General features: G+C 32.3%; 3 protein-coding genes across 3 annotated transcripts in view; 2 read left to right on the top strand and 1 right to left on the bottom strand.

Annotated features, from left to right (window-relative positions):
* Nucleotides 1–3,179: 3,179 nt before the first annotated feature.
* On the top strand, nt 3,180–29,318 carry LOC127730603 (uncharacterized). Its single transcript, XM_052239065.1, has 9 exons — nt 3,180–3,261; nt 7,063–7,206; nt 9,466–9,582; nt 10,312–10,504; nt 12,743–13,068; nt 19,564–19,899; nt 20,385–20,507; nt 23,340–23,577; nt 28,683–29,318. Exons 4-9 carry the CDS (start codon nt 10,356–10,358, stop codon nt 29,113–29,115), a joined length of 1,605 nt encoding a protein of 534 aa, XP_052095025.1. The 5' UTR covers nt 3,180–3,261; nt 7,063–7,206; nt 9,466–9,582; nt 10,312–10,355; the 3' UTR covers nt 29,116–29,318.
* Nucleotides 29,319–37,749: 8,431 nt separating this feature from the next.
* On the bottom strand, nt 37,750–51,990 carry LOC127727740 (calcitonin gene-related peptide type 1 receptor-like). The gene is made up of 9 exons (XM_052234855.1): nt 51,982–51,990; nt 50,783–50,843; nt 49,506–49,621; nt 47,155–47,246; nt 44,680–44,827; nt 44,313–44,463; nt 40,661–40,728; nt 39,063–39,142; nt 37,750–37,900 (listed from the first exon to the last, which is right to left on the bottom strand). Exons 1-9 carry the CDS (start codon nt 51,988–51,990, stop codon nt 37,750–37,752), a joined length of 876 nt encoding a protein of 291 aa, XP_052090815.1.
* Nucleotides 51,991–59,903: 7,913 nt separating this feature from the next.
* Nucleotides 59,904–63,799, top strand: part of LOC127727739 (carbonic anhydrase 7-like) — a 9,394-nt gene continuing 5,498 nt past the window's right edge. The window contains exons 1-4 of the mRNA XM_052234854.1: nt 59,904–60,135; nt 61,868–62,017; nt 62,557–62,720; nt 63,538–63,630. Of these exons, the coding sequence (XP_052090814.1) occupies nt 59,997–60,135; nt 61,868–62,017; nt 62,557–62,720; nt 63,538–63,630 (546 nt within the window). The 5' untranslated portion in view covers nt 59,904–59,996. The remainder of the gene's footprint in view (nt 60,136–61,867; nt 62,018–62,556; nt 62,721–63,537; nt 63,631–63,799) is intronic.

The following is a 63,799-nucleotide window of genomic DNA, read 5'->3' as shown; positions in this document are numbered from 1 at the left end:
ATCATACTTTTAGCATTACTGTTAAAATATTTGGAATTTCCTTTTATATAAATTCAAAGTACATTTCTCTATTTAATTTTCAATTTTATTCTCTGCATTGCATCCACTTTTATTTCCTTTATAATCATATGTCTTCATGAATAGGTAAAAATGGCGTATTTTTTTTTATACTTGTAACCTCTACACCAAATGAAACTAAATGGCTAAAACAACAAATTAACTTAACAGAAGGAATATGTATTTTTAAAATGTAGGAATAACAGGAAGACACCATATGGTTTATGAGAATAAAGATTATTCATTCGCTTTACATCTACGTATTTAATTCATTATAAGACTGTATATTCAGGTTCATTTTGGTCAAGTGATTCCAGAAACATTAAAGTTACTCAATCCAATAAGGGAGCAACCATTTAACTTCAAGGAGGTTGGGGGAGGGGGGGGGAGGGTATGGTTTTTGATGTTAAATGGTCGTTCCCTAAGTCTGTTTGTTTTGAATGAATATTGATTAATCTAAACCAACATATTTTATAAATACTCCTATCCATCTGATAGAGATATTCGTATGATTAAGATATTTTCAAATTTGTCAATGCGGACCTACATATTTTTTTATGTAATAACTTAATAAGATTAATTTCAATTTGCTAAAGCAGGTCCTGGAGATTTATTTATTAAGAAAAAAACGCCATACATTTATAACCGGAAGAAAAGTGACATTGGGAACTTTTACCATAATTCGAAAAGTGCTTTATGTGAACTCTCGTTTTGAATTGAATATTCATATTTTTTCTGAGATATTTGTCACTGGCAGTAAGAAACCACCAAGAAATCGAGCTAAAGTCTGATTATCCTTGTTGTATCATAGAACCTAGTGTATTACACAAGTGAAGGTTGTAACTTTGAACAAAGATCACTGACTATAGTATACCAAATAACCACAATTATTATTTTTATTGTATCATTTCACGCAACATGCTATAAGTAGATGAATTTACAAGTGTAAGCTTGCATATACAGAGATTATCAGTGGTGTAACAAAATCATTTAATAATACAATTTTGGTCCGAAACAAGAATGCAAGATGGACTCGTCACCTGTCTTGTGGTCTTGTTTCCATTGGGTGTACAGGAGTGACGACCTGTATACTGCATGTCAGAAAAATTCATTATTATGTTTGGTCAAAACCTGTTTATATGGTATAAATATAGCCACTGATAATCTGATAATCAGTTCAAATTCTTGATAGTGTTTTCAAAAACCTTTCAGTTTAGTGTGTAATTTTTGTTAAGATCATAAACGGGCCAATGATTATTATTGCACCCTTCCCCTTTTCCTCCAATCTATAGTACTTAGTCTAAACTGAAGCCTTTATGATTATGACAAAACATCCCTTTTTGTAGTTATATATATTTATACATATAACAGTCATGTTCCTTTGAATTGTGAAGTGGAAATTGATATTTTTGTACATTTACGTTTGTTCCCCCCTGAGAACATTTTAGTATATTTATGTTTGTCACCCTCCTCAGAACATTTTAGTATATTTAAGTTATAACCCACAGATGGAATAACCGATTACCACCCAAATACGAAATGTAGCAATTTGTGCTCGGGACGAGCACTTCGGGGGAGAAGTGGAGAATATAACCGGAAGAAAAGTGACATTGGGAACTTTTACCATAATTCGAAAAGTACTTTATATGAACTCTCGTTTTGAATTGAATATTTATATGAACTCTCGTTTTGATTTGAATATTTATATGAACTCTCGTTTTAAATTGAATATTTCTCATTTTAGTTTTAAGTTGAATATTTCTTGTTTTAAATGTTTCTTTATTCTTAAATATAATGTTTCTTGATTTCAAATACCCAAAAGAGATTATAGATTTACTATTTTACAACTTAATCCGATGGCTGTCAAAAGTGCGAAACTTACACTCAACTTCAAAAGAAGCAATTATCGCTATTTTGCTAAGTTTAGCCGGAGGACAATAATCCGTTTATGATTACATAAGATTAGACAATGACAGATATATTTCATGAGAACCTTTTATAAGTATATGTAAGAGAATGATAATCCTTTTCTTCATGAATAAGTATGAGCGTTAGCGAGTACTTATCATGAAGTAAGGGATTATCATTCTCTTACAAACTTAGAATATTGTAAAGTGCTCAAGGCTCAAATGATCTATTCAAGAACTAGTTTCATTGTCAGTGCAATGTTTATAATTGATGCATGACTTCCTTTTTCGGCATGTCATTTATGGATTAGTTTTAGTGATGTGAGGACTTTCTTATCATTTGGGAAATATTTTTTTTTAAATGCGTTATAGATATTAGGTGACACAACAGTAGAAAGAAAAGATAGGAATTGTATGTTTCCTGATTGTGAGTATGAATGTAAATCATGTAATATTTTAGTGAGGAATTATCCTTTTTTTTATTTACAGTTTAAATCAATTAATACATTTGAGTTACAACTAAATTTTATTTCACAGCCAATAATTTGGTCCGGCTTTTTACATCAAATACTGTTTCATTATGTCAGGGAAATGTTCAAAAATAACGCCCTTAAAAGTTTTTAATATGTTCAAAATTAAATTCCTGTTTTTTTTATCGGAATACAAGTTTTACTGCACCAGTAAACTTCAACTTATTTTGAGATTTTTGTTTGTTTCACAACTCAACTTTTAGTCAGTTTCAATCACTGTGTGATAAATCCTTTCAATCTGATAAATGTGCTTCGGGGCAGTTGTAACTCATTTATAGAAACTCTTTGTTTTGAACGGTAAATAGACCCAAATAATGGTATAATTCCTTACTAAGAACATGATTTACATTCATTCTTCACAATTAAGAGGCATCCAATCCTACAATTTCATTGGTCGAGAGTACTTTGCTATATTCTAATGTTTTTAAGATCCTTAACTTGAGATTAATGAATTATTGTATGTTTTGTAAACTGTTGCTTGGGTAGTCTTCCCCTAGCTTTGAAACTGTAAACTTGTGAATAAATTTGTATATTTTGTATACGGTCTTGCGTTTAAAGCAGCCACAGTGTCGATTATAGACCAACAGACTTTAATGTAACCCGTACCGAAGTTCACGGGGTTATACATTTAACAGCCAATACATAAACGTACAAATCATAACATCAAGTGGATCCGGAAAAAATGGAGACTTCTGATCATAAACATTTCTATTGTTTTTTTCTCGTATCCTTAGTTGTAAATCATTCTATAGCACAAGCGCCACCAGGTAAGATATTTCGAGAATCATTATAAAATATAATCAAAGTACTGAAGTACTGAACATCGGATGACTGCAAGTTCTTGTGGATGGTCACAAGCACTTGTCTCAGAAAAAAAAATCACATCTCTATACCTGAAAGTGAGGTTAATGTACAGATATAATTTTTTTTTCTTAGACAAGTTCGTGCGTGGATGATAAATAAATGACAGGGAATTCAACCTCACCGCAATAAATATGATATTGAAGTGATACAAATCAGTATACTCTGGTTTGTTGTTGTATATTATATTAATATTTGTATATTACAGTTACATGTATATATAATTTGCATTCATTTGTATATCATTCTATTCTACTATATTAATAATAGTGCAGTGCAAGTGCATGGTGGACACTATTCTGTAATAATTCGATTTTTCTAATAGATTGGATTTGAGTAGGCATTCATATTTTCCCGCCAAACTTTCAATCTCCCATGCAGAGTTATCTGTCCTTGAGAGAGAGCGAGAACCGATAACTCTGCACGGGAGATTGCACTCGATAATGTCCGCGTATTTATCATGTTTATAGATCGGTTACAATCCCAACACGAAAGTTACGTAATGGAAATCTAGGCGACAGCAATACACCGGAATGCCCTCACGGTCATCCGATGTAAAAATAAGGAGATGTGATACGATTGCCAATGAGATAACTATCCACCAAAGTTCAAATGAAGTGTGTTGGCAATTATAGGCAACCGTACGGCCTTCAACAATGAGAAAAAACCCATACCATATAGTCGGCTATAAAAGGCCCCGACATGAAAAATATGAAACAATTCAAGTGAGAAGACTAACGGCCTAATTTATAACAAAACAATTTAAGAACAAAAAATTTAACCGACATGAACCAACGACATCCACTGAACTACAGGCTCCTGACTTGGGACAGGCACATAAAGAATGTGGCGGGGTTAAACATGTTCGTGAGCGTTCAACCCTCCCCTAACATGGGACAGTGGTGTTACAGCACAACATAAGAACAAAATATAAAAATCAGTTGAAAAAGGGCTTAACTCGTCAGATCGATACAAAGCAGAAAAACATCTAACAAAAACACAGACCGTACGTGGCAGGGTATTTATACATCCCTAACAACAACAAAAACACACAAAGTACAGATCTGAGAGTACTCTCAGTTACAGACAGCTAGATCAAAGCTAATAACAACTAATAAAAAAAATTAAGTATCTTAGACTAAAAATCAATCAGGCCACATCCAACATCCAATGGATTTAGTATAAAAACATCATTAACAGTCAGAGAAAAACATGACCTTGTACAATGCCAAAATATTATTGACATATTGTAGTACCGTGGAAGTGCATATGTGTATAACAATAATATTTAGTATGGTTTTAATTAACTGATAACAAAATCAATATTTATACTAATAAAAAAACAATATCCAAAGATCTAGTTAAAGTGTTGAATTGGTAACCTTTTGATTAAGTTTATTTTAAAGGATTTATAAGTTTACCCGGATCGTATCTGAATTTCCGGGCTAGGTAAACAACATCACCGTAAAATTAAGGATGTGCTATTTTGTTTGCAATAAGTTTTCTAAAGGTACAGCAAAACTTGCAAACCAAATCTTGCATCTACGGACAAATTTAGTAAAGGTTTTAAGTAATATGAAGTAACGAAATCCCTGACTTAATAATTATTTGTATATTGTTTTTACATGTCATTCTCTGTACCTATGATTGCATTGGTTTTTAGAGAATAAAGTATTGTGTGTGTGTGTGTGTATTCCAGACAGGACCACAGCAATAAAGTTACAATAATCATAGCGAACGAGTTGGGATATATAAACACCGTAAGATGGTTGCAAAGGAACATCACCGTCCAAAAAAGGAAAATTAATAATTAGGGAAAGTAAAATCATCCCTTTAGTCATAGTTACAATATGTTTTATAATGAAAATTACTAAGAGGCTAAAGAGCATGTGTCATATTTGTTGAAGATGCCAAAAGACCTAGGTGTGTGACTTATGACTAAAATCTTCTATCTTTTATTGCACTTGTATTGCTGATAAAAACATTCTGTTGACAGTTTCTATCTTTCTTCAATTGTTTTAGTCCTTAACATAGAAAAGGGTAAAAATCGTCATTAAAGGACAATTACTCATATGAGACGACAACTGACAATGTCATCTAGATAACATATTTTTAAGTTTTTTGTTATAACACATTTGTTATCATTGTAAAATACCATCTTCATGATTATAAGCTTTTATAACTTTGAAGTGCTTGAGATATTTCACTTGGTACTTGGTTGCTTATTTACTGATCTTGTCTTGCTGATCAGTTTTGCTTTCAAAGTTTCTATCTATCTCTTATAGTTTTTAAGATAATTAACAAATTAAAGCGCAATGAATTGGTAAAAAATGGTTACACAAGAGCACTAACCCCTATATATAGTTGACCAACGATTTCAGCAATATCGACGATTAAGCCTTGTGGATCATTTTTGCTGTTTTAAATTTCTTTCTGTTTATTTGTGTTTTAAAATAATAAGCAAAAACCAAGAAATTGGTAAATATCGCCATTTAAAGGCAATAATTCAAATAAGGAGAGTTCTGATGATTTCTGCCATGTTTGACTTATTTGTAGATCTTGTCTTGCTGCTAATTTTTCTATTTAAAATTTTTATCTATGATCTTTTATAGTTTGCAAGATAATAGGCAAAATGTAAAAATAAAATGGTAAAGTTCGTCATTACTGCGCAATAACTCATACAAAAAGTCATCTGACAGTTTTGGTGTAAATGAACAGTATGTAGATCTCATCATTTTTAACATTTTAACACAGTCACGTTTTTTCTTGCTTTTCTTAATTGTCAGTCCATTGAGATCTGCCTTGGTGTGACCAGGATATCTCAAATGTCGACTGAGATATAGGTCCAACTTTCATTAGTGTTGTTTCCATTTTTTTACCCTTGTATTTATATTTGACTTCATGTGTACTTTATCGAGAGAGTGTATATGGTATGTACTATCGAGAGAGTGTATATGGTATGTACTATCGAGAGAGTGTATATGGTATGTACTATCGAGAGAGTGTATATGGTATGTACTATCAAATACATAAACTTTTATCGGCGTCTTTGTCAATTAACTATTTACTACAAAAACCTTTTTGGTGGCGTCAAATTTATCAACATAAACATTTTTTGTTGGCGTCTTTGCACGGAAGTATAAACAATTGACATACGAGTGGGAGGTTTAGATAGCTATAAAGCCAGGCTTACCCCTGTCCCGGTATGGGTTTTACTCATTGTTGAAGGCTGTACGGTGACCTATAGTTGTTAAATTCTGTGTCTTTTGGTCTCTTGTGGACAGTTGTCTCATTGGCAATCATACCACATCTTCTTACTTTATATTAACTCACTATTTTCTTCGGAAAATGTCTTACCAAGTCAGGACTATGACATTTGTTTTCCACTCGTCCCGTTGGTTGATTACGTTTGATTTTGTCAGTTTTTGTGAACTTTGTTTAATTTACCTTTGAGTTCGGTATGTTTGTTATACAAAAATATGTGGTTTGATGGCCAATGAGACAACTCTCTACCAGAGACCGAATGACATAGGCGTTATATATAGTTGTTGTTTGAACTTACTTGAAGGTGTATGGATGAACGACTTGCGATTTTTAAGACCATATTGTCTTTATGCTTATTGTTTTAATATCTTCATTTATAAGTTTCTGTTCTAATTACTTATTAAATGTTCCTAATTTTCATAGTTACTCATATTTAATTGCAGTTCCTTCAAACTGGTGGCAATATCCTTATCCTTATGATGTTGTTGCTCTAGCTGGTGCACAGGCTCAATTACAGGAGGAAAATTTAGTAGATAGTTATACAGAGAGTCCACCAAAAAAACGCAAATGTTTTGACCCCAAAATTGGTAAGTTGGTAAGAGCTGCAAACTGCAAACTTGAATATCTTGGTTCACCTCAGACTAGATCGCTGTTCTTGTTGACGAAAAAAATGAGTCAATGGATATAAATTCGGAAATAATCTTTAAAAATGTGTATCAGCTTTAGCTGTTATGTTTATCTTTTTTAATCTCTGAACAGGTCTCCCATTTGTCGATGCAAGCGACCATTTTGATCTTACAGATTTGAACTATAAGCTTATTGCATTCAAGAAGAACACCTTCAATAACATCATTGTTTATTTTGTTAATGATAACGCTTCTGAACTTCGGTATCTAAAATCAGTGTAAGTTATACACATCCTAGTCAAATAAAGGCAATAGTAGTATACCGCTGTCCAATAGTTATAAATCGATTTAACTGAAACAAATCCAGGTCACAAACCAAAACTGAGGGAAACACATCAACTATTAGAAGAAATAAAACGGAACAACAGAAACACTGAACTGCTACAAAAACAAACGCCAACATACATATAAATTGACTATGTGATAACAACTGCCATATTCCTGACTTGGTACAGGACATTTTAAGAAAAATGGTGGGTTGGACCTGGTTTTATGGCTAGTCAAACTTCCCGCTTATATGGAAATGTTCAAAATACCGCTAAAATGACAACATTACGTGACAGGAATACAGTACAAATAAATGCAAGAACATTCAGGACAGAAAAAACATAAATAAATAATATAATAGTACATTTCAACATGTACATTTCAATCGTGTCGTTCATTCATTCATTATATGTTTCATGATAACTTATATTTTTTCTCAGATGTCCTAGATGTGCAACAGTTACAAAACAATCAGAAATTTGATAATAAAATCGTAATATTTTTTCTTCTCGTATTTCTTCTTAAAAGCACGGTAAAAAAATATATGTGTGAAGGAAGTTTCAATATCTAGCCCTGTAATGCGCGGTTTTTCTAAAATGAAAATATATAGATGACAAAACTAATTTCCTCTAATTTTCAAAGAATCTTTTTGGCATATCATATCCTTTAGGTAAGTATACCATTTCAGTTGTCCAATTCATTACTTCAAAGTTTCTGAATATATGCCGGTCAAAACTGGTTATAATTGAGCAAAGAAATTGATATCGAATGAACATTAGAGATATTCTTATCATTTTGCGTTCGTCGATCAAATTTTTAAAAAATTCTCCAGTTCTGAGCATTTGTTTTTTGTTTTGTTTTTGTTTTTTGATAAATAAATGGAACTATTGTAGAAAATATTAATCTTTCATAATTTGTAGAGCACTTTCACTGAATAGTTGTAAAACATTAATCTTTCATATTCTGTACAACACTTTCACTGAATATGTAAAACATTAATCTTTCATATTCTGTACTACACTTTCACTGAAAAGTTGTGAAACATTAATCTTTCATATTCTGTACAACACTTTTACTGAATAGTTGTAAAACACTAATCTTTCATATTCTGTATAACACTTTCACTGAAAAGTTGTAAAACATTAATTTTTCATAATTCTGTACAACACTTTCACTGAAAAGTTGTAAAACATTAATTTTTCATAATTCTGTACAACACTTTCACTGAAAAGTTGTAAAACATTAATCTTTCATATTCTGTACAACACTTTCACTGAAAAGTTGTAAAACATTAATCTTTCATATGCTATACAACACTTTCACTGAAAAGTTGTAAAACATTAATCTTTCATATTCTGTAGAACACTTTCACTGAAAAGTTGTAAAATATTAATCTTTCATATTCTGTAGAACACTTTCACTGAATAGTTGTAAAACATTAATCTTTCATATTCTGTATAACACTTTCACTGAAAAGTTGTAAAATTAACGTGTAAGTCATTTTCTGGTTTTGCTTAAATAAATGCAAATAATTTTTTTCAAGGAACTTATTCATAAAGAAAAAATAACTTTGAAAGAGAACCGAAATATTTCAAAGGGATATTCAAACTCATCGAAAACAAACAGACAATGCCATGACAAAAAACAAAAAACATCAAAAGACAAACAACATTATACAAAACACAACGAAGAAAACTTAAGACTGAGCAACACGAACCCCACCAAATGATCCAATTATCTATCTGTCAATTTAAATGAACGAATATAGGATGTACATATCGATTTGATGCAATATTATGAAAATTAATCCAGGTGTATCAGCGAGACAGTAACAATCCCTTCTTGAGAATTGTCATCCTATCGCTGTAATACAGAATTAAACTTATGTTATAGGTAAATTGAAAAAGGGAAATACAAAATGTTCAAAGAGTTTGAACAAAGTAAGACGAGTAGACGGATATTGTAATGACTTAGACAATCCAGCAGCAGGAGGCGTTAATTACCGTTTTGGTTAGTATTGAATCGATAGCCATGCAATATTTGTTCCATAGTAACTGTTTCAACGAATATATTACGCGGGAAAGAGCTTGGACTCTCATGTATTTTGCAAAGTTTGTAGAGAGACGAATCATACATGGTTAGTCACCATCCCGTTATGCAGAATTTTTTCTTTATTTTCATTTTTATACAGAATTCATTTATATGCTATTTAACTTAGCAATTCGACTGTGTTCACAGCCCACCATGCCATCTCGCAACTCCATTTTGTTTCGTTTTTATTATATTTCATTTAGTGATTTTTTTGTAGATTGAATTGTTTAATGTTTTATTTTTTCTATTTTTATTTTTGAACACTTTGTAGAGGGAAGGAAATTAATACCGTTTGATAGTGATAACAATAGTGTCAAAGACATACAAACCTAATATAATCAATGTCGAATGCCATACAGTGCCATATAGTTATTTACGTCCTCGTCCTTTTTGGTCTCTGGTGGCTAGTTGTCTCATTTCCAATCATACCACATCGCTTTATTTTATTATCCGTTCAATTGTATACGTTTGTCATTTCAGGGACAAGAATCTCGTTGTTCCATTTTAACAAAATGAGATCAAAACAAACGATTAAATACAGTGTTAAAAACTACGCCTTTACAAACAACATTGAAGCATTGAAAAAAAAAATAATGTTAAAATTTTCTTTTCGAAAGATCGAGTAAAATTACATTATATTATTTTTAGGCAGGAATGTTCCCCTTAAAGTCACATCTCAGGATTACTGCAATATGTACAAACCGAACCCACGTGAAATCAGCAGAAAACTGATGCAGAGAACTGAATTTATACCAGCTACCACTATAAACATTCTAGTTGCCGGTTGGATACAATTTATGATACATGACTGGTTTGATAGTGGTACAAATGACAGAAGCAGGTACAAATTTTAAATATTTTTGTTTGTTTGCTGATGTACAGTTTCACTATAAATAGAAAGAGATGTAGAGGCATAACTCAAGTTGTATTCACCGAAATACAATATTAGCGTGTATGACTCATCTTTTATTTAAAATGAGACAACAACCAATTAACTAAACAAGTTGCTTTCTTCGGGTTGTTGTCTCTTTGACATATTCCCCATTTCCATTCTCAATCTTATACAGACTGTAAAACAGAAAATAGCTTATAAAACATGCAAAAAACAAACTTGATGTTCCTATAAACCCCCTTTGAAGACTATATTATTATTCAGCTATCTAAGAATTAATTTTATTGCACAATAACTTTCATATTTGAAAAAAATCACATGGACCTAAATGCAAAACTTAACTCATAACTGTGTACATGTATTGCTATCTTATACCAACAGCGCTCGACTTTATATCTACAGCGCTAGACTTTATATCTTGAGCACTAGACTTCACGTTTTCTGCGCTTACTTAGCATCTTCATCTCTATAATTTAAATCTTCAGGCTTTACATCTCGTTCGCTATACTTTAAAACCCTCTACTCTTTAGTATCTGTATTAGACTAACAAGGCTCGGTCATACAAAATTAATTTCAAAACTAGAAACAAGTCAAAATGACAACCACTATTCAGATAGTTCATGACTTTTGCGTTCGTATCCGATTGAAAATTAGCTAGTTGAAAGTATTATTCGACAATAAATCTCAACATTTGTTCAAGAATCTCACAACCGATACAGGACAATCTCAATCTGGCATACTTTATAAGATATTCAGCTTAATAAAATAGTATTCGTCATGAAATAGAAAAAAGCTGTTATTGTACATTTATATTGATGAAGAAGAATACTAATTTACTGATATATACATTAGTTTTAATGAACTTACTGTCGTTTTGTCAAAAACTCACTAAGCTGGTCGCACTTACCTGCGAGTAAAAAAGTAATTCCGAAGTCATTTTACATTACATAGTTCTAGTAATAAACGAAACAAGCTCTTATTTAGCACTAGAACATTTAGTTATCTATGGCATGACATTATCATATTTAATATTTACAATTTGACAATAAATTGATGAATAGTCGACCTACTCTATCTATATTTTTATATTCTATACCAAAAAATCTCAACAGGAAGTGCCAGTAAAGATTTTCTCGCTTATCCTTTGGTTGAGATTTGATGGTTTACCAGGTGTGTTAACAATAAACTCATCATAGATACCAAGAATTGTGTACGCCAGACGCGCGTTTCGTCTGCAAAATACTCATCAGTGAAGGTCGAATTAAAAAAGTTAAAAAGGCCAAATAAAGTAGGAAGTTGAAGAGCATCGAAGACTCAAATTCCGAAAGGTGATGCCAAATACAGCTAAGGTTTTCTATTCCTCGGGTAGAAAATCCTTAGTATTTCGAAAAAATCTCAAAATTTTGTTAACAGTTAATCTACAATTTTGACCATATCAATGATTATTCATGTCAGCATTTTTACTGGGTTGATGAAGTCGCATGGCAAACATAAAAAACAAATATATTTCGCTCTATCATCACATTTTTTTTATGTGTTCCATGATTCTGTGTTGATTGTTTATCATTATGTAACGATCGGTTAACTTCCGACACCAAAAACACGAACGTTAGTTTGCAGGTAAAGTTTTCGATCAACAATCACAGAATGAAATATTTGTTTGTCGATTGTTTGGAGTCGTAATTATACATGTAAACAAAACGTGCGCAGAGTGCTTAGTTTTATATATGGATGGGTTGGTGCAATAATGTCCTCAGCATTATAATTACAAGAAACTCGTTTTATATGACTTTAAGACGAGCAAAACTCAGATACCGGAATAAATAAAGACGAAGTAAAGGATAATTTATATCAGTGAAATTAAACAGTATATATGGATCTGCTATTAATGCCAAGTTTCAAAATGACAAATACTAAGGCAGTATAAAAAACTATTCACTATTTCATCTTCATTTATTAGTACTATCATGTTTTCTTCTTGTTTTCGTTGTGAACACAAACACGCAATAGTTCACAAATAAGATAAAAACTTTATTTGGGTAGTCCATTTTCCAAAGCAATAATAAATAAACAAAACGAAAACAGCCTATAGATTTCACAGACGCGAGATCGCGGCGCACCACACATATACTGTGAATATCTTACCTGCAATCACTCGTATGACATCTAATGCTTTGATTTTCCCAGAAAAATGGAAGTTTCCTTGCAAGATGATGACCCTGAATTTAATGAAACAATTAATATACCATCAACTCGGTCCGAGGGTTGTACTCCTCTGCCGGGAATAAACAAAGACATCTGCAAAAGATTATCAGAGGATTTCTCCTACTGTAAGGATGTTAAGGACTACGACTCATATCAAAATATAGTCACACACTGGTGGGATGCATCTCAATTGTATGGAGTTAATAAGAAAATAATCAAACGTATCCGCACAAAGAAAGACGGCAAGCTTATACTGACGGATGAAAATCGCCTGCCAATAGAACCGTCAACTGGATTACCCATAACTGGTGAGTACTGTAAATATTCATTAAATATGGGGACAATGTGTCAGTCCAATACATGAACCTAGTGTTATCTTGTCCTTGTTTCGCAAAATGATGTTTGACTTGACTATAATCATATGTTCCTACCTCCAGATTTAAGAAAAATATAAACAGAATGTCAAGGAGAGGGGAGCCAATAAAAAAAAAACGTTTTCTGACAAAAACATTAAGAAATTTTCTGATAATAAGTGTGTATGATATCTGAAATATATCTAAAAAGAGTGAATAATTACTAATCTTTAGTATCAAATATAGCTCAGTTTTTAATCCATTAATGTGTAAGTCAGTTGTGTGTAAGATTTATCAATTTTCTATATATCAATTTAATAATGACATTTGAATGGTGAATGCCGGCCTCCATGCTGCAGGGGAAGTGTTATAATAGATAGAACGAATTCGCCTGGAACTGTGCAAAAACAGTCTTTTTGCCAATAAAATGCGATATTAATCTGACTGTTTTTCGTCATAGTACATTAATACAACTTCGTTTTTGTTATATAAGGAAATTGTTTGGTGTTAATAACACATCGTTGATAATGTTTTATTTTTTTAAAGACTTTCCAAGACTTAAGGCGATTGAGAAATTGGCAAACTTTAGGATTGATAGCGTTTGATTTCGTCAGTTTTTATGGACTTCCCCTATTTGAATTTGACTTGGCGTTCGGTATTTTTGTTATACTTTTATACTGTTTTTTTTAATGACTGATACATTTTGAGTTTTTGTGTCTTTTCGTATACTCATAACTCTTTTAATATAATTTTGGTCCAAATACTTGACTTTTTTCAGCAAATCATTTAAAATGGTAAACATTTTATTAAGATATATATCGTAATGATAAACGTGTACGAACTTTCCTTAACCTCTCTACATAAGGAAAAAGACTCTGTACATAATTCTATTTCTATGTTTTCTATGTTTCCTATGTGCCGTTTTATTCCAAATCCAGTTCATATAGAAAAAAACTATTAAATATAATACCAATATGTAGTTTTTTTTTTAATTTTCCGTTAGCAAATGTTATAAACATAAACTTATCACCGTCTTATACTTGCAGCGAGGTGAGCGTTTTTGGCTACGCTTTGAGATGAAGAACAGCAAGAAAAGCGCTGTTCCTTTGCTTTTTGTCTTTTTTGCTGTGCATATATTGATTTTGTGTCATGGATGGATACCCCACATCATTTCTTTTCTATTATGTAACATCAACATATTACATATCATAATTCTATGTATAAAAAAAAAACCATTCAAATAAAAGAATACATTACCATGTAGCTTAAACTTTACTCAAGATGTACCTATTATCACGAATCTAAACTTATATACCCTGTATATATGACGTCTTTACACTAAATAAGATGTGTACTGATTGATATTTTGTCCTGAATCTTTGATCTTTTTTTATTTGTCATTGGCTTTGTACTAGCTTTTTAGTAACCACGAGAACTCTCAAATCCGTACTTTGTGTCCTTAGTCTGTTTATTATTTTTTTGTGCTTTGATCTGATGAGTCAAGTTTTTTTCAAAAGATTTTTATAGTTTGTTTCTTTATTAGTGTTATTTACACCATTGCCTCAGGCTATGGGAGCTTTTTCAACTGATTTTTGTAGTTTTGTTTCTTAAGTTGTGCTATTTGCATCATCTTCCCATACTAGGGGAGGGTTTGTCACCCGCAAACATGTTATTTAACTTAGCCACATTCTGTTTAACCTCTCCCAAATCAGGAGTCTGTAATTCAGTGGATGTCATTTTTTGTTGTATATCATAATTGGTTTTTGTTTACTGTTTTGTACATGTGTCGGGTAGTTATTGTTTTGTACATAAATCTCGAAGTTAGTTTTCTCGTTTGAATTGTTTTACATTTGTCATTTTAGGGTCTTTTATAGCTAACTATGCGGTTTGGCTTTTGCTAATCGTTGAAGGCCGCACGGTGACCCATAGTTGTTATTTTCTACGTCAATCTGGGGGATAGTTGTCTCACTGGCAGTCATACCAGCTTTTTAGTAACCACGAGAACTCTCAAATCCGTACTTTGTGTCCTTAGTCTGTTTATTATTTTTTTGTGCTTTGATCTGATGAGTCAAGTTTTTTTCAAAAGATTTTTATAGTTTGTTTCTTTATTAGTGTTATTTACACCATTGCCTCAGGCTATGGGAGCTTTTTCAACTGATTTTTGTAGTTTTGTTTCTTAAGTTGTGCTATTTGCATCATCTTCCCATACTAGGGGAGGGTTTGTCACCCGCAAACATGTTATTTAACTTAGCCACATTCTGTTTAACCTCTCCCAAATCAGGAGTCTGTAATTCAGTGGATGTCATTTTTTGTTGTATATCATAATTGGTTTTTGTTTACTGTTTTGTACATGTGTCGGGTAGTTATTGTTTTGTACATAAATCTCGAAGTTAGTTTTCTCGTTTGAATTGTTTTACATTTGTCATTTTAGGGTCTTTTATAGCTAACTATGCGGTTTGGCTTTTGCTAATCGTTGAAGGCCGCACGGTGACCCATAGTTGTTATTTTCTACGTCAATCTGGGGGATAGTTGTCTCACTGGCAGTCATACCACATCTTATTTGTTTACTACATACCCTGCATGATGAACAGTCAGTTGAAGAAACAAACAAAATATGAATAGTCAGTTGAAGAAACAAACACATGGATACAAAAACTGAAATTTAAGGCAATTTTATTTTTAATTGTCCATTCTTTGGTTATTAGATTTGGGGACCTGTGCTTAAAGTCAAGATCTTAAACCGAATAATTTGTTTAAGTTATTCTAACAACAACCAATAATCAGAGAAAACTCGATGTTTAGGCCACGACTCATATAGGTGTTACTTTCATTAATTTATTATTGTAAATATCTTAAAACAAAAGGGCATGTTTTGTTTATTATCCAGTAACTGAAAATGAACCCGCTCATAACATTTTCTTAATGAATTGAATACAATTAAACACTACTTACACATAAGTATCAATGATCATATGTTAAACGTGTTATACCTAAGCCGGAGTAGGAATGCACGTCTTGCATTTTGGGGTCAATATCTCTATTCCTTTACTTTATTAACTCTTTTTGTATACCCATTTGTTTAAGGGTTTGGACAAGATAATGATTTTCTGTACTTTTCTTGAAGGTACTGTAAACAAAGATTCACAATCTGTTTCATACAAATATTTGTTTATCACTAATTATTAACGAACATCTAATACACGCTGCATTAACGTCCGTTTTAAAAGCATTGACTTTTATCATCTATCCTCTGCTTTTGATAAAGTCTGGAGAGATGGTCTTTTTTATCTTCTTTGGCAAAATGGTATTCAAGGAAAATGCTGGAAACTACTACGTTCCCTTTATAAAAATGTAAGTAACAAGGTCATTTTTGGGAATTACGAATCAGACTGGTTTGATCAAGAATTTGGCCTAAAACAAGGATGTATATTATCTCCTACACTATTTTCTATTCTAATGTCTGATCTTGTCTCAATGATAAAAGAAAAGAATCTCGGTATCAATGTAGCGACTGAAGTTATAGGTAGTCTACTCTTCGCAGATGATATTGTTTTACTAGGGAAAACCGAAGAAGAATTACAAACCCTATTGAATATTGCCAGTGAATTTGTTTCTAAATGGAACCTAAAGTTTAATGCCAAAAAATCAAAAGTTCTAGTGGTAGGCAAAAGACTTAACGCATACAAAAACGGGTTTCTAGGGGATGTTTTAACTGATGAAGTAAACGAATATAAATACTTGGGAGTTTATTTCTCAAGAACGTTAAAATTTAATCATCATATCGAGAAATACCTTAAGGAAAACTTTGAAAAGAAACTTAACTACATGTATATTATTCGCGTTTTAGGAGAACATGGCGATTTTAATCGGTTTAATTTTGGCTGTGCTTTGTGGATTTCGGTTATACGTCCATCCATTGCTCATGCTTGTGGTGTATGGTACCCAACGTCAAAATCCGGAACCGAAATGCTAGACAGCTGGCAGTACAAAGTCGCAAAAGTTATAATAAACTCTAAAATGAACTTTCCAAAATGCTCTGTGTTATCAGAGTTAGGATGGGAGTCTCTAACAAATTATATGGACCGTCAAAGGATCACATATTTTGCTAGATTAGACTCTGTACCTGGTACAAGATATTGCAAAATGATTTTTACCGAACTTAAGTTATTAAAAAATGAATATTTTAATCATATAAATGGCATATTCCAGTCCACTGGACTGGACCATTATATACATGGAAACGTTAATATAAAAACATTTAATAAGTTTTTTGGTATTGACGCTTGTAATAAGCTGAAGTCCGAAATTCTAGAAAAGCGAAGCCTAGGTGATTACCGTTCATTTTATGTCACACAAGCACGACAATCGTATTTATCAAATGTAGACGATTTTTTGGGCCTCTCGTCTTAAATTTCTGGCTAGAACAAATTGTCTTCCATTGAATGCTGTTTTATTCCGCATGAAATTGAAAGATAGTAATGCATGTGAAACGTGTTGTACTGAAGAATCCGTTTTACATATACTGTTAGAATGCCAAGCATATACTGATATTCGAGAACGTTTCCTTTCTGATTTGCACGATTTCCTTCTTAATGCAGGAACCGGCGTGTTTTTCTCAGAGTTGCCTCGTTTTAATAAACTTCAATTTATTATCGGAGACATAGCTTTTTTGTTCGGTGATGATATCGGAAAAAAGGTTGATGAAATGGGAAAACAATATCTAACCTCACTCATTAAAGCTCGCAATGAGTTGTTGCATGTTAATGTCTAAATTATTTAAATGTATGAAAGTTTGAAATTGTGTCAAGTTTATGTGAATATGCATGTATTTTTAGACAAAGTCTATGTATAGATGTGTAATCTTTTAAAAATGTCGCAACGTACTTTTACGGTTTCTTTTATTCACTTTTATATAATTTTTATTACCAAATGTTGGGTTTCAAAAGAAATTGTTTTACGAATATATTGACATTTTTAATGATAGTGATGTTTTTATTTATGTGCACTGTATTTATAATATTTATAGTTTGTATGACGCAAACACTAATACCCTGTTGGTGTTTGCCCCCAATGTAAAGGGGTAGTTTCTCAATAAATATATATATATAGATTGCCTAACAATGTAATTTTAACACACTATTTAGTATGTAAATATAAGAATGTTTAAAATATTTACAAAATGATGAAAATAAACGCAATATTTCGCTAGACTAACTAGCTTTATCAAGCGTGCATCTATCCAGGTGAAATCGGATGTAGATGATAAGAAACTTTTGCAGCTCAATGTATATGTTGCACTTGAATTTAGCTGCCTTGAAAATAATACATAATTTGGATGAAGTTCAAGATTTTTACAAAATTGGTAGTTGAAGTTAGCAACGTTCATTGGCCAATATTACAGGATAAAAAGGACGATGCTGTGTACTAAATTATTCTTTATCTTTCCTGTATCTTTTCTCATCTTTTTCGTTAAGACCATCAGGTTCTCAAGTGTGGAGTTGGTGGATCCAAAAATTTTCTCTTCTCCTTCTCGCCGTGGTGTCCCACTCGGTGTTGACTTCTATGATTTGGAAGGTAACATTATTCATGTGCTGCTATTTATAGGCACTTATATATATATATATATATATATATATATATATATATATCCCTCACTCAAGTATTGACAGTAAAGATCGTGTTCATTTTGATTCAAACCGGAAAACGTCATGTTAAAATGTTAATGTTCTCAGCATATATCCTCCCTCAGTATGCTAAGCGTGTATAAAATCATCTTTTGTATTATTTTTCAAATTCTCTTATGAAACTCTGAAGTAAAGCAAGTCATGTTCTGTTTCTTCGGGTCAAAAGTTAGTGACACACTTTACTATCTAACCCCATTTGATCTCATATCTAACTACACGTGTTTTAAAAAAATATGTGTTTTGGAAAAAGGACATTTCAATCTTTAGAAGTTTTTACCATAACATGATTAGGTGTAGAGAAATACCAGCCTATCATAAAAAAAATGTTGTGGTTTTTAATTCTTTTTTCGTATTCTCATTTAACACTAACTTTTTTAATATCAAATAAAATGTATCTTTTTTTGTTTTATGTGAAAACTGTTTTGCTCGTTCTATATTCAATCTATTTCATTAATCAGACTTATTTAACATGTTCTCTCTTTTTTTAAAGATCATCACTGCGGTCATACAGAAAACACATAGTTATTACAAATGTATATGTATATCAATCTGTTGATCTGTCGCTATCCTAGATGTCCAGAGAAATAAACATTATGTAATGATGCTGTAGTAAATAAAATCACAATGGTTACCTCACCTATTTCTGCTAGGAATAAGTGTGTTAAAGTGCATTGGCCAGTGATGGCTGGTCTCTCTCGTGAAACCTATGGCCGCGTTTTATACATTATACTAATAATGGGGAAATTTATATATTCTTTAATTTTAGGACAAAATATAAACTGGTGGGTAGGACTTGGTATGTTTCACATTGTATGGACTCGAGAGCATAATTATATATGTGATATGCTGAAGGAGAGAAATCCAAAATGGAATGACAATAAATTATTCGATACAGCAAGACTAATTGTTTCAGCTGTCATTGCCAAAATTCATACATTAGAATGGACACCAGCTATTTTGCAGAACAATTTAGTAATACTTGGTTTAGTCAGCAATTGGTATGGCGTGACTCTGTTGGAGTTTGCCAAAAACAATGAAACTTTAGCTGCCCAATTGGCACAACAGTTTCCACAATTAGCCAATGGAATTCAAGGATCTGTAGGTACGAACAATATCCTTCTAAAGGCAATCACAATTTGACATATCTTTTATCATTAGTGGTAATCCGGTTTAGCGGGAACATTTTATGAATTTAGTATTTCACATCAAAAAAAGAAAAAATGACCAGCTTCATTACACAGTATTTCAACAAACTTTTTGCATGTTGGTCCTCCTTTTTTTTTTGTTAAATCGTTAAAATTCCTTCTAAACTCAATCGACTGTAAAATTAGAAGATTATAAACACTTTTATGTATTATCTAATGCGAGTGATAACATTTGTTACATTTTTCTAATAATGGTTAATTTTGCATTGAAAAGGTATATCATTATATACATCTTTCCACACCAGTAACAATGTATATTACAATTAGAGGGAGCATCATCAAATTCACGATTGAATGGTTAGATCATCTAATAGAAATTATGTTTTGTAATTTCTTGTAAATGAAAATTCAGTATATTTTATTCCATTCTTTTTGTACACAGGGAATCCCAAGAATATTCGAGGAGTTCCATATTCTATAACACAAGACTTTATAGCTGCTTATCGTTTGCATCCACTGATTCCTGATAGTCTACAGATCAGAAACTACCAGACAGATGATGTTGGTAAGAATTCTTTTTCCCGAAGATAGACGCTTGATCGATCAGAGGCCAAAGCTTGATCGATCAGAGGCCAAAGCTTGATCGATCAGAGGCCAAAGTTAATTTATTTGATAGGGATTCATGTTACTTAATCCTTTTCTATGAAGTGTTTTGTGGACTTGTTTGTCTTTCGTTTTCTTGTCCTAGGTTTTTAGGTTTCTCTTCGACTTATGAGTTTTGAATGTCCCCTTAGGATCTTCCATCTCTTTTTATCGAATGTTATTCAAAAAAAAAACTTATGAAAGGTTTTCAACAATATAAATACCAAATAGGAATAAGGTGATTCTATGAGTATATACACAAAGATCGTTGGTGGTTTTTAATTTAAACTTTCAAACTCACAGCTCATACTCATTCTAGATCTCTATCAAAATCTAACCCAGGAAAATGAAATTAGCTTTATTCAAACCTAATAGAAATATTTTGAACATATTGGTATTAAATTCAATAAATCTTTATCAGGAAATTTCTAGATAGATTGACTCTAATACTATGATAAACATAATTTATGTTAAAAAAAAGAAATTGGTATAAATAGCAAATTAAAAGTTTAGGTGTTTTTTTTTTTTTTTTTGTTTTTTTTTATTATTTTCTTCACTTTTTTAATTCTTTTATTTTTTTTAGAGAATGGGGAAAGAGATAAATATATTTCAGTACGAGTACAGAAGTGAAAACTTATTGTCATACTAAATACTAATTTAAGGTTGTACATATTAAAAATAGTGAGACGAGATATAACACCAAATTAGTAAACATTGAATAATAAAAATGCATTACAAATTGTGTCAACATGTCAAATTAACACAAAAGTACGATTTGAGATTACTCACAGTTACTGAATAAAATTGAGAATGGAAATGGGGAATGTGTCAAAGAGACAACAACCCGACCAAAGAGCAGGAAACAGCCGAAGGCCACCAATGGGTCTTCAACACAGCAAGAAAATCCCGTACCAGGAGGCGGGCTTCAGCTGGCCCCTAAACAAAAATGTGTACTAGTTCAATAGAAATAGACGTCACACTAAACTCCAAAAACATATAAATGAACTAAAATTAAAAAAAACATACAAGACTAACAAAGGCCAGATGCTCCTAGAAAGCTAGTTAAAAGCCAAAAACAGTTAATAATAAAAAAAGTATGCATCAGAGACTAAAATCAATTAAATCACATCCCAGGGATTAAGTGTTTTAACGCCATGAACAGTCAAAGAAGACATGACTTGTGCAATACCAAAATAAAAGTATTGACAGGCAGTAGGATATTTAGGATTTAACCTTATTATAGATATGTATCATGTTACATTTGTATATATAGATAAAGAAATATCTAAATAGAAAATAAACGTGGATGTGTATTTATACATCCCTATAAAAAAAAATAGTTTTAAATTGTGAATGACAAAATCGAAGTTAGTGCCAATGTAAACCATATTAAAAGAACACTAATAAGATAACCTTTACTAATAAGTTTGTTTAAAGGTTCGATGAGTTTACACGGATCACTTAGTGATTTCCCCGCTTTTAGTACAATATTACCGTAAAATTTAGGATGTGAAAAACCGTTTTTATTAAGTTTTCTACAGGTACAGCCAAATTTACTAATCAAATCTTTGTATCTATGAAAGAATTTAGTAAATGTTTTAAGTAATTTATGGTAACAAAACCCCTGACTTAATGATTTACCAGTGATGCATCGATTATGTTCGTTAAAATCTATGACATCACTACACACACACGGGCATAACGAACGAGTTAGGATATATAAACACCGTATGATGGAGCCAAAGGAACATCGCCGTCTGAAAAAGGAAAATTAACAATAGGGAATGAAAAATCGTCTCTTTTGTCGTAAATTTTAGTATGGAGTTTCCCTTTAGAAACTGAAATGTCTAAATCTAGAAAAGGACAACTACTGCTGTTTATGTTTTATTTATTTAAAAGTTCCTTTGAGTTAATTTCGGTAGTATATTTAGAGAACTCTGGATTATTTAACGAAAAAATATCATCAAGATAACGATAGGTATTGTTGAATGTGTCAACCAAATGTAACAATGACGTGTCTTTACTGAGTTTGGCCATAAACTGTGATTTATGGCAATACAGGATTAATCTGCTATTAAAGGGGCGCAATTAGTGCCCATAGGAATACCTACTACCTGCCGATACACTTTATCGCCGAAACGTACATATATGTTTTTTTCCGGGAGAAAATTTAAAGCTTCAATCATATCTTCACATTTCAGTTTATTTTTCGACTTATCAGTTTGAATGTCCCTTTGGTATATTTCGTCTCTCATTTATAAGTATCAAGAACAAACAAATTTTGGCTTGTTTTGTAGACATTTGTCAACTATGAAAATCGTACATTGGATGTTGTGTTTCAAGTTTGCTGTTTCATTTTTCTCTTTTAAATTGTATAATATTTTGATATATCTTCGTTTCTTTTATAGATTAATAAACAGTATGGGATTATCTCATTATATATATCCATACGGTAACCAACGAGAAAAATGAAAATATAATTATTTACATTTTTGTATTAATCTCGTTGGAAACCATGCTACATCTCCCTATTTTATTTTATAAAGTGAATTGTTTATATTCTAAGAAACCCTTGGTTCATAAAAAGAAATAGATTATTTTTATTTCATTTGATATTAAATTTCCTTCCCGTGGTCTGTAACTTGGTATGGCGTACTCAATGAGCCACACCAAGAGGTAATCATGTAAAATAGCCTTAATTTTAAAGCTGAATTATGGCATGAACTATGATTTGATTATTAACCTTTTTTTACAGAAAATGAGTATGATATGATGAATGCTGTTTTTGAAAAATCAGAGACAGTCTTCGAGGAAAATTCAATGGAAAATCTATTCTATTCAATGGGTAATGATCATCCAGGAGCCATGACGCTACATAATTATCCAAATTTTCTTCGAAATCTAAATCTTCCACCTTCAAGTCCACATGGATCAGGATATGTAGATCTAGCTACGATAGATATTCTTCGTGACCGAGAAAGAGGCGTACCAAGGTTAGCATTTAAAAGTAACATTTATGAGAATCTTATATCATACAATAAACTCATCATAGATACCTGGACGAAAATTTTGCACGCCAGACGCGCGTTTCGTCTACATACTCACCAGTGACGCTCGAATCAAACTAATTAAAAGCTAAAAAGGCCAAATAAAGTACGAAGTTGAAGAGCATTTAGGACCCAAAATTCCGAAAGGTTTTGCCAAATGCAATGTGGACAATACTATTTTGATCATTAACCAGTGAAGTCAAATTCAATCTGCGATGCAGTTTGATTCAAGTAATAAAGATATAGGAATGCAATTTAAGCTTGATGTTATCGTCAATTAAAATGTAAAGGGATTTAACAGTGAATGAAAATTACTTTGGGAAAAATCTGTCATTTTGATTTTATAATAAATATACTTTATGTGATTTAGGCTAAATATGTATGTGGGACTCTGAACCGCGATCATACTCCGAACCGCGATGGTCACGCTGATGTGCGATGGTTTGATGCTGAAATGCGTTTTTGATCACGCTGCAGTGCGATAGTGGCATTGTGATGCTATCTTTTTTATAGCTACGCCGAAGTGCCATTTTGGTAACGGTGAAGTGAGATGGACAACACAAATTATATTTTTAATGCTTTTCGTGTCGATGAAGAAATCCATTTTTATGTTGAAAGCAGTTTTTCGGGATTTTTAAAGTTAATTAATGGCTTCTTCATCTTAATACTATGGGAAGCGGAGATGGATTGGTGGAGATGGAACATTTTGTAGCGAATTGTTATTCCAAAATCTACACAAATGTTCTGTTTAACATACGATGGAGCGTGGCCTTCTCTCAATCAATACACACGGGTCCGAAGACATTCTTCGTATCATGATATTACTGTAAACGCGGAACTCATGAGGGGAATCAAGTAGATTATTAAATATTAACGCAGAATTATGTTCAAATGCAGAAAATCAAAGAGGATGATCTCACATTAAATTTGCGACTGTTACTAAGGACATCCATAAACAATAACGTATGATAATGTATCTACTAACTATTAAAACAATCTACTTCTCATAGGCCTAATAATTGAACATCTGAAGATTCTAAACTAGCCATCATGCGTAATATACTGTGGATTCATTTATTTCCGTGGGTACCAATTTTCATGGATTAAAGAAAACTGGCATGTTTGTTGATGTTTAATTTCGTGGTTTTGCCAAGATGTGCATACAATCCAATAGAAAATTTGTTATTCGTTGAACATTTAATTTCGTGGTTCACCTGTACCCAAGAAATCCACGAATGATAATGAATCCACAGTAGATCATCGTACATCAGCAAACGGACCATTGCACTACAGCGTGGCTATCGAAATTCAGCGTGACCATTGCACTTCAGCGTCCCCATCGCACTTAAACGCCTAAAATATGTACAGAACAACACCAATATTAAACTAGAGGCCCTAAAGAGCCTATGTCGCTCACATGCATCTTCAACAATGGCCACTCTTTTAATTAGTTAAGAGTTAACTAACAATTTCAGTCATTTGACATATTTGTAGATCGTATCCTGCTGATAATGTTTCCTTTTTAAAGATTCTATTTACCTATTATAGTTTCAAAGATAATAGCGAAGAAATACATTTTTTTTAAAATCACCTTTAAAGGGTAATAACTCCAATAAGGAGTCAACTGAAGATTTCGGCCATTATGGTGTATTTGTAGATCTTGTCTTGCTGACCATTTGTGCTATTTAAAGTTTTATTTATCTATTACAGTTTTCAAGATAATAGGCAAAAATGAGAAAACTCGTCATTATATTAGGGCAATAACTTCAATAAGAGTTGACTTACCATTTGGGTCATGTTGACTTATTTGTAGATCTTGTCTTGTTGCTAATTTTTGCGTTTTAAAGATTAATTATAAAAAAGAAGATGTGGTATGATTGCCAATGAGACAACTCTCCACGAGAGACCAAATGACACAGAAATTAACAACTAAAGGTCACCATGTGGCCTTCAACAATGAGCAATTGTTATAAGTCTATCTTATATAGTTTTTAAGATATTAGGCAATAACGATTTTTTTTTTATAAAAATCGTCATTAAAGAGCAAAAACTCTATTAAGGAGTCGTCTGACGATTTTGATTATGTTGCCATATTTGTCGATCTTGTCTTGCTGATCATTTTTACCATTTAAAGTTTCTGTCTGTCTATTAGAATTTACCAGATAATAGCAAAATAAAAAAAAATAAAAAAAATTGTCATTTAAGGGCAATAACTCCTATAAGAAGTCGTTTGATAGTTTGTACGTAAATAGACAATAGGTAGAGCTTAACATTTTGAACATTTTTGTCCCAGTCAAATATTCTATTTACAGCAGTTTTCAAAATAATAGGCAAAACTTGCATTTTACCCCTTTGTTCTATTTTTAGCCATGTCGTCCATCTTGGTTAACAGGCGGGGTCATCGGACACATTTGTTAAACTAGATACCCCAATGTTGATTGTGGCCAAGTTTGGTTAAATTTGAACCTCTAGTTTCAGGGGGAGAAGATTTTTGTGAAAAACGACGGACGACGGACGCTAGGTGATGAGAAAAACTCACTTGGCCCTCTGAGCTAAAAAGGAAACAGTAAATACAAGTATCAATAAATATTTCGGATAACAGATATCCTTCATCAGTATGACGTAAAACGAATCATATCAATTTATTCTGATAGTATTAAAACAATCTTGAAATTAATACAGATTAAAAACCAAGTCACGCTTGTATAATTTGTTTTCTCTCGTAAGAAATTCGTTGTCTATTATCTAGACGTTTTAGGACTCGATGGTGCGATGTTCACCTTGAAGTAAGATGGTTCGTTCGCTGATGTGCGATGGTCTATAAATAAAGGCAACAGTAGTATACCGCTGTTCAATGGTCATAATATGATTAAGCAAAAAAAAAATCCGGGTAACAAACTAAAACCGAGGGAAAACATCATCTATAAGAGGAAAACAACGGAACCATAAAAACACTGAACAACAAAAGCAAACGCCAACATACATAGAAACGGACTGTGTGATATCAACTGCAATATTCCTGACTTGGTACAGGACATTTTAAGAAAAAAATGGTTGGTTGAACATGGTTTTATGGCTAGCCAAACCTCCTGCTTGTCTGGAAATGTTAAAAATACAGCTAAAATGACAACACTACGTGACAGGAATACAGTACATATTACGCGTGATGGTTAGTTTAAAATCTACAAATGTTCAATTATATTATGAGTAGATTCATTTTAATGGTTAGTGTATAAACTTGCATTCGTTATTGTCTATAAAATTGAGAATGGAAATGGGGAATGTGTCAAAGAGACAACAACCCGACCATAGAACAGTATGTATGTTCTTAGTTATAGGTTCATACTAAATGAGAGATCGTCCTCTTTGATTTTATGCATGTGAACATAATTCTGCGTTTACTTAACATTTTATGTTGACTTGGTTCCTCTCATGAGTTCCTCGTTTACCTTAATATTATAATAGGGAGAGTCTGCCTGTGGACCCGTATGTATTTCAAGAATGCCACGCTCCATCGTACGTAAAAAAGAACCTTTTGTAGATTTCGAAAACAAATTCGCTACAAAAGGTAGACTTTTCCCTCTCGACAAATCACTCCGCGTTTCCCGTAGTATTAAAAGTTTATAAGCCCCTTTTTAACTTAACTAGAGGCTTTCAAGAGCCTGTGTCGCTCACCTGCATCTTCAACAATGGCCACTTTTTAGTAAATATCATCATGAAAGGGGAATACCTCTGTTAAGAGTTAACTGACAATTTCAGTCATGTTGGCATATTTGTAGATCTTATCCTGCTGATATTTTTTCCTGTTTAAAGTTTCTATTTATCTATATTTATAGTTTTCAAGATAATAGGCAAAAAACGTAAAAAAATAATCATTAAAGGGCAATAACTCCAATAATTAGTCGACTGAAGATTTCAACCATTATGGCTTATTTGTGGATCTTGTCTTGCTGATCATTTGTGCTATTTATCTAGTTTCTGTCTATTTATTACAGTATTCAAGATAAAAGGCAAAAATGGGGAAAATTGTCATTAAAGGGCAATAACTTCAATAAGGATTCGACTAAAAATTTTGGTCATGTTGACTTTTTTGTAGATCTTGTGTTGCTGATTTTCTTTTTGCTTTTAGAAGTTCCTATCTATCTAATATAATTTTGAATATATTTATAAAACGCAAAAAAGATGTAAAAATCGTCTTTATAAGGCAATCACCCTAATAAGGAGTCGACTGAAGATTTCGGCCATGTTTGACTTATTTGTAGCTCTTGTCTTGCTGATCATTTTTGCTTTTCAAAGTTTCTACCTATCTTTTATAATTATAGGCAAAATTTTTTAAAAATGGTAAAATTCATCATCTCAGGACAATAACTCCTACAAGAAGTCGTCTGACAGTTTTGATATAAACGAACAATAGGTAGAGCTTAACATTCTGAATATTTTTGCCCTCGTTAAATGTTCTCTTTTCCTAACGGTTTTCAAAATAACCCCCAAAATTTGCATTTTACCCCTATGTTCTATTTTTAGCCATGTCGGCCATCTTGGTTGGTAGGCGGGGTCATCGGACACATTTTTCAATTTAGATACCCGAATGATCATTGTGGCCAAGTTTGGTTAAATGTTGCCTAGTAGTTTCAGAGGAGAAGGATTTTGTAAAAGTTAACGACGACGGAGGACGGACACGCCAAGTGATGAGAAAAGCTCACTTGGACTTTCGGCCAGATGTGCTAAAAACCAGAAACAATGCTTTTAACAAACAAATTGACTTCTACATCGATATGAAAAGCATTGAAAATATAGTTTATGTAGCCCATCGCACAGTAGCGTTACCACCATCGCATTTCGGCATAGCTATCAACAAGATAGCGTTACAATGCTACCATCGCACTTCAGCGTTATCAAAAACGCACTTCAGCGTCAAAACATTGCACATCGGCGTGACCATCGCGGTTCAGAGTCTTACATATATCTGTATGAATGTCTCACCATGAAAATAGCATTATTTTCAAATTTATATTTGTTTAAACGATATAATATGCATTTGGTTTTAATAGATACAATGAGTTCAGAAGGATGTTGCACCTGACGCCTATAACGTCATTTGAAGATCTTTCCACGAACGCTACCCATGTAGAAGAACTCCGAATGATGTATGACGATGATGTTGAACAAATTGACCTTCTCGTTGGATCTTTGGCTGAAACACCACTTCCAGAGGGTTTCGGATTTAGCGACACTTTCTTTAGAATATTTTTGGTGATGGCCCGAAGAAGACTAGAAGCTGATCGATTTTTCACGGATGATTACACTGCTGAGTTTTACACTGAATGGGGTCTTGATTACATAGAAAAGACCTACATGACAGAAATCCTTATCAGGCATTATCCTTCCCTAAGTTCTCAATTACAACCGAACGTCACAAATGTCTTCATTCCATGGAAAAGTCAAACAATATTGGATGTTAACTTCCCTTATCCAGACTATTAGCCACGCGAATCAAATGAAGATTACCATTTATTTAAAGCAAAAAATTGCCTTCCTTATTTTCTCTGTTGAAGATATTTAATTAATAATGGCAAATACCTCTTCTTTAATTTTTATGTATTAATGTGTTTATACTACCTTATCTTAAAGACTTGAGCATGTAAGAATCATTTTAACAATTTTAATTACAACTATTTCACATTCTTCTTGAATTCTGTATTTCATACTAAAATGGCATTTTACTCGAATGTCATGACAAGAAGTTTCTCTGGAAGATAACAAAAAATGCTTTTCAGTTGGCTTTTTGTGCTTAATATTTGACAGTCTGAGGCACGTATTTTATAAGGAAGTAGATAAATTGAGGAAACAGTAGTTAAACGATTTTCAAACCTCATAAATCAATTATCAATGTAATCTTGAACTTTATAGAGTCTTAAAAGCTTTAAAAATTATATTATAATAGACTCCATTGACATGAAGAGTTAGAGTTTATGACAAAAAGGATAAAATAGAAATAAGGACCATAAGGCAATTCGTTGGTTAAAATTTCACCAGCCACGAGTTCAGTTTTGATATAATTATAAACCATTGAAATCGTTTTTTTCTAACAAAAATAGTAGCAGATCATGTCAAAAGAATATGATTGACCAAAGTCAAATGAATATTAGAATCAATAAAATACAAAAGTGTGTGATTCATAAAAGGCTCAATACATGTACTAAAGGAAACAAGTTTATTGTCATTTTAAGAAATGTTGCTACAAATGAGTTGTTTCAATGTCAATGAATCCATTATTAAAAACACCATTTGATACTCGCATAGGTTGAAAAATATTGTTTCCATTATTGTATAATGAATTACATATCAAATCAGATGAAATTCCTTCGTGGCTCTGGATCCTGTTCGGTCCTGAAGAGACTGCCGATGATCGTCTAGAGTTAAGTGTAGACGTAAGACTTTTTCTTTCAAGTGCAGCTGACTGTCGTCGTCGATACAAACTGGTCCTAAGATTCGATAAAACCTAATGTGAAGAAAAGTTCAAATATTTTGTTTTTTTATTTCTCATGAAGAAAGCTGTTTTAACAAGACTATTTATCTTTAATAACTTTCTAATAGACAAAAATTTTAAAACAATATTATGGTCAATTGTTTCACTCATCTGGTTTATTTTTATTGTTCATGAGCAGCACGACGGGTGCTACTAGTAGACGAGAAGCTGCAAACCCTTGAAGAGAACCGGGGTATGGTAGGGGTTAAAATAACTGAATCATCACTTTTTGTGTAATGTTTTGTGGACTATTGTTATTCGTCTTTAGTTGCAATGGTGCTGTCCATCTTTCTAAAACTTTTTTTTATTGCGTCTTGATATCTTCTCGGCATTTTCATTTATTCAATATGGTGATGTATTAAACCGCAATAAATTTGTTTTTTCCCCCCACTGAATTATATTTTCATTGTCTGTGTTGTGTCTTCCGGTCTTGTTTATCCTTTCACAGAGAAACCCTTGTTTTCACTTGACACTTTCATCTTTGGTAAAGTTTTAGGCTTGGATAATTTAAAGATACAAATGATTTATGAATTTGGTGATGTCATAGTACTACAAAAGAGACATTCATCGACCCCCTATTAAGGCCAAGGAACAGTAAATAGGCTGTGTCACAGATTTTGATAAAATTATGCATACAACTTTGGCTCGTTGATCTATAACTGAAAATCGAAAAAATAATGCATTTACCTCTTTTATTTGCTGAAATATTACCGATTGAATTCTCTCAAAATAGGTGAACATTTGTATAGAAAGCCTTTAAAATCGGCGAAATCGTTCTTTATATTGTCTTACAATCATCAAATCTCCAGTTTCTAGTACATAGATTTTTCTTAAAAAATTACATGTTGTTGATACATAAATTTCCGTTTTAATGATATGAAATAATGATAGGTTCATTGTATATTGCTACCTTATGACATACTTGCAATGCTGAGAATTGCATAATTTAAGACTTTTCTTACCACAAATCTACTGATATTTAGATTTGAAATCAATTTCTCAGGGTTCAAAGTGTTTTAGAATGACAATACATGTCAATTTTATTGTTCACAGTCCTTACCAACCAAATCTAGACATTTTGACACAAAGCTTATATTTGTACTCATTTGGCTTAACTGTTGCTAATGAAGGATTGCGCTGTATGTAGTAGCCTAGGTATTGAACGCTTTGTATTTTTTCTTACGAATATATCAAATTATTATTTTTAACAAGGTTTCATGTTACATTTTGGCATAAATTAAATGTATAGTTGTTTCTGCTGTTAGAAATTGATTCTCTATTACCAAGTTTCTTAATCCAGGCTTTTATATGCAATACACATGATTTTTAAACATTTTTATGCTTTGAATTTTTTAATTTAATACAATTTTGCATCTTCAGAGATCTTGATAAGATTTTCAACATTAAAAAACAGAACAAGAGGTATAGTTTTTGAAATTTAACAAAAAATTGAGGTAGAAATGAGATTTTACAGTTTGACTTGGCTCTTTTCTTTAAATAAGTTTTTGTCGCGTTTCAGCGTCAACTGTTAACCTTAAAAAAATATTAATTACTCATCAAATTTTCAAAAATAAAAGGCCGTTTTACTCGTTTTAGCTAGCAGAACACAGAAAATTAGTTAAAAGGGAGAATTTGAAAATGAAAATATTGACTATTAAGGTAGCAATACACAGTTAGGAGTATAGTTTCGCATTTTGGCCACGGTGGATTTTTCAAATATGAAAGTTATTGTGCAATAAAATTCATGTTTAGAAAGCTGATGACTAATTTAGCCTTCAAATTTGGTTTATAAGAACATCAAGATTATTTTTTAAATGTTTTGTGGGCTATTTTCTGTTTAACTGTCTGTATTTTTATAGCCAGACAGGCCATAGGTCCAGAAATTATTGTGATGTTTACAAAATCTTTTTTTTCACACGCACTTTTTGACGCAATTTTACAAAAAAATGAGACGAAAGACAAATGATTTTTATTTAATCTCTTGATAGATACATTGTATAAGTAAACAGTTTCAGAAAAGGTATCACTCCAAGGGATTGAAATTCTACTTTTTGCCAAATTTTGAGGAAATATGTGACATACATATGCACATATATGGCACAAAGAGTAGGCTTAATTTTTAAGAAAGCAAGGAAAAGGGGATGGTAAAATTTATGAGGGTAAGTTCTAAACTATTTTCCTAACTGTATATTGCTACCCTAGAACACCACTTTGAATGTGTATAGCGTAAAAACGAAGTCGGGAAACCTTTTATTATTTTACATCAATAAAACGGAAATTTATGTATCAACAACATGTGATTTTTTGATAAAAATCTATGTACTAGAAATTGGAGATTTGGTGGTTTTAAAACAAATTAAAGAACGACTTTCGCCGATTTTAAAGGCTTTCTATTCACCTATTTTGTTCTATTGATAGATATATGTAAACAGTTTTAGAAAAGATATCCCTACAAGGGATTGAACTTTTGGCCATTTTTTTATTTTATTTGTGTTTCATTATTAAATCGGTAATATTTCAGAAAATAAAAGAGATAAATGCACTATTTTTTTGATTTTCAGTTATAGTTCGACGAGCCAAAGTTGTATGCAAATTTTACCAAAATCTGTGACATAGCCCATTTACTGTAACTTGACCTAAAATGATGATTTATCACTGGTTATATTGCACAGTGGTAGCGTCGTCTCTGCCTCGCGACGCTGAATTAGTATAGCATTGCGACATCTCCACTGTTTCAGGGCTTGCCTTGTTATTACCAATCAACGTACTGAAAGAGTGAAACGTCATGTGTAATTAGTTAAGTAGGAATTTCTGACCTTTCCGGTGTAGTTGTCTTTTTGTCGTTATTTCCTGATGACATGGTGTTGTTTTTCGTATTTTTTCTAAGTTCATACTCTCTCTTTTTGTATCTGATATGAAAGTGCTAAATAGTTTTGTTGTTAATTGTTAAACAATGTTTCCTTTAAAAAGATAAAAGGAACCTTTCCAGAGGTTGAGAATTACTCCTTTTATCTTCATCTTATGTTTACCAAAAAATGAATGAGAATAATTTTGTCGCAAATATTTATTTTTTCGCACCAAACAATAATTTATGTATTATTGCATCAGTTTACCTGAACTTAAATTATGCTAAATCTAACTTCAGTGTAAATACTACTTTGGTTCTAGAGTTTTTCCCTTTGAAGAAGCCTTGATTTAAAGAGTGTCTGATTTCCGTTAAGTATGAGCAAATTGAATTTCAGCCATCTCAAAAAAAGTATACTTCATTGTATCAAGCATTTAACATTAGTTTGTTTTTGCTTACTGAATTTACAGCCTTTAATTTAATTTTATCACTTTAAACGACGATCGCCTACATATGTTTCGAACATTTATTATATATAATGAGAGCTTATATATTAAGGTAGTTACAGTCCCAAACATTAATATTGACCCAGCAATAGTATACAAAAATCAAATATTCCACTTTTACTGAAAGAAAACAGACACAATTTATCAAGCAATTAAATTTAACAAGTCTAAAAAAAAACCTGGAAGGAAATAATTTCTACTATCAAATTTTAGATTTTAATAGATTTACGGTGCCTTTTGCGAATTATGGTTGACTAGTACAGTCAAAAGTAATCATGGAGCTATTCTGAAAATAGAATTTCAAAGCTTAACAAGAAAATTCAATACAAAATCAGAAAAATCCTTGGTTGTAAATCTTTTGTGATATCATGTCAAATATCGGATAGACGTCGAAATTAAATATGGCTCCTTTCATTGTTAGAAACATTGACTAAAACGTGAAATCAAATTCTGTACCAATATTATAGAACTTTTAATATGTATAATCTCCTTTAAGAAATGTTGTTAATGCCCCATCAAACACGGCTTTCAACATTTCAAAAAATAAGAAATTTGACTAAAAATCAATCATATAGTAATAATTGCAGGTCTTGTTCGTTTTTCTTTTATTTACTCGCATCCTTTAAGACTCTGGGCGAATAAGAGCTTGACAAATGGTATAGAAATCCGTCTATTGTTAATGACTGTATGATAACCTTTTGATGTATTTTGGTTCATTATGTCGTCGGTTTTTGTGTCATTGACTTTTACTCTTCTCTACTTTTTATCGTATAAACATGAGTTTAGCATGGTTCACGGGGCTCATGCCTGTTACATAGAACCTTTTTCGATAGCATATTGGGACAGGAGATGGCCAATAAAACAATAGTTCCTACTAAACGACTAAACAAAAAGAAGTTTACAAGCTGTCTTTAACATGGACAACTGTCCATACAAATTGTTAAGCTGTAAAACTCCTGGAGTCCAAAAAAGCTGCTAGTGAATCTGACAGGGATCATCAAAGATTTGACTAAGTATTCAAATCCTCAAATGACAAAGTACATAAATAAAAAAGTAACCAAATGTTGATGTAATTCCTTATCTAAAAATGCATACCTAACTTTTGTGCCCTGCCTGTTGAGGACATAGTTTAATTAAAAGTCCTATGATGTAAGGATATCATGAATAGAATGCTAGTTAGTGCTACAGCCTAATCGGGTCCTCGAGCTTCTTGTCCATTTACATCATGCATGTAGATCATATAAAATTGGGATATAAAAATAAGAAGATGTGGTATGATTGCCAATGAGACAACTCTCCACAAGAGACCAAATGACACAGAAATAAACAACCATAGGTCACCGTACGGCCTTCAACAATGAGTAAAATCCATACCGCATAGTCAGCTAACATGTATTTTGACTCGGCATTAAATTTTACTTTTTCATGTTACTTACCTCCGAGTTGAAATAGAAGAAAATGAAGGATATTAAAATTGCCTGTAATACAATAAAAAAAATATAAGATTCAATATCGCAAATATATCAGTTTGTGGGAATACCTAAACAGCAGTGGTGTTCTATTGATTTAATAAAACAGTGTAGTGTCGATATGAGGTTGTCGATACGTTTGTGTACATGAGAAACAAATAATGAAACTCCTCAATATGAAAATAATTCCCCTTGGTTGCAGAATGAAATCTACACCTAAGAACTGCGGTCGGTATTAGAGATGGAAAGGTAGCATTCTTTGATAAGGTCCAAGTTACTATATAATGTTTGTCATTGTCATCTGTGCTGTCGATATAATAGAGTGAGTCTGGGAGAACATGACTTATTTATAAGTTTTTGAACTAATCTTCAGTTACTACAAGTACCTTTAGATCCTCACTTTAGGTCATTTGTCCTTCTGTTAGTTGCTTTATTTTTTGCCTCGTGTCAATCTAATGAGACTAGTCATTTTTAACTGATTTTAACAGTTGGTTCCTATTTTGTGGTGTTACACCACTGTACCAGGTTAGGAGAGGGTTAAGCGCTCACAAACATGTTTAATCCCGTCACATTTATATGTTCCTGTCCCAAGTCAGGAACCTGTAATTCGGTGGTTATATTGTTGTCTGTCATATTTGATTTTTGTTTATTGTTTTGTCATTTATAATCTTACACTTATTGATAAAACGAGGGAATAGTGAACACTGAAAAAATAATTTTACCATTTAAGGTAATTTGTTCGTAATTATCCCTAGTATTATCGAAACCTTTTGTGTTTCGTCTAAAAAAATAGCTGTTAATTTCAGATCTTTGGTATCTTCCATTTGACACATGAAAACTTTGTCTAGACTCTGGGCGGTTCAGAGCTTGCCATGCGATATACCTTTGACTGTTGTTGACGTCTAGGTGTATTTTTTTGTTAGGTTGCTGTCTTATTGATATAATAGCCCCATAGTCTCATTTAATCACTATTCTCGATTTTAAATAATTGATGTATTATCTGTTAGTTTTTTAGTTCATTTGACTTGTTTGAGTATTATCCTCTAGAATATCATTCCTGGTGTTCACTTTCATGCGACTGATTAAATTTCATTTTGTAGATCTGTAAAATTGATATAATTTCCTTGAATATTGTGCAATAACATAACCCACATCATTTTTTCAGCAATCATCTCAAGGGTTGACTGGGATATAGAAATATAGCCATCCCTGGAGTTTCCCATCGGCAATAAAACCCTTCCTTAAGTGGGGCAAATATTATACCACTAAATACTCAGCATACCCTAATTTTCCATTGGGAGTATGTCCCGCCCTAAATCGCGGTTGACCTACATTGCAGTGCCTACCTACAGTATTTTAAAAGTTAAAATTGTTCTCGTCCTAAATATGCATGAACTCTTTGCTACTGGACGTAAAGCAAGCAATCATTCATTCGTTCAGTCATCTATTTTGTTCTCGTTAACTTCAACCAAATTAATAGTATTCTCTTGGTATAGTCAATGATCTCCAACTGTAACAATAAAATTGGATTTTCAATATATCTTCAGCATTTGATGTTAAATTAAGTTAAGCCTGTTGTTTTTTTTTTAATTGCGAAAAAAACTTATTTTTCCAGACTTACTTATTAGGAAAATTATGTACTAAGATTGAAACGAACGCATAATTAGATCTTTTAATTATTTTTTTAGCGCTATCGCAAATGAGAGGTGATCTTAAAACGACAAGAAGATACCATAGGGATTGGGATAAATAAAAATACAGAAGAAACGCAGACAACACTATTGCAAAAGCATGCAAATGACATCTTGCAATGATTGCATATACCGGAAGTGCGCTTATTTCGTTAATCCGAAATCTGTATTGATTTAATATTGGACCAGGAAAACACGGACCTGCTGCCATTGTAAACAAACCGATTGTCAATCGACAATGCACCGATAGCATTACAACACTATTATATAGTATCCAGATACTCCCAAGATTTTTTTCTTCCGGTAAATGCGCTCTTCTTTTAAAAATCAAGTTAATATAGAAAAAACCAACTAGAAAAATATCAATATGGAATAACAATGTATGAATGACAGCTACCTAAAACGAAAATATTAATAAAAAAGCGTTTATGGTTTTCCATAACATTAACAATACCAATTTTACTGCACCAGATGCGAATTTCGACAGTTAATGTATCTGCTTAAGGCCAAAATATTTAAAGGCCAAAACCTAAAACAAAGGTTGAAGAGCTGATAAAACCAAAAGTAACCGAAAGTAAATCCAACCAGGACAAGAAATCAGAGCTATACTTGCGGGAGATACATTTTAATTTAAAACGATTCTTATCAAAGCAAGAAAAGAATATCTCTTAAAAGCCGCTTGATAATACAAGGCAGCAGCTTTCCCCTTAATATATATATATACAAGATATGCATTTAATATTGTGATAGCTTACCTTCTGCCACTTTGAAATTAAGTTTATATGGTCGCTACTTGGAAAAAAATCCTGAACTATGCTCAACTAATGAAATTATAATAGGAAATTTCCTTCAAAATCCCAAGTTTATTTTCATGTGGAGCAGGATCTGCTTACCTTCCGGAGCACCTGAGATCACCCCAAGTTTATGGTGGGTTCGTGTTGCTCAGTCTTCAGTTTGTCTATGTTGTGTTTTATGTACTGTTGTTTAACTGTTGGTCTTTTCTTTTCTTGCCATGGCGTTGTCAGTTTATTTTCGACTTATGAGTTTGAAAGTCCCTTTGGTATCTTTCGCCTCTCTTTTACGACAGACCAACCTGTGAATTATAAATAACTGCTGCTGTCATTGTCATGGTGTAGTATCCATCGTCACCAGGACGAGGTCTGTAAATAGTGAAGAACTGGTGAACTCCCAAGAGCGGTATCAGTATAAGTGTCGCCTTCACAGCTTTTCTGAAACAATTATTTGTATACCTAAGAATATCTGAGGTTGTATTACATTGTAATATTCGAGTGACATTTTTCATAAAGACTTAAGTTACCATTCGAAAGCTAAGTATCTGTACTTTCAGCTTTATCCGATAGTCAAAAAGTCAAAATGTTATACAGTGCAATTTCAATTAAATCCAGGTTAAAGGTTAACAATGAATAGTCGAAAAAATTAATGGATATAACCACATTTTCATATTGATATAGCGATATAGCGATATTTTGCCTCATTAGGCACGATGACTACTTAAATCTCGGGTGTATTACTTCCTTTAGATTATTTGTCACTTTGAAACATGTACTTTTGGGGGCGTTTTTAACCGAATATTGACTACATATGTTTTGTCATGGAAATAGAACTGATAAAAACCTCTCTTCTTGCAAATGAATGTACTTTGAGTAAATATATTACTAGCTGTTATAATTGACTGTGCTCATCACAATAAGCGAAATTATAATTTAGAAAGGAATTCCATTTATGTGATTTGAGTTGATTTACAATTGTATTACAGAATATTTTATTGCTTTCAGTTTTTCCATTTTTGCCGGATATTCTGCAAAAGGCATATTTAATATTTAGAATTTCGTTTCAGTGACTATTAAACTCTTCTCAATATGGTTTTCAAGTTTTATTTTGAATTTTATTATTCAATAAATTCATCGTAGATACTAGGATTACATTTTTGTACGCTAGACGCCCTTTTCAAAAGACACAGCATACAAAATTGCTGATATATTGAACAACTAATGCCTGTCTTACACTTTGACCTTGATTTGGCAGAATAACATCAAACGGTACAATTTTAATAAACATATGAGCATTTAGACAATTCATATCTCATATTGTTACTCGAGGCCAAAATATTTAATAATCTGAAGCCGTATACAAACGTTGATGAGTGTATATCCCCGAAAAGGACCAAAAGTATAGCCAAACACAGACAAGGAACCAGAGCTATGGAGGAGGAGGAGTGTACATTCTTTATTTTCAGTTTTTACTTATTCTCCCCAGTTTTATAACGACAAGTCGAATAATAGCTCAGCTCAAGGTAATTCTTCTGAGAATTAAAAAAGATCAGTTAGTGTCAATTTTTACATGCATAAATTGTACTGATTTCAAATTTACCTGTAACTTTTAGGTTCATTGGGATGAGAAAGCTGTCGAACCAATACTCGAAGAATGTTCAAAAGGAAAAACACATTGATCTGCAACGAGTAACTGTAACATATAAATGTTTTAATAATTTGACTTCTTAATTAAATCTTCAAAATAAAGCAATCGTCTTAAAAAAAACAAGTGTTAAGATTGATTTCAAATTATACATGCCTATTATGACCACATCCATCTGTTTCACAGCAGGATTAATAACTTAGAAAACTAGTTTTACTAATGTTATAATGACGTATAACTTTGAAATACATATAGTTTGTGACAATGAATAAATATATGTATTGCGTTACACATTTCATACTAGATTCCAGCCAAATGAAATTGCTCTGTTGTATTTACTTTTCTTGGTTCTAGATTGGAACTAACTTAACCTAGGTTGTAATTTTTCATATTTTTTCGTTCATTGTTTTACATGTAGTATAAATCGGACAGTTGGTTTTCTCTTTTGAATTGTTTCACATATTGTTAAACAGTGGTCTTTTATTCCTTTCTTTACAGTACGGCCCAATGGGTTTTGTTCGTTGTTGAAGGCCGTCGGGTGACTTACTATTGTGTACTTCCTTGTTCTATGGTATTTCTGAATCGTTATCTCATTGGTTATCACACCACAACTCCTTATATTGATACTTTCATTTGGTGCGTATCCCATTTTGTCGAAATTGATTTTGGTGGCAATCTTTTGATGCATGATCAATCAAATTTTGGGAGAGAGAAAAACGACATCATCTTCAACGACTGCATTTAAAACATAAACAATAATATGAATAAAACGGATGTGACATAATGGCATATAATCAGCAAGTCAAAAAAAAATTGAAAATAAAAGATCACAATATATAATTCAACAAAATTTTCAACAACAATGAGGATTTAAATCATATTAAGCTCTAAATGATGCTGTCAAAGACAAGTCGTAAAAATGAGACAAATTCACCATCAATTTATGTTATATGTACAAAATTGTTTTTCATGCTTCCGTTCAAATTATACGTACTTTCCATGCATTTATTGTAATAAAGATACAAATGTAATCACCACTTACTTTTTATTAAAGTCGTTCCTTTTTAACAATACTAAATAGTTCTCACAGAATTGAGGTAGTCGAACTAAGGCAGCGATTTAGGACGTTTAAAAGTTTGCGCTTCTCGTTTTGTTTTCAGAAACTAAATTATATATAGACAAATACAAAATCCTAAAGCAAGATCCTCAGGATAATTGGATAGTTTATATATTATACCCCACAAATCCTTAACATAGCCACTGTTTATCATACCGACTAAGAGCAATTTAGAGCTAAAATCGTTGTAGGAACACTTGCATACTATTGAAGACCACATACATGTTTTTTTTCGTTTGGGTTGCTGTCTGGTGTATGAATATCCCATATTTCAATTAACGTATGCCTTCACCTGATATTTAAATGAGAAAACAAACAAACATGCGTAAACAAAGTTATTGTCGGATTTATTGTTTTTTTAAATTATAACGCACGTTGTCCAAATGAATATGGATGTATAATTCTAATAACACCTGAATGAAATAAAACTACATACAATGATGCACAGTATAGTTGGTGCAAACAGTATCCATTCTAGACCATGGTACTTGCCAGATATTGGGTCTATCCAACAATCACTAAAACAATAACATCATACTAACGATTACACCATATAGTCACCACTAAATATCTCTAATTGTTAATAATACATACACGCAAAAATACCATGATATGTGCAATGGGGTTAAGACCAGCAAATTAAATGGGGTCAGGAACCTGATGTTCAGTGGTTGTTGTTTGTTGATGTGGTTCATAAGTGTTTCTCGTTTCTCGTTTTTTATATAGATTAGACCGTTGGTTTTCCTGTTTGAATGGTTTTACACTAGTCATTTTTGGGGCCCTTTATAGCTTGCAGTTCGGTGTGAGCCAAGGCTCCGTGTTGAAGGCCGTACTTTGACCTATGATGGTTAACTTTTACAAATTATGACTTGGATGGAGAGTTGTTTCATTGGCACTCATACCACATCTTCTTATAACTATTTAAAAAATTTAATAGTTCACGAAATGAAGGACAAATATACAGGGCAAGTCTATGAGAGCAGACTGAGAGCTAGAATGTTACTTCAATTTCTGCTTATTTGTATAGTATTCAAGCTGCATAACCGTACATAATATGATTCTTGGGATATAATTCGATAGATCTCTGTTACATACAAACATGTATTGCTTTAAAAAATCCAAATATCAATCAAGTAATAAACGTTTCAAAAAAGTTTTTGAACTGTTAAATTCTGAACATCTGGTACATAAAGATATTGTTATGTTATTCAACCTAACTCTTTGCCCTATTCATACATATTTTACCGTCATGTAAAGTTGTTTTTTTTAACATATACTCATGTGACCGTGATTGTTCAAGTGTTTATATTGTTTCCGTACTTTACAGTGAGGTGCCAGGTTATGTATGACACTTTTTGTTAGATTTCTTTGCCAGATATGATCGGTTGTTTGTTGATATTACCGTGCAGCTGTGTTCTTCAATGAAACTCAAACCAGTGCGAACTGCCATAATGAACTTGCCGTGTGAAGTGAGAGCTTTGTTTCATTTTAAAGGGCCATATGTGGCTTTGAAACGAAAATCACCTTTTTCAATAAAGACCGTATGTTGACTTCTACAGGCTTTTTTGTGTCGTTTGGTCGACGTCCCGTTAACGTATATTACCTCACATCGCCTTCCATACACATCAGAGGCGGATTTAGAGGGTTTTTCAGGGGGCCCGGGCCCCCTTTTTTGGGAAAAATTTGGTTGATTATATAGGGAATCACTGAAGCATGACTGGAGCGGGCCCCCTCTTAGGAAGTCAGTGGGCCCCCACTTATGAAAAATTCTGGATCCGCCACTGCACATTAACCATATATTCCTATTATGTGTTTCATAACTTTATTCCTTTACCTGTTATCAAACAAGCTTATTCGCAGCACTGTATATATTAAGGCTGTAAGAAATGGCATTCCTATAAAAAGGAAACAAAGGCAGATATAGTTAGTTTTCAACTGAATTCATTTGACTCGTGTTATATAGACATATTTCCATTTGCCACCATGTTCGACGAATCCTTTCCTCAATCCACCACATTTTACTTTTTATACTGACCGTTGGACTACGATCTAGTATGGATCCTTTATCCATATAGCCCATAAAACATTGGCCACTTCATAAGGCAACCAATTAGTAAAAGAAAATATATCAATAAATATTTCGGATAACAGATGTCCATCATGAGTACAACAACACCGAAATTAATAGGAATAGTACAGAAATACAAATATCATTATATAATTTGGATAACAGATATGATCAGATATCTTTCATCAGCTTGATGTAAATGGAGTATTTTTTTATTAATGATCATCTATGATGATCTTCCCAAAAAAATCTCGAACGTAATAAATTAAACAAATAAAGCTTGAATTATTCTAAAATTTTAAAAGTTCTCGCAATTCAGTATTTACAATTATAAACGAGGCTGTGTATTTGTGCATTCAAAATGAAACAAACATGATTATCCAACCAAATGCTGTGTTTAGCATGCACGATTTGAAATACACCTTTTCATAGATCCCATTTGGTGCCAATGTTTTTAATTAATTTATCCAAAATCTTTCCTGAGTGATTTCCTCCTCCCTAGACCAAGTCAGTCCATTGAGATTTGTCTTAATGAGGTAAGGGGATCTCAAATGTCGACTGAGAGGAAGGTCCGGCTTACATTCATATTCACTAAAATGGTCGTTCATACGTTTGTAAAATGGCTGCTCTGATTCACCAACATACTGTTTACTACATTTACACTATAGCAGATACACAGTCTTTGTAGTCTTGGAAGTAAAATTGCAAAATATGGTGTATTTCGTATCACATATTTATACTTATATGTATGTATCTTGTCATATTATATCAATTGATGTCCTACAAATTTACATCATCCTGAAATGTAGTACAAATTTACATCATCCTGAAATGTAGTACAAATTTACCCCATCCTGAAATGTAGTAAAAATCTATCCCATCCTGAAATGCAGTGCAAATTTACTCCATCCCGAAATGTATTGCAAATTAATCACACACTAAAATTTAGTGCAAAAATACCCCATCCTGTGATGTAGTATCCTATTTAAGCGATCTGGAGGAACAAAGGCGTTCAACAACAGTCGGTGTAAATAAAATCCCTCGCACAACATCCAATAATAACTTACCCCAACCTGTAATGTAGTATCCTATTAAGCGCTTTAGAGGAACAAAGGCGTCCAACAACAGTCGGTGTAAATAAGATCCCTCGCACAACATCCAATAATAACTTACCCCATCCTGTGATGTAGTATCCTATTAAGTGCTCTAGGGGAACAAAAGCGTTCAACACCAGTCGGTGTAAATAAGATCCCTCGCACAACATCCAATAATAACTTACCCCATCCTGTGATGTAGTATGCTATTAAGTGCTCTAGGGGAACAAAAGCGTTCAACAACAGTCGGTGTAAATAAGATCCCTCGCACAACATCCAATAATAACTTACCCCATCCTGTGATGTAGTATCCTATTAAGCGCTTTAGAGGAACAAAGGCGTCCAACAACAGTCGGTGTAAATAAGATCCCTCGCACAACATCCAATAATAACTTACCCCATCCTGTGATGTAGTATCCTATTAAGTGCTCTAGGGGAACAAAAGCGATCAACAACAGTCGGTGTAAATAAAATCCCTCGCACAACATCCAATAATAACTTACCCCATCCTGTGATGTAGTATCCTATTAAGCGCTTTGGAGGAACAAAGGCGTTCAACAACAGTCGGTGTAAATAAAATCCCTCGCACAACATCCAATAATAACTTACCCCATCCTGTGATGTAGTATCCTATTAAGCGCTTTGGAGGAACAAGGGCGTTCAACAACAGTCGGTGTAAATAAAATCCCTCGCACAACATCCAATAACAACTTACCCCATCCTGTGATGTAGTATCATCTTAAGTGCTCTGTGGGAACAAAAGCGTTCAACACATCCGGTGTAAATAAAATCCCTCGTACAACATCTAATAATAACTCACCCCATCCTGTGATGTAGTATCCTATCAAGCGCTTTGGAGGAACAAGGGCGTTCAACAACAGTCGGTGTAAATAAAATCCCTCGCACAAATTCCAATAATAACTTACCCCATCCTGTGATGTAGTATCCTATTAAGCGCTTTGGAGGAACAAAGGCGTTCAACAACAGTCGGTGTAAATAAAATCCCTCGCACAACATCCAATAATAAGTAGTAGATCGAAAGTAGTGCTCTATCATATTTAATACTTTGCATCCATCCTGGAAAAAAAAAAATTATATGTTAATGAAATTAAATCAAGTTTCTTTTTCACGATGTGTTTTAAAAATTGTCCTTAAAAAATGTTGTGTTTTTTTTTGTTACGAGAGTTTTTCATATATTGATTTACCTCATCAGAAGAGAACAATCGGCAGTGATAAAATTAATGATAGGTTAATTTCTTACATATGATAAACATATATTAATTCTTCTAATACCTGATTATATTGTATAAGATCGTCTTGTAGGTTTACAATTCTGTTGTATTTGATCATGACGTCCCAACACATGACAGCAATTCCACACAAAAGTAAGGAAAGGAACAGGTTAATGTGTAGTTTTATTCTATTTTGACGGCGTAGATTTCTGGAAGATACATGTTCTTTACTTATCATTTACGTTTAGAATAAAATTGGTCTAAAATATATATACCCTGTATCATATCTATGCATTGGTAAATCATTAAGATTAGTTTAGGAATAAATTCTCAAACTAAACATCGTAACATTAAATTTAAAAAAACAAGATCTCTACGATCGCCATTATTAAACTAGACCTGTAGAATATGCCTACAGATTGAGTAAAACAACAATCTAATCAGAAATATAAATCAATTATTTTCAAAAACAATTGTAAACGGTCTTCCCCCTTCGAAACATGGTTGATTGATGATCGATTAATTGATTGATTGGTTGAGTGAATAAACACATGGGACAGGATCACAAGAAACGGATCCCCTATTAAACACATGAGACCGAAACAAATTTGTGCATGGCACACTCTTAGCGAGGCATCAGATATAACGTTCCCATTCTGACCGAATGTGGCTGCGTATTCAACATCCCGCACAGCCATAACGGACGCCCTGGATGCATCAAGTACTTTGTTTAAATTTTCTTTTTTTTTCTACGGAACATCGGACTTATGTTTTATTTATTTGTTGTGTATGCATTTTTTTGTAAGGAAATCGGACCTACTTTTGTTTAATTAAGGTGTACATTTCTAATTCTATTCGAATGGAAGAAAACCCCGGTTTCATTTTGGTAGCTCGCGCTGTGACGTCACCAAGCAACACATATAGTCAAAAGCGCAATAACTATACGATAACATACAAGTACCAAATTTCTTAGCATCATGTTGCGAACAAAAAAATTACACATAACAAACAAACTTGGCGGAAGAAGAAGAAAAATATTAATAATAGAATAATCAGAACAAAATCAATATTGACATGGAAATAATTCAAATTTAATGAATTTCAATAAAAGTGTTCTTAGTGAGAACAGTAAAGTGATCACCGACAAAAAATAAAATGTGCGGAAAAGTACGATAATTTCCCAGTCAAATTCTAAATCACACATATCTTACGCCCCCAAAAAGAAAAAATTATTTCCATTGTATTTTTTTTTATTTTATACTTTCGAATATATTTATTCAATTTAAATTGGGACTTTTTGGTGTTTTCTTACGATCGGTATCAATTATTTTGATAAAATCGTCACCATTGAAAAGTCTTGGAAATATTTTTTTCAAAGGGCAATAATTTTTTCTTGATAAAATATTGGTAACTCATTTATATTTTTTGACATTTGTTCTGATTCAATAGCTCATTGATTAGACCATAGTACAAAGTGAAACATTTTGTCCCTGACCATGGGTACCGAATGACGTCATAGGATGGAAATCAGTTCCATGTTGATATTCTATAATACGTGTAATAACAAATGTTTGATTGCCCTTGTTATCCCTTATTACATATCGTACGTGACAGTTTTCCCATTATTTGTCTTTGTACTAATATGTTCTTTTTGGTCGTATGACTCTTGACTTATATCGGCATTTGTATTTCCAGCTTTCGGGTTTTGTTTAGCGTTCCTGGTAGCATGGCAGGTGCGTTCGACTCCAATCTTAATTGACTATGGTTGTCTGTTTTCTTGTTGAAAGTCGGTGGACTTCTCCGGTCACTCCGGCTTCCTCCACCAACAAAAACTGACCGCCACGGAATAACCAATAGTGCTGAAAGTGGCGTTAAACATCAATCAGTCAATTAACCATTTTGTATACTCGTGTATCTATATTTTACTTAATTTGTATTTTTCCGGGTGAGTTTATACTAGTCTGGCATTATGTTTTAATAATTGTGTGTACTATCACCTAAAAAAAACTTTTTATGTTTGTGTCTTTGTCAGATTTATATTTATGTTTGTTTGCATTTAGTCAGTTGTGCTTTGTGTATGCTTGTGATGTATGTTCACAGTTTTGGCTGCTGGATCCCAATTAGTGTCACATTAACCAATTATGTCTGTTTGGGTTGCTATCCATTTTTGTCAATATATAGGACCTATAAACAACAGTCATACAAGTGGGAGGTTTAACTAGTTATAAAACCAGGTCCCACCCACCATTTTCTTCGGGAAATCCTGTAACAAGTCAGGAATATGACAGTTATTTTCCATTTGTTCCGTTTGTTGATGAAGTCCAACGTTTGATATTGTCAGGTTTAATGAACTTCCCCCTTTTTGAATTAAACTTATAGTTCGGTATTTTTGTTAAAACTTTTTTATACTATGCACCGTTATATAACACAACAGTCCGATTACACTTAATGACGTCATTATGTTCCCATTGTCAGGAATAAAAATGTCTCACTATTAAACTTTGAATTAAAAGTAATTCATGTAAACTTTTGTTACCTGTAACGAATGAAAATGATAATTGCAGGAATCAGCAAAAAAATTCCAAAAGCGTTGATAGAAAGGCTCACTATTGTTGAAATCTTATGAAACTGAAAATTAAAAAAAAACCACATATTTTACGTACACTAAAATCTGCTGTTAGACTGTCCGTCATCGAGCATATTAACATCAACCCAGTCACAAGTCCCTTGAATAATGGATCTTTTTTATTTTTGGTTCGATGTAAACCAAGGTTGAGGTTCAACTTTTTGAATTTGATATTCCTTGATATTTAATGCATTTTGCATTTTTGTAATTTTTGTCTTTTTGTCGTTTATTTTTATATGCCCGTTTACGGAACGTATTATGGTATACCGTTGTCCGTCCGTACGTCTTTCCGTCCATCCGTCGTCAACAATAACTAAAAAAACGCTTTAACCAATTTTCATGAAACTTTAATGAATTATTTATACCTATTGACGTAAGCTCCCTCGATTTTTGTAAATTTTCGATTTTACGTTTCTGATTGAGATTTTTTTCATAAAAAGGGGTGATTTTCTAGTTTTCGGACAATAACTCAAAAATAATTTGAGCGGTTTTCATGAGACTTTTGTGACTGGTTTATATTTACTAAAATAAGCTCCCTTTAGTTTTGTTTATAAATTTCTGATATGACATTGAGGAGTTATGGAACTTTATTTGTTGAAAAAGCGACGGGCGTATCATGCGCTCATGGCGCAGCTTATTATTTGTCATGGTGCTATCTGATTTTATTTGATTTATTATTTTCGAATGACCCTAGGCATCGTCTCTTTTTGTTGTTGTCTCGCATTGAGACCAAAAATAGTTGGAAATCCACTTTAACACGATCGAGGATTGATTATCAACAATAATAGCAACATTTTCCCTGATCGATTTCTTTATTATATTTTCTTAAAAGCTAAAAAGTAAGTTTTTCTCAAGTTTCCGACTCTATTTACAATAAAACTAGTAATTTAAGATATATAAAGAAGTGGTTAACTATATTTCAATAATTGCGTTGGGTATTTTTGTGGAACAATATCAATTCACTAAGTTTGATGTCGAAATAAAACAACTTTCTCTTCTTTTTCTTCTATTTTTTAATTATGTACAGATCTACTCTTGTGCATGGAACAGAATAGTGTCCTCTTGTACTTTAAATGCTGTTATTTGAAATCTCCTGAGGGTACAGCTGCCGATAGAACAATGTATGATTGATGTAAAATAATTCTAACTTACCTTCAGCTTGCTTTCAATGAATGTAAGCATTCTTTATTGCGACATTTTCAATTGTTGGTTAACATGATTTCTTTTTTATACATTTATTATATCAGTATTATACAGTGAAGTGTTTTCGTACTTTTTTTTATTGTTCGCTTAACTGATAAAAATAAAAAAGGCTGACTGGAGATTCCTTAAATCCGTTTAACCCCCTCAAAATGTTCCCGTGTCTATACCAATGCAGGAACCCGTGGTACCCGTTGTTGTCTTTAGTTATGTCTTAATGTTGTGTTGCTTTTCTGTCAATTATGGAAATTGGCGTTGATGGTTACGTAGATATTTGATGGTATCTGTTAAATTTACGTACAACTTTTCTGGACTTCGTGCGAATTAGAGCTTGGCATTTTCTAAAGACACTTGTCTATTGTTGAAGACCTATGTTGACCAAATTGATATCTTGTATGGTGTTTTTTGCGTTGTATAATTGACGTACAATGTAGACCCACCATCTATTTTTCATATTCTAAGTTTATATTCAAAGTAAATTATAAGAATTTTTCTAAGTAAATTTTCTAAAAAAATGTAAAAAATGTTACTTTATATGGCTACAGATTTGTCACACAAAATAAACCCTTTTAAATGTGTGTGAGATCTAGACAAGGGATGTGAGTGCATGTATTGTAAATAAACCCTGAACTGATCGGAATGCAACACACATTGTCAGTCTAGTTCATTAATTAATGTTGCAAATCTGTCATGTAAAGTTAACGTTAGATATACATGGCTGTTCTGTGTCGGCCCATTTCGTTTAAATGCTTTCAGTTTATAATATTTTTCTTTTTTTTTAGTTTGTAGTTTTGCTTGTGAGCGTACCTGAAGCTTTTCCAGAAAGACGTGTAATGCGCTCGCACTTATCTTACTTAACGGTATCATACGATTTCCTCTCAATGTTTTATCTGCTTTTGAAACCCTATATAGTGATGCACTGTACAAGAAAAACGTTAAAATCAAGATAAGCTGTATTTAGTTTATTCAAAGACCAACTATCTTCTTTTCATTAAACGGTGAGATGTACATTAAACATATTATATGCATAGTTTGATAGAAAAATAATGATTGTACTGTACCTCCAGACGCTGTAAAGCATCCTTCGACAGGCATTTAGAATAATCTGTTCTTTCTTGAAGCGTGTCTGGGTCTATCCACCACGTACCATTCCCAGTACAAATTTTAGTTGCATTTTCTATTGTAAAAATTAAATTACAAGTATTATTGTTCTATTCTGAACAGCCTAAATTATTGTCGTCATTTGGGTTATTGTTAGACCCCGTTCACACTTGGACATTTAGATCGATTTAAACTAGATCGGTTCACTTTAGATCGATGTTATCATCATGTAAACCGATCTAACTTTAAATGTGAACGCTGAGATCGATCTAAACTAGTACGATTGAATCGAAAATAATTTGTGCGCATGTATGGCGGCAAAATCACACGTGCAATTTATTACGAAATGGATGACCAACATAAGAGGGCCGAAAATTAACGAAAACTACACGAACAGCAGTACCAACATTTGACCTTGTTATTCAAATGAAACAATAACTTCGTCCATTATTTTTTTGCAAGCGTGTGTATCAACACATTTATTTGATTAGCTATTTCTATTTATACACAGTGTTTACAATGTCACGGGCAATAAGGTCAGATCGAATGCATTTGTACATGTAGTGTGAACGCAGTGGTTCAGATTAGACCGGTAGAGATCGTTAGGGTTAAAGATAATGTGAACGCTAACTGGTTTTATTTAGATCGATTCAAATTTAGATCGATTTATAAAAAGCTAGTGTGAACGGGGTCTTAATTAATTAGTGCTTGCTTAAATATTATTCTAAAGAAGGATATGCATAAATAATGATTGAATACAAATACAATTCTTGTCCTGTTCAAAGGTCATAATACGTACCTCTATAGTCAGACAAAGACAAAAATCTCGGACATTGGTTGTGCACGGCCGTTTCCTTTGATGTTTTATTCCAACACATCCACCCATCCCAGGTATGTGGACATGTATCACCCCTTTCTTCAGACGTTTCGTCAATGTCCTCACTACATGTTTGTTCATTGCAACAATTTGCTGCATCTTTACAGCACTGATGCCATTGTTTGGAAAGCTTCTTTTTTCCAATAGAATTTTCAATGTAAACCAAAGAGCTTGCATTGCTTATAGAAGGACAATGACAGTAATGAATGTTATTGTTTTTATTCTTTTCCATTAGACAAACCGTTTTACTATTAGTGCTGCAACGCTTTACTGGAAACAATTTGGGATTTTCTTTTATAAGATAAAAGTAACACATTGCACACGTCGATATCTCAAATTCTGATATCGGCAGTATTATACCATCTCTATCACGACAGTTTCCTGTTGGTCCCCGTCTATCTGGGAGAGGACTCACGGATACCTAAAAACATAATTCAAATGCATTCTTTAATGTGGATCATATACGACCATTGTCTACAAGTTGGTCACCTCTAGTCATCATACCATATGATATAAAATCAACAGGAGATGTGGTATGATTGACGATGAGACAACTATCCACCAAAGTTCAAATGAAGCAATTATAGGCCACTGTACGGCATTCAACAATGAGAAAAACCCACACAGTATAGTCGGCTATTAAAGGCCCCGACATGACAAATGTGAAACAATGACATCTTTGTTTTATCATAAATTTACATATACATGCACAAGATTGTTATCAAAACTTTGTTCAATAAGAATAAGGCAAGACTGAAAGACATAATGTCATGGATTCAATACCTATCCTAGTGTGAAACTCTAAGAAAAAGCTTAAAAGTTTTTGAAATTTTTTTTTATTGTCGATGAATCTTTTTTTTTAAATATCTAATGGGTGTTCCGTTTCAATTCATTCCGTTACGTTTCTTTTGATATCACGACCCTTATTTGAGATAACTGGAATATTGATGGATACTTCGGTATCGTTCAATCAGATCCTCCAATCTTAACCTATATGCTTTGTATTATAATTTGGAATCTGTGAAATAAGAACAACATTAGAACCTATATTATGCATTCCTGTGTAATAGGACATCATCTCTTTTCTTTGAACATCTGGAGATTAATTTGATACGTTTTATTCTTAATGGACTGGTTTACTTGTAATGATAAAAACGTGTTGTGATAAAAAATAATTTTTAATGTAGCGGTTTTTTTCTTTGATTGCGTATTTCTGACGAATCAAGGCGTTTGGGTTCAAGCAATGAGTTTCTCTTGTATGAGGGCCGGCAGTTATATTAATTGTTAGACAGAATAAAATCCAGGATCGCGTTTTAGAGTTAAACTTCTTTAATTGCATGGAATAGAAGTTCCTTTATAATATTAGGTCCGAACTTCACAAATATTCTAAAATATTATTTCCACTGGAAGAAATATTACAGTATGTGTCCCTGGTGGAATAAAGGTGTATAGAATATGTGTTTCAATAGGAACAGATAGTATAGCATTGTTTATAACAAAGTTTCCAGAGGAAGTTGTTTTAGGTTAGGAGGAACAAATATAAAACCTAACATACATACATATGACATAATGACTGAATTATTCGGGTTAATACTTGTTTAATTTATTTTTGCAATCATTACACTACAACACACGAATATAACAAACTAAACAATAGGAATTGGAGATATCTGACAACGCTTACAGATAAAATTGTTTTAAAAAAATGTTTTCTTACTTACAAGGTATTCCAGAATGGTTATTAAAATCAATCCCACTATCATTTTTTCTACAATGACGATCTGTAAAAAATATTGTATTCTATCTGAACTTTACATATTAATTATTTCTATATATGGGCTTGATAAAAACTGAATTGTATTCCTGAGATTTCGTATCAGGAAACCGAGTTGTTATTCTACAACAGTGCAGTTAAACTAAGAAATGAAAGGAATTTGACATCTCTTATTTTATGCCTCGTTCAGTAAAACACACATCTGAGATTTTTAATATTTGCGAAAAGACTTTATAAATCGATGAACGACTATGCACGTAAGAAGTATATCTTTTATGATATTCATTAGGGTTTATTTTTTAATAATTCATTCGTTCATTTATTATTATATTATCATTATTATTATTATGTCTATAGTTCAGTTGTAATAACAAATCACTTACCGTGTTTAACAGATATTTTTGTATGTTTCATTAATGTTATCTGCAATGTTTTCATACATATCATTTTGTTACCCTATTCAAAAGTCATTTGTTAACTTTCTTAATGTTGCTATTTTTGGCTGCGCCACGTAGATTCTTAATTAGATTTTGCTATCGTTCACCTGTCAAGTATGAATGATCAAAGTTTTTGATCTACCTTTGGAATTGCACCTTTCCTTTATAAAATAGGTTAAGAACTGGAAAATCTATTGGCCATTGCATGTGATAAAATATCAGACTATCAACAGACTTTTATTTATTATATATCCGGTAGTAACTTCAATTCAATACAACTTTCTATATAAGGAATTTTAATCTTAATTTAGAAATAAGATTGTTGCTCGAATACTTGCAGGCACCGAAACTTATAAAACATATCTAAAGACATGTCATATGAATAACTTGTAATGAAAAGACATTTAACATTTACTGTTATCATATCATTTAAAGAAAATTCTGGGCAAACGTTTTACTGAATAAGTTCTTTAACATTATCTTATTGTTTTTATTTGTAATCAGTCTTAAAAAAGTTTTTATTTGGAATTTTGCATACGTTAATCACAGAAGGAATGGAAAGTGTCCTGTTGGGATCGTGTTTTTTTTTCTAATAACACAGTACAGACTACGTTTTTTCGAGTATAGTTTTGACATGAAATGACTGCCACTTTATTTGAACTCAAGACAAATATCTCTGAATGCTTGAAATTGCAGAAATGTTAAACAGAGAGCAATTGAACAATACATTAGTGGTTTTACTCCTTCAAAATTCGAGAAAAATGCTTTTTGCACTCAATAAATAGGTCATATATACAACTTAATTTAATGACACTACATGTTTAGATAGTTTATTCATGAATATCGTCATTAAAAAATGGTCTACAGTTAATCACTTTTAAATAAATAATACTAGATATAATGATAATCAAAATCAAAACTGTCTGACGTAATTCAATACACATAAAACTTATATCTTTGTAAGCGACAGGAAACACAAAAAAGTCATATTATAATTGAATGCCCTCCAAATGAATATAATATAAAAATAGGAAGATATGTTATAACTGCCAATGAGACAACACTCCAACAGAGACCAAATGACATAGAAGTTAACAACTATAGGTCACCGTAAGACCTTCAACAATGAACTACTCAAACATCATGGTCAGCTATAAAAGGACCCGAAATGACAAATGTAAAACAGTTCAAACGAGAAAACAAACGGCCTGATTTATGTACAAAACAATATATTTTAAAAACTGCAATACCCTTTATAGTAAAGTTCGTTATCAAGAGTTGGACAGCTAAAAACAGAAGAAAAAAACTTAAAAGTGATAATAAAAACAGACAGGGCATTAACAGAACAGCCAAATCCGGTCAACACTACCGAGGTGACATTTTGACGAAAATTAATAATATGATATAAATCAATACTTTTAAGATTAAACTGATTATTCTAGCTCAGATGTCCTTTGAATTCCTAACGCTACCTTTGGTATTTAATTTAATAGAATAGAGAATGGAAACGGGGAATGTATCAAAGAGATAACAACCCGACAAAAGAGCAGAAAACAGCCCAATGTCACCAATGGATCTTTAACGCTGCGAGAAAATTCTGCACCGGAGGTTGGCTTCAGCTGGCCCCTAAACAATAATGTTTACTAGTTGAGCGAAATGGACGCCACATTAAACTCCGAAACATAAAAATAAATCAAAATTGAAAAAACACACACAAGTCATTTGTTAACTTTCTTAATGTTGCTATTTTTGGCTGCGCCACGTAGATTCTTAATTAGATTTTGCTATCGTTCACCTGTCAAGTATGAATGATCAAAGTTTTTGATCTACCTTTGGAATTGCACCTTTCCTTTATAAAATAGGTTAAGAACTGGAAAATCTATTGGCCATTGCATGTGATAAAATATCAGACTATCAACAGACTTTTATTTATTATATATCCGGTAGTAACTTCAATTCAATACAACTTTCTATATAAGGAATTTTAATCTTAATTTAGAAATAAGATTGTTGCTCGAATACTTGCAGGCACCGAAACTTATAAAACATATCTAAAGACATGTCATATGAATAACTTGTAATGAAAAGACATTTAACATTTACTGTTATCATATCATTTAAAGAAAATTCTGGGCAAACGTTTTACTGAATAAGTTCTTTAACATTATCTTATTGTTTTTATTTGTAATCAGTCTTAAAAAAGTTTTTATTTGGAATTTTGCATACGTTAATCACAGAAGGAATGGAAAGTGTCCTGTTGGGATCGTGTTTTTTTTTCTAATAACACAGTACAGACTACGTTTTTTCGAGTATAGTTTTGACATGAAATGACTGCCACTTTATTTGAACTCAAGACAAATATCTCTGAATGCTTGAAATTGCAGAAATGTTAAACAGAGAGCAATTGAACAATACATTAGTGGTTTTACTCCTTCAAAATTCGAGAAAAATGCTTTTTGCACTCAATAAATAGGTCATATATACAACTTAATTTAATGACACTACATGTTTAGATAGTTTATTCATGAATATCGTCATTAAAAAATGGTCTACAGTTAATCACTTTTAAATAAATAATACTAGATATAATGATAATCAAAATCAAAACTGTCTGACGTAATTCAATACACATAAAACTTATATCTTTGTAAGCGACAGGAAACACAAAAAAGTCATATTATAATTGAATGCCCTCCAAATGAATATAATATAAAAATAGGAAGATATGTTATAACTGCCAATGAGACAACACTCCAACAGAGACCAAATGACATAGAAGTTAACAACTATAGGTCACCGTAAGACCTTCAACAATGAACTACTCAAACATCATGGTCAGCTATAAAAGGACCCGAAATGACAAATGTAAAACAGTTCAAACGAGAAAACAAACGGCCTGATTTATGTACAAAACAATATATTTTAAAAACTGCAATACCCTTTATAGTAAAGTTCGTTATCAAGAGTTGGACAGCTAAAAACAGAAGAAAAAAACTTAAAAGTGATAATAAAAACAGACAGGGCATTAACAGAACAGCCAAATCCGGTCAACACTACCGAGGTGACATTTTGACGAAAATTAATAATATGATATAAATCAATACTTTTAAGATTAAACTGATTATTCTAGCTCAGATGTCCTTTGAATTCCTAACGCTACCTTTGGTATTTAATTTAATAGAATAGAGAATGGAAACGGGGAATGTATCAAAGAGATAACAACCCGACAAAAGAGCAGAAAACAGCCCAATGTCACCAATGGATCTTTAACGCTGCGAGAAAATTCTGCACCGGAGGTTGGCTTCAGCTGGCCCCTAAACAATAATGTTTACTAGTTGAGCGAAATGGACGCCACATTAAACTCCGAAACATAAAAATAAATCAAAATTGAAAAAACACACACACACACACACACAAGACTAACAAAAGCCAGAGATCCTGACTTGGGACAGGCGCAAAAATGTGGCGGGGTTGAACATGTTTTGTGAGATCTCAACCCTCCCCTATGCATCTAGCTAATGTGGAATACACTCAACTTTTTCTCAGCGGTTGCAAAGTACTTTTTCTAAATCAATTTAGATTTGAATCAGGATGACAAAGTCACAATAGTATAGTAAATAGTCTTATGATGTTCGAAGACAATTCATAAAACTATGACAATGTAATTTACACTGTTCAAGCACAATCGCACGTCAAACTTTGTACAACAGAAAAAGCTGATTGGACATTAGTGACAATTTGTCATGCCCTCATGAATTGGCGTCCTAGCTATCAACGACCTTCAAAAAGCTTTCATTAAAATTACCGGTATTTCACACACAATTTATTTTGCATTGAACATGCAATGAAGCCACGGATTCATAACCTTAAAAAATAGTTCACTAACGGTTGATAAAATGTAGAAATTCTGAATAGAAATATAAAAATTATGTCCAGTACGCGTTTAAAAACGGGCTCTATTCAAACACGTTGAGATGTTTCGGTACTAACTTACTTATGGGGTTTTTTAACGACCTTGACTGGCTATAAAGCCCTCGCACGGTCGGAAATGTTTCGGTAATGTACTTGTTCAGTGTGTGTAGAATGTTAGAGGTCAATTTGACTTTAAAATTGTTGGATTTTCAATTTTAATCAAAGATGTGTTGGGTTTTCTTCTTCTTTTTTTAAAATTTATATCATTATTCTCTGATATTTCCCATTATCTTCTGAAATTTTGTTTTGAAGATGAATTATTTAACAAATTTATACCAAACATTTAAAATTTTACTCTGCGTTTATAAATACCATTGAAAGTACAACATCTGAAAAAAGATAAACATTGCTAGAAGAAAATGAGCCACTCGTTCTCATGTTGAGATGGCATATGACCGTTATTTGATTTTCTGAGGTAAACAATAGAAACCCCTTAAATATCTTCTCATGACCAGAACGAAAAGTGGCGAAACTGAACTTCCAACAGCGAGCAATGATTATTAATCATATAATACTCTTGCAAAGGATTTTTTAAATACAATGTAAAACTTATCAATTTAGACATTTTTATCCCGAATTACTTCTAATACATTATTTCATGGTACACCGACCCGAGAAGTAAAATGAAGTATGGTAATTGTTTCATGATATATTTTGGCCATCATTTGTGACTTTTAACAAGTGGCATTCCCTGCTGATCACTTAAAACACTGCACAATATTCAGTTAACATATACATTTATACAAGAGCTTTAGAATTGTCGATAATGGAAGAAAACAAAAATTAATTGCAAAATGTTAACATTTTGTTTTTTATAAGGCTTGATTTTATCTAAGTCTGATTTATATTTAAAAGTTGTGGTTTACTTAAGACATAGAATAATTCTATTCAGAGTATAATTGAATTAATACTTGTAATTCGAAAAGCAAAGTAAATTTTCAATTAGAATGTCAAAAACTACAGAGTTTTCAAGAACCAAAACTGCATTTATAATTTCAGCTATTGACACTAAGAGGCTCATCGTTTTGTGTATATATTGAAAAAAGTTGGAAATACCAACTAAGCAGGCCTCAACGTGTGTATTTCAGACGAAGAACAGCAATAAAAGCACTGTTCCTTGCCTTTGATATTGCCAATTGCATGTAGGGATTTTGTATTGTGGGTTAATTATTTATACATCATGTTCCTTCTTTTCCAGTCGATAATTATTCAGATTTGAGGAATAAAATACATGTAAATTGAAGTTTGTTCGTTTTGTTCTACGTCGAATAATTCATGTGCTATGGGAGCAGTTTGGGCCATATATTATTGATTAATTTAGCCAGTTAAACATTCATATTTTCTTTCGATTCCAAGAAGAATGGAAATGGGGTCTGTATTTTGATTAGGTTGTTTTACTGCTAAATAAAGTAATTAGTTCCAATCGAAATTGTCTTCAGAAAGAAAAAACTAAGGTTTCGCTTGCTCGTTCTTCTTTCTGTCTTCCATTGAACAAATTTGTTAAAATTAATAAAATTTCAAGATTTGAACAATTTCATAACTCCGGGCATAACAAAATTTTTTAACTTTCAAGTCAAAATAAAAAGAAAAAAAAAGAATTCCAAGAAACTGAAAAAAAACTATTACTATCTTTTTCCTAACGTAAGCCAGTTTGTACTTGCGGTCATTTTTTTAATCGTTGTTTTATTTTCAACGATAGAGATTGAAGATTGAAACATTAATTTCTTTTTTCATTTATCATGATTTTTAAGGAAACTTTGATTATAATATCTTAAATGAAAATAGTGTAATTCATTAAATGTTTTTTTTTTAATTTGTATTGATGGTCTACTGCCCCCTTTACATATGTCCTACATATCTTGATCATATACAGAGAAAGATAATTGCATCCTAGTTTGCATTATGTAATGGACTAATTTTATCATTTTTTTACTCTCCCCCTTTTTTTATCGTTGGGCATTCCACTCCCTTTTGAAAATACTAAATCGAAAAGGAAGTACATGCAAGAAGAAGTTTGTCTGACGTGAAATACGTTGTCCAATATCTCACGGCTTCATTTACACATACAGTGCACTGATTCTTTATAATATTTTTACGAAATCATTTCAAATTTAGATTTTCGAAGAAAGACCTATATTACAGTATATTACAATAAACATATTTAGAGTACGTCGACATGCCGCTACATGATAATTCATCATTTTATGGAGGAATGTCAAACTGTCACTAGTATCAAAAGTCCTAGTAATGGACTTCTGCTACTAGTATCCAATCAACTGTTCTATCGCACAAAGATTGACCTACGGTGATGATTAAAACAATATAATTTATAAAATGACACTGTCAAGTTTTGGACTACTGATTCAAATTAATGTTGATTTCGACAACAAGCTTTGCAACCGCTGAGAAAAAAGTTGAGTGTAAACAAACACAGTAAAACTCAGTTCAAAAAATTTCTTAGGCCGATGTTAGAATAATTAACAGAAGAAACCAAGCTAAATGACATTGATAAACATAAATGAATAAGGAACTACCAACAATTACTGACATGCCAGCTCTAGACTTCAATTTAACTGATGATTTCTAGTTTTTACTGTTTCAATATTAATATGCTGGATTGGAAATAGAAACTAGCCGTTGTTGCTCTAAAAGCTTGTAGGAAAATTGCAATGTAAAGGTAGACCACTGTCAAGATTTCAAATATTTAATAGTTACAACTAAGTTCTTGATATATTGTACAGAGATTTGCCTATACTATAGCATGTTGATCGCTTGATATCATTTTGTTTTTAAGTCATGTGGTTACAGTCTCGTTGACTTATGTATAACCAGGCTTGATCAGATACAAGAACTGACGTTAAGACAAATCAGTAAAAGTTGAAATTTTTATATTACACATTATTAAAAACAGTAATTCAAGGAGATGTCAGCTTTATTTTAAGTCAGTTTAACCATGCCTTACCCAGCGTTGCTTGTATCTTGGTCATAGTGCCTCTTCATTGGCTGCGGATACCCATATAAAAAAAATCAAAAGGACATACTTTGTTGGACAAATGTCTCATTGGCAATCATACCACATTTCCATATTTTTATATAGATATTTGGACATATTAGATTTGGGTTAACTATCACGTCATTTCAGTTGGTTGTAAGTATTAAAATACATTAATGCATTAAGTCCATTGATAAAATGTAATTACTGTTATTTTTCTGTTATGCATTCTGCATGAATAATTCATCTGCATGGAACAAAAAGAACTTTTCACTGGTGATTTAACAAAATATAGAAAAAGCCGTGATATGATTATTAAAATACCAAAGAGCTTTTACTTGATTGTTTTTGTATATACAAAGTAGATGAACTAGAGACTGGAACAGTAACCTCGGAAGTATGGAGAAACTTAGATTAGTTTTACTACTTTTTAGTTTTAATTTAATAATCAACATAGGAAAGTCGAAGAAAATACATCTACCTGCCCGTACGACACATCACGGTTTTGGATTTGACTATGTTACAGACAGTATCATGGGTAAATATATTCTTTTATAAAATTTCTCGTTTATCAATTCAGCATAGTACATGATATAGGCGAAATTGAAACGATTGCTCAAAAATGTTACAACTATATCTATGTCTAAAGGTTTGAAATTTTATACAAATACATGCGATAAATTGTAGAAACAAGATTTCGACGCCGTAGCGAAATGTCCACCGTCGCTAGGTATAAATGAGGAATGAAATTGTGTGTTTCAATGCTTCATTGTGGTACGATAATCATAATATGATAAAAGTCTTGTTTTTCACTCCAATAAAATTGTCAAATCAAAATGACGGTGTAATATGGTCAATAACACACAATGGCAAACAAACCTACCAATTAATAGAGCCGTCTGTCAAATGGTGTCAGAGGGTTTGGGGGTTGCAATATTTTAGAAGATGAAAACCGTGTACTTTTAAAATGTATATTTTATGTAGATCTAAAGCATGCAGTGTTCATTTATATGCTGTATTTTAATTATTCTAAACTTGTCTGATGAAGAAAATTTATATATCTATTGAACAATAATAATATTTCTAATATTGTTAAAAAAATCAATTGCTTTTTATAATGTTTCATTTGTTGTTTTCGATGTTTGTTGTATGTGGTAAAACTATTGCATCTGTAACTGCATTCACCAAGTGTCATTGTGATACAAATGTTTAAAAATTAAAAGTCCCATAACTCTCGTACAAATTGTCAAATCCACATGACAGTCTCATATAGTAAACTACATAATGGTTAACAATCCTGCCAGGTATGGGAAGATTTTGTCCAACGGTCTCAGAGGATTTGTGTTCACAAAGTGTCATTGTGGTACAATTTTAAAAAAATGGTCAAAGTCTCATAACTCCCGTATACATGGAGAAATCAAATGATGGTATTGTATGGTCAACATCACATGATGGAAAACAATCTTACAAAGTATGAAAGCTTTCTGTAAAACGGTGTTCACAAGGTGTTATTGTTGCAATACTCCAACAAATGGTCGAATCAAAATTAAGATATATGGTCAACTACACATGATGGCAAACTATGAAGTATGAGAGGTTTTTTTTTAAACCGACTCTAATGAGTTGCGTTCACAATGTGTCATTATTAAAATGTTCCAAAAATGGTCAAAGTCCCTGACTTAGGACAGGCACATAAAGAATGTCGCGGGGTTAAACATGTTTGTGAACGCTCAATCCTCCCCTTATCCTTGGACAATGGTGTATCACCACATCACAAACAGTAATCAAAGTACTGAAGTACTGTACATTGGATGACGGTCATCCGCTGTAAAAATCAGCTGCAAATCGGCCAGTCTAATTAAAATATAGAACTCTGATTTCGTTATACTCTCATATGGAGTTAACGAAATCAGAGTTCTATATTTTAATTAGACTGCAAATTGGCTAAACTCAATAGAGAAGTACCATGCTAATGAACGACTAACATAAAAACAATATACACAAAACACCAATATATGAGTACATGCAGTCACTGGAATCTAGTTGAAAGCTAATTTTGACGTGTGAACCTTTGCGATTGGCATAAATACTAGTAATTTAATTGCTGAACCATCTCGTTGCATGCATGTCCAGCGACGGTAATGTCAGTGAACCTCATTTTTCTATGATGTCCTTGCTGATTATTATTTGAGCACCTCTCTCGCCTTTTTCGAGGTGGCACCATTAAACTTTTTTAATTCATAAAGTCAGTTTTTATTTTTACATTTCAGGTCCACAAAACTGGGGTTTATTCTGGCCTGATTGTAAAGGAAATAGACAATCTCCTATCAACATAGTAACTCATGATGCACTTTATTATCCATTCAAGCTGAATTATCTGAAAGAAGGCTGTAACTTTAAAGGAATGTTCAAAAATAACGGTAATCTTCAATCAGTTTATAAAGCGACCATGCATCCCTTTATGGCTTTATGATCAATTATATTTCTATGATTTTTAGCTGATGTTTTCAAAAGTCAAAATTTTTTGGTCTGTTTTTAAAATAACGCATGTGGAACTTGATATATGAACAAAGTATGACAAACAAAACATTTAGCGTTTCAATATGTTACTTGTGATTCCGAGGGAGATTAACCTTGAAAGTTAACATTTTACTTATACCTGATATTTACGTGTTATTTGTAATTTGATCAACCTTTTAGTGATAATCCAAATTTAATAAGGCATTATGTAGATGATGCTCTTCAACATGCTGTTCGTCAGTTTAATATGCATTCATGTTTTTTATAAACATTAACAATAAAACTCTGTAAAATACAGGTATACAACAATTAAAGCATAATCAGTTCTACAGCAAAACACAAAAGAAAGGCTTAAATAGAAAAGTTTAATTTCGGTGTTATATTTGTTGTTTGTTGTTGAAGAAGTTATTATTCTAGATGTAATTTTATATTCTTTCAGGACATTCTCCGACATTCACCTTAAATGACAAAGGTACACAAATTTCTGGGATCCCAAGATTCCCAACTGACATTTTTGAATTGTATAACTTCCATTTTCACTTTGGACACAGCGAGAATGATGGTTCCGAACATTCTGTTGATGGTAAAAAGTATGCCGGAGAGGTAAAACTATAATATATACCTTTACTACGACATAATATTAGGCCTTTTGTATCATTCTATAATATCAAATAGTATGTAATATTTGTGTTTTGTCTATTTGTTATTTGCTAATTGTGTTAGTGTTCGTGTCGATTTCTCGACCTTTGGTCTGTGGTGGATAGTTGTCTTATTGAGATTCATACCACATCAATTTAATTTAATTTATATATTCAACATTTAAGTACTACTGTAACATTATACTTTAAATGTATTTATATTATAATGAAAATAAAACAATATATCTAATGCAGCTAAAATTAATATGTTATGAGATTGTGTATCTGTCTGTGGCCGTTGGTCTATGTTTGATTGCAAAGTTAAGATACTCCAGTGTCCGGCAAGGGTTCAAACGCTGCTAACTAGAGAAACAAAATTACTACTAGTATACTCCTACTATTTGTTTTTTAAAGCCCTGTCATCTGAACAATTATTTTTGTAAAAAGATATATGCTTAACTTGGATAGGCATTTGAGTAATTCAGTCGTAAATTATAAGAAGGGGGCATACAGCAACTCTTGATGTGCTCAGAAATATAGATGTGTAAGAAGCTAAATGACCTCTCATTTTGTTTATTTCGAAATGTCAACTACGTTTATAAGCAGCAATTCAGCTCTTCGTTTACTACTTTTCATTTTCAAAAGTAAAGTACGTGCATTATGAAAAGAAAAATCGGAATGTTTTTAAATTCATCCACAGAGCTATCGACTTCTGTTATTTTGGCAGGCTACTAGCGAGCTATAATTGATTGATTCACATGGCATTGTATTTCGTTCTACAGATGCATATGGTGCATTATAACACTAAATATGACACGTTTAGCAAGGCAGTTAATAAGGATGATGGACTCGTGGTTCTCGGCATATTTCTAGAGGTAAATATTTTTTTAAATAAAATTGTGCACATTTTGTTTGAAATGTGTATTCAGGTATTTGCAGATATAAATAGGCAGACAGCATGTACATATGGGAAAATACAATTTTTTTCTTAATCCACGTAAATTGGTATGCCGAAAATAAATGAATCCACAGTACCTTAAATAT

This window comes from Mytilus californianus, unplaced genomic scaffold (assembly GCF_021869535.1).
Source record: "Mytilus californianus isolate M0D057914Y unplaced genomic scaffold, xbMytCali1.0.p SCAF_2, whole genome shotgun sequence".
Taxonomy (NCBI): Eukaryota; Metazoa; Mollusca; class Bivalvia; order Mytilida; family Mytilidae; genus Mytilus; species Mytilus californianus.
This window is presented reverse-complemented; position numbering and strand designations above follow the sequence as displayed.

What these genes read in the sequence shown, in the direction of transcription:
- LOC127730603 (XM_052239065.1), top strand. Translation starts at nt 10,356, where the DNA reads ATGTACAAACCGAACCCACGTGAAATCAGCAGAAAACTGATGCAGAGA. An exon ending in TGGAATTCAAGGATCTGTAG is followed by an intron (nt 19,900 to 20,384) that starts GTACGAACAATA and finishes TTTTGTACACAG; the next exon opens with GGAATCCCAAGAATATTCGA. An exon ending in CGAGAAAGAGGCGTACCAAG is followed by an intron (nt 23,578 to 28,682) that starts GTTAGCATTTAA and finishes TGGTTTTAATAG; the next exon opens with ATACAATGAGTTCAGAAGGA.
- LOC127727740 (XM_052234855.1), bottom strand. An exon ending in AAACTGTCGTGATAGAGATG is followed by an intron (nt 49,622 to 50,782) that starts GTATAATACTGC and finishes TTTTTACAATAG; the next exon opens with AAAATGCAACTAAAATTTGT. An exon ending in CAACTATACTGTGCATCATT is followed by an intron (nt 39,143 to 40,660) that starts GTATGTAGTTTT and finishes TACTCGTTGCAG; the next exon opens with ATCAATGTGTTTTTCCTTTT.